This window comes from Strix aluco, chromosome 32 (genome assembly GCF_031877795.1).
Source record: "Strix aluco isolate bStrAlu1 chromosome 32, bStrAlu1.hap1, whole genome shotgun sequence".
Lineage (NCBI taxonomy): Eukaryota > Metazoa > Chordata > Aves > Strigiformes > Strigidae > Strix > Strix aluco.
In genome coordinates, this window is record NC_133962.1 from 2,642,908 (window position 1) to 2,712,742 (window position 69,835).

Below are 69,835 nucleotides of genomic sequence, written 5' to 3' on the forward strand. Positions count from 1 at the left end.
AGCTCTCCAGGACAACAGCAAATCTGGGGCTCTGTGCTTTCTTTCGTTCTGAACAAGTGTTACTGTTTTCTGCACAAAAGCGATTCTGCGAAGCAATGTGAACAGGCACAGAGAAGGTGCTATCAGGGAATTCTCTGCCTGCCTTTCCCCAGTGCTCTGCAAGCTCTCCAGGACAACATAAAATCTGGGGCTCTGTGCTTTCTTTCCTTCTGAACAAGTGTTAGTGTTTTATGCACAAAAGCGATTCTTGCGAAGCGATGTGAACACTTCTGCTTCCCAGGCACAGAGAAGGTGCTAGCAGGGAATTCTCTGCCTGCCTTTCCCCAGTGCTCTGCAAGCTCTCCAGGACAACATAAAATCTGGGGCTCTGTGCTTTCTTTCCTTCTGAACAAGTGTTAGTGTTTTCTGCACAAAAGCGATTCTGCGAAGCAATGTGAACACTTCTGCTTCCCAGGCACAGAGAAGATGCTAGGAAGGAATTCTCTGCCTGGCTTTCCCCAGTGCTCTGCAAGCTCTCCAGGGCAACATAAAAACTGGGGCTCTGTGCTTTCTTTCGTTCTGAACAAGTGTTACTGTTTTCTGCACAAAAGCGATTCTGCGAAACAATGTCAACAGGCACAGAGAAGGTGCTATCAGGGAATTCTCTGCCTGCCTTTCCCCAGTGCTCTGCAAGCTCTCCAGGACAACATAGAATCTGGGGCTCTGTGCTTTCTTTCGTTCTGAACAACTGTTACTGTTTTCTGCACAAAAGCGATTCTTGCGAAGCAATGTGAACACTTCTGCTTCCCAGGCACAGAGAAGGTGCTAGCAAGGAATTCTCTGCTGCCTTTCCCCAGTGCTCTGCAAGCTCTCCAGGACAACATAAAATCTGGGGCTCTGTGCTTTCTTTCCTTCTGAACAAGTGTTACTGTTTTCTGCACAAAAGTGATTCTGCGAATCAATGTGAACACTTCTGCTTCCCAGGCACAGAGAAGGTGCTAGGAAGGAATTCTCTGCCTGCCTTTCCCCAGTGCTCTGCAAGCTCTCCAGGACAACATAAAATCTGGGGCTCTGTGCTTTCTTTCCTTCTGAACAAGTGTTACTGTTTTCTGCACAAAAGCGATTCTGCGAAACAATGTGAACAGGCACAGAGAAGGTGCTATCAGGGAATTCTCTGCCTGCCTTTCCCCAGTGCTCTGCAAGCTCTCCAGGACAACATAGAATCTGGGGCTCTGTGCTTTCTTTCGTTCTGAACAACTGTTACTGTTTTCTGCACAAAAGCGATTCTTGCGAAGCAATGTGAACACTTCTGCTTCCCAGGCACAGAGAAGGTGCTAGCAGGGAATTCTCTGCCTGCCTTTCCCCAGTGCTCTGCAAGCTCTCCAGGACAACATAAAATCTGGGGCTCTGTGCTTTCTTTCGTTCTGAACAAGTGTTACTGTTTTCTGCACAAAAGCGATTCTGCGAAGCAATGTGAACACTTCTGCTTCCCAGGCTCAGAGAAGGTGCTCGGAAGGAATTCTCTGCCTGCCTTTCCCCAGTGCTCTGCAAGCTCTCCAGGACAACATAAAATCTGGGGCTCTGTGCTTTCTTTCGTTCTGAACAAGTGTTACTGTTTTCTGCACAAAAGCGATTCTTGCGAAGCAATGTGAACAGGCACAGAGAAGGTGCTATCAGGGAATTCTCTGCCTGCCTTTCCCCAGTGCTCTGCAAGCTCTCCAGGACAACATAGAATCTGGGGCTCTGTGCTTTCTTTCGTTCTGAACAACTGTTACTGTTTTCTGCACAAAAGCGATTCTTGCGAAGCAATGTGAACACTTCTGCTTCCCAGGCACAGAGAAGGTGCTAGCAGGGAATTCTCTGCCTGTCTTTCCCCAGTGCTCTGCAAGCTTTCCAGGGCAACATAAAATCTGGGGCTCTGTGCTTTCTTTCGTTCTGAACAAGTGTTAGTGTTTTCTGCACAAAAGCGATTCTGCGAAGCAATGTGAACACTTCTGCTTCCCAGGCACAGAGAAGGTCCTAGCAGTGAATTCTCTGCCTGCCTTTCCCCAGTGCTCTGCAAGCTCTCCAGGACTACATAGAATCTGGGGCTCTGTGCTTTCTTTCCTTCTGAACAAGTGTTACTGTTTTCTGCACAAAAGCGATTCTGCGAAGCAATCTGAACAGGCACAGAGAAGGTGCTAGCAGGGAATTCTCTGCCTGCCTTTCCCCAGTGCTCTGCAAGCTCTCCAGGACAACATAAAATCTGGGGCTCTGTGCTTTCTTTCCTTCTGAACAAGTGTTAGTGTTTTCTGCACAAAAGCGATTCTGCGAAGCAATGTGAACACTTCTGCTTCCCAGGCACAGAGAAGATGCTAGGAAGGAATTCTCTGCCTGCCTTTCCCCAGTGCTCTGCAAGCTCTCCAGGACAACATAAAATCTGGGGCTCTGTGCTTTCTTTCGTTCTGAACAAGTGTTACTGTTTTCTGCACAAAAGCGATTCTGCGAAACAATGTGAACAGGCACAGAGAAGGTGCTATCAGGGAATTCTCTGCCTGCCTTTCCCCAGTGCTCTGCAAGCTCTCCAGGACAACATAGAATCTGGGGCTCTGTGCTTTCTTTCGTTCTGAACAACTGTTACTGTTTTCTGCACAAAAGCGATTCTTGCGAAGCAATGTGAACACTTCTGCTTCCCAGGCACAGAGAAGGTGCTAGCAAGGAATTCTCTGCCTGCCTTTCCCCAGTGCTCTGCAAGCTCTCCAGGACAACAGCAAATCTGGGGCTCTGTGCTTTCTTTCGTTCTGAACAACTGTTACTGTTATCTGCACAAAAGCGATTCTTGCGAAGCAATGTGAACACTTCTGCTTCCCAGGCACAGAGAAGGTGCTAGCAAGGAATTCTCTGCCTGCCTTTCCCCAGTGCTCTGCAAGCTCTCCAGGACAACATAGAATCTGGGGCTCTGTGCTTTCTTTCTTTCTGAACAAGTGTTAGTGCTTTCTGCACAAAAGCGATTCTGCGAAGCAATGTGAACACTTCTGCTTCCCAGGCACAGAGAAGGTGCTAGCAGGGAATTCTCTGCCTGCCTTTCCCCAGTGCTCTGCAAGCTCTCCAGGACAACAGCAAATCTGGGGCTCTGTGCTTTCTTTCGTTCTGAACAAGTGTTACTGTTTTCTGCACAAAAGCGATTCTGCGAAGCAATGTGAAAAGGCACAGAGAAGGTGCTATCAGGGAATTCTCTGCCTGCCTTTCCCCAGTGCTCTGCAAGCTCTCCAGGACAACATAAAATCTGGGGCTCTGTGCTTTCTTTCCTTCTGAACAAGTGTTAGTGTTTTATGCACAAAAGCGATTCTTGCGAAGCGATGTGAACACTTCTGCTTCCCAGGCACAGAGAAGGTGCTATCAGGGAATTCTCTGCCTGCCTTTCCCCAGTGCTCTGCAAGCTCTCCAGGACAACATAAAATCTGGGGCTCTGTGCTTTCTTTCCTTCTGAACAAGTGTTAGTGTTTTCTGCACAAAAGCGATTCTGCGAAGCAATGTGAACACTTCTGCTTCCCAGGCACAGAGAAGGTGCTAGCAAGGAATTCTCTGCCTGCCTTTCCCCAGTGCTCTGCAAGCTCTCCAGGACAACATAAAATCTGGGGCTCTGTGCTTTCTTTCGTTCTGAACAAGTGTTACTGTTTTCTGCACAAAAGCGATTCTGCGAAGCAATGTGAAGAGGCACAGAGAAGGTGCTATCAGGGAATTCTCTGCCTGCCTTTCCCCAGTGCTCTGCAAGCTCTCCAGGACAACATAAAATCTGGGGCTCTGTGCTTTCTTTCCTTCTGAACAAGTGTTAGTGTTTTATGCACAAAAGCGATTCTTGCGAAGCGATGTGAACACTTCTGCTTCCCAGGCACAGAGAAGGTGCTATCAGGGAATTCTCTGCCTGCCTTTCCCCAGTGCTCTGCAAGCTCTCCAGGACAACATAAAATCTGGGGCTCTGTGCTTTCTTTCCTTCTGAACAAGTGTTACTGTTTTCTGCACAAAAGAGATTCTGCGAAGCAATCTGAACAGGCACAGAGAAGGTGCTATCAGGGAATTCTCTGCCTGCCTTTCCCCAGTGCTCTGCAAGCTCTCCAGGACAACATAAAATCTGGGGCTCTGTGCTTTCTTTCCTTCTGAACAAGTGTTACTGTTTTCTGCACAAAAGCGATTCTGCGAAACAATGTGAACAGGCACAGAGAAGGTGCTAGCAAGGAATTCTCTGCCTGCCTTTCCCCAGTGCTCTGCAAGCTCTCCAGGACAACATAGAATCTGGGGCTTTGTGCTTTCTTTCGTTCTGAACAACTGTTACTGTTTTCTGCACAAAAGCGATTCTTGCGAAGCAATGTGAACACTTCTGCTTCCCAGGCACAGAGAAGGTGCTAGCAGGGAATTCTCTGCCTGCCTTTCCCCAGTGCTCTGCAAGCTCTCCAGGACAACAGCAAATCTGGGGCTCTGTGCTTTCTTTCGTTCTGAACAAGTGTTACTGTTTTCTGCACAAAAGCGATTCTGCGAAGCAATGTGAACAGGCACAGAGAAGGTGCTATCAGGGAATTCTCTGCCTGCCTTTCCCCAGTGCTCTGCAAGCTCTCCAGGACAACATAAAATCTGGGGCTCTGTGCTTTCTTTCCTTCTGAACAAGTGTTAGTGTTTTATGCACAAAAGCGATTCTTGCGAAGCGATGTGAACACTTCTGCTTCCCAGGCACAGAGAAGGTGCTATCAGGGAATTCTCTGCCTGCCTTTCCCCAGTGCTCTGCAAGCTCTCCAGGACAACATAGAATCTGGGGCTCTGTGCTTTCTTTCCTTCTGAACAAGTGTTACTGTTTTCTGCACAAAAGCGATTCTGCGAAGCAATGTGAACACTTCTGCTTCCCAGGCACAGAGAAGGTGCTAGCAAGGAATTCTCTGCCTGCCTTTCCCCAGTGCTCTGCAAGCTCTCCAGGACAACAGCAAATCTGGGGCTCTGTGCTTTCTTTCGTTCTGAACAAGTGTTACTGTTTTCTGCACAAAAGCGATTCTGCGAAGCAATGTGAACAGGCACAGAGAAGGTGCTATCAGGGAATTCTCTGCCTGCCTTTCCCCAGTGCTCTGCAAGCTCTCCAGGACAACATAAAATCTGGGGCTCTGTGCTTTCTTTCGTTCTGAACAAGTGTTACTCTTTTCTGCACAAAAGCGATTCTGCGAAGCAATGTGAACACTTCTGCTTCCCAGGCACAGAGAAGGTGCTAGCAAGGAATTCTCTGCCTGCCTTTCCCCAGTGCTCTGCAAGCTCTCCAGGACAACAGCAAATCTGGGGCTCTGTGCTTTCTTTCGTTCTGAACAAGTGTTACTGTTTTCTGCACAAAAGCGATTCTGCGAAGCAATGTGAACAGGCACAGAGAAGGTGCTATCAGGGAATTCTCTGCCTGCCTTTCCCCAGTGCTCTGCAAGCTCTCCAGGACAACATAAAATCTGGGGCTCTGTGCTTTCTTTCCTTCTGAACAAGTGTTAGTGTTTTATGCACAAAAGCGATTCTTGCGAAGCGATGTGAACACTTCTGCTTCCCAGGCACAGAGAAGGTGCTATCAGGGAATTCTCTGCCTGCCTTTCCCCAGTGCTCTGCAAGCTCTCCAGGACAACATAAAATCTGGGGCTCTGTGCTTTCTTTCCTTCTGAACAAGTGTTAGTGTTTTCTGCACAAAAGCGATTCTGCGAAGCAATGTGAACACTTCTGCTTCCCAGGCACAGAGAAGGTGCTAGCAAGGAATTCTCTGCCTGCCTTTCCCCAGTGCTCTGCAAGCTCTCCAGGACAACATAAAATCTGGGGCTCTGTGCTTTCTTTCGTTCTGAACAAGTGTTACTGTTTTCTGCACAAAAGCGATTCTGCGAAGCAATGTGAAGAGGCACAGAGAAGGTGCTATCAGGGAATTCTCTGCCTGCCTTTCCCCAGTGCTCTGCAAGCTCTCCAGGACAACATAAAATCTGGGGCTCTGTGCTTTCTTTCCTTCTGAACAAGTGTTAGTGTTTTATGCACAAAAGCGATTCTTGCGAAGCGATGTGAACACTTCTGCTTCCCAGGCACAGAGAAGGTGCTATCAGGGAATTCTCTGCCTGCCTTTCCCCAGTGCTCTGCAAGCTCTCCAGGACAACATAAAATCTGGGGCTCTGTGCTTTCTTTCCTTCTGAACAAGTGTTACTGTTTTCTGCACAAAAGAGATTCTGCGAAGCAATCTGAACAGGCACAGAGAAGGTGCTATCAGGGAATTCTCTGCCTGCCTTTCCCCAGTGCTCTGCAAGCTCTCCAGGACAACATAAAATCTGGGGCTCTGTGCTTTCTTTCCTTCTGAACAAGTGTTACTGTTTTCTGCACAAAAGCGATTCTGCGAAACAATGTGAACAGGCACAGAGAAGGTGCTAGCAAGGAATTCTCTGCCTGCCTTTCCCCAGTGCTCTGCAAGCTCTCCAGGACAACATAGAATCTGGGGCTTTGTGCTTTCTTTCGTTCTGAACAACTGTTACTGTTTTCTGCACAAAAGCGATTCTTGCGAAGCAATGTGAACACTTCTGCTTCCCAGGCACAGAGAAGGTGCTAGCAGGGAATTCTCTGCCTGCCTTTCCCCAGTGCTCTGCAAGCTCTCCAGGACAACAGCAAATCTGGGGCTCTGTGCTTTCTTTCGTTCTGAACAAGTGTTACTGTTTTCTGCACAAAAGCGATTCTGCGAAGCAATGTGAACAGGCACAGAGAAGGTGCTATCAGGGAATTCTCTGCCTGCCTTTCCCCAGTGCTCTGCAAGCTCTCCAGGACAACATAAAATCTGGGGCTCTGTGCTTTCTTTCCTTCTGAACAAGTGTTAGTGTTTTATGCACAAAAGCGATTCTTGCGAAGCGATGTGAACACTTCTGCTTCCCAGGCACAGAGAAGGTGCTATCAGGGAATTCTCTGCCTGCCTTTCCCCAGTGCTCTGCAAGCTCTCCAGGACAACATAGAATCTGGGGCTCTGTGCTTTCTTTCCTTCTGAACAAGTGTTACTGTTTTCTGCACAAAAGCGATTCTGCGAAGCAATGTGAACACTTCTGCTTCCCAGGCACAGAGAAGGTGCTAGCAAGGAATTCTCTGCCTGCCTTTCCCCAGTGCTCTGCAAGCTCTCCAGGACAACAGCAAATCTGGGGCTCTGTGCTTTCTTTCGTTCTGAACAAGTGTTACTGTTTTCTGCACAAAAGCGATTCTGCGAAGCAATGTGAACAGGCACAGAGAAGGTGCTATCAGGGAATTCTCTGCCTGCCTTTCCCCAGTGCTCTGCAAGCTCTCCAGGACAACATAAAATCTGGGGCTCTGTGCTTTCTTTCGTTCTGAACAAGTGTTACTGTTTTCTGCACAAAAGCGATTCTGCGAAACAATGTCAACAGGCACAGAGAAGGTGCTATCAGGGAATTCTCTGCCTGCCTTTCCCCAGTGCTCTGCAAGCTCTCCAGGACAACATAGAATCTGGGGCTCTGTGCTTTCTTTCGTTCTGAACAAGTGTTAGTGTTTTCTGCACAAAAGCGATTCTGCGAAGCAATGTGAACACTTCTGCTTCCCAGGCACAGAGAAGGTCCTAGCAGTGAATTCTCTGCCTGCCTTTCCCCAGTGCTCTGCAAGCTCTCCAGGACTACATAGAATCTGGGGCTCTGTGCTTTCTTTCCTTCTGAACAAGTGTTACTGTTTTCTGCACAAAAGCGATTCTGCGAAGCAATCTGAACAGGCACAGAGAAGGTGCTAGCAGGGAATTCTCTGCCTGCCTTTCCCCAGTGCTCTGCAAGCTCTCCAGGACAACAGCAAATCTGGGGCTCTGTGCTTTCTTTCGTTCTGAACAAGTGTTACTGTTTTCTGCACAAAAGCGATTCTGCGAAGCAATGTGAACAGGCACAGAGAAGGTGCTATCAGGGAATTCTCTGCCTGCCTTTCCCCAGTGCTCTGCAAGCTCTCCAGGACAACATAAAATCTGGGGCTCTGTGCTTTCTTTCCTTCTGAACAAGTGTTAGTGTTTTATGCACAAAAGCGATTCTTGCGAAGCGATGTGAACACTTCTGCTTCCCAGGCACAGAGAAGGTGCTATCAGGGAATTCTCTGCCTGCCTTTCCCCAGTGCTCTGCAAGCTCTCCAGGACAACAGCAAATCTGGGGCTCTGTGCTTTCTTTCGTTCTGAACAAGTGTTACTGTTTTCTGCACAAAAGCGATTCTGCGAAGCAATGTGAACAGGCACAGAGAAGGTGCTATCAGGGAATTCTCTGCCTGCCTTTCCCCAGTGCTCTGCAAGCTCTCCAGGACAACATAAAATCTGGGGCTCTGTGCTTTCTTTCGTTCTGAACAAGTGTTACTGTTTTCTGCACAAAAGCGATTCTGCGAAACAATGTCAACAGGCACAGAGAAGGTGCTATCAGGGAATTCTCTGCCTGCCTTTCCCCAGTGCTCTGCAAGCTCTCCAGGACAACAGCAAATCTGGGGCTCTGTGCTTTCTTTCGTTCTGAACAAGTGTTACTGTTTTCTGCACAAAAGCGATTCTGCGAAGCAATGTGAACAGGCACAGAGAAGGTGCTATCAGGGAATTCTCTGCCTGCCTTTCCCCAGTGCTCTGCAAGCTCTCCAGGACAACATAAAATCTGGGGCTCTGTGCTTTCTTTCCTTCTGAACAAGTGTTAGTGTTTTATGCACAAAAGCGATTCTTGCGAAGCGATGTGAACACTTCTGCTTCCCAGGCACAGAGAAGGTGCTATCAGGGAATTCTCTGCCTGCCTTTCCCCAGTGCTCTGCAAGCTCTCCAGGACAACATAAAATCTGGGGCTCTGTGCTTTCTTTCCTTCTGAACAAGTGTTAGTGTTTTCTGCACAAAAGCGATTCTGCGAAGCAATGTGAACACTTCTGCTTCCCAGGCACAGAGAAGATGCTAGGAAGGAATTCTCTGCCTGGCTTTCCCCAGTGCTCTGCAAGCTCTCCAGGGCAACATAAAAACTGGGGCTCTGTGCTTTCTTTCGTTCTGAACAAGTGTTACTGTTTTCTGCACAAAAGCGATTCTGCGAAACAATGTCAACAGGCACAGAGAAGGTGCTATCAGGGAATTCTCTGCCTGCCTTTCCCCAGTGCTCTGCAAGCTCTCCAGGACAACATAGAATCTGGGGCTCTGTGCTTTCTTTCGTTCTGAACAACTGTTACTGTTTTCTGCACAAAAGCGATTCTTGCGAAGCAATGTGAACACTTCTGCTTCCCAGGCACAGAGAAGGTGCTAGCAAGGAATTCTCTGCTGCCTTTCCCCAGTGCTCTGCAAGCTCTCCAGGACAACATAAAATCTGGGGCTCTGTGCTTTCTTTCCTTCTGAACAAGTGTTACTGTTTTCTGCACAAAAGTGATTCTGCGAATCAATGTGAACACTTCTGCTTCCCAGGCACAGAGAAGGTGCTAGGAAGGAATTCTCTGCCTGCCTTTCCCCAGTGCTCTGCAAGCTCTCCAGGACAACATAAAATCTGGGGCTCTGTGCTTTCTTTCCTTCTGAACAAGTGTTACTGTTTTCTGCACAAAAGCGATTCTGCGAAACAATGTGAACAGGCACAGAGAAGGTGCTATCAGGGAATTCTCTGCCTGCCTTTCCCCAGTGCTCTGCAAGCTCTCCAGGACAACATAGAATCTGGGGCTCTGTGCTTTCTTTCGTTCTGAACAACTGTTACTGTTTTCTGCACAAAAGCGATTCTTGCGAAGCAATGTGAACACTTCTGCTTCCCAGGCACAGAGAAGGTGCTATCAGGGAATTCTCTGCCTGCCTTTCCCCAGTGCTCTGCAAGCTCTCCAGGACAACATAGAATCTGGGGCTCTGTGCTTTCTTTCCTTCTGAACAAGTGTTACTGTTTTCTGCACAAAAGCGATTCTGCGAAGCAATGTGAACACTTCTGCTTCCCAGGCACAGAGAAGGTGCTAGCAAGGAATTCTCTGCCTGCCTTTCCCCAGTGCTCTGCAAGCTCTCCAGGACAACAGCAAATCTGGGGCTCTGTGCTTTCTTTCGTTCTGAACAAGTGTTACTGTTTTCTGCACAAAAGCGATTCTGCGAAGCAATGTGAACAGGCACAGAGAAGGTGCTATCAGGGAATTCTCTGCCTGCCTTTCCCCAGTGCTCTGCAAGCTCTCCAGGACAACATAAAATCTGGGGCTCTGTGCTTTCTTTCGTTCTGAACAAGTGTTACTGTTTTCTGCACAAAAGCGATTCTGCGAAACAATGTCAACAGGCACAGAGAAGGTGCTATCAGGGAATTCTCTGCCTGCCTTTCCCCAGTGCTCTGCAAGCTCTCCAGGACAACATAGAATCTGGGGCTCTGTGCTTTCTTTCGTTCTGAACAAGTGTTAGTGTTTTCTGCACAAAAGCGATTCTGCGAAGCAATGTGAACACTTCTGCTTCCCAGGCACAGAGAAGGTCCTAGCAGTGAATTCTCTGCCTGCCTTTCCCCAGTGCTCTGCAAGCTCTCCAGGACTACATAGAATCTGGGGCTCTGTGCTTTCTTTCCTTCTGAACAAGTGTTACTGTTTTCTGCACAAAAGCGATTCTGCGAAGCAATCTGAACAGGCACAGAGAAGGTGCTAGCAGGGAATTCTCTGCCTGCCTTTCCCCAGTGCTCTGCAAGCTCTCCAGGACAACAGCAAATCTGGGGCTCTGTGCTTTCTTTCGTTCTGAACAAGTGTTACTGTTTTCTGCACAAAAGCGATTCTGCGAAGCAATGTGAACAGGCACAGAGAAGGTGCTATCAGGGAATTCTCTGCCTGCCTTTCCCCAGTGCTCTGCAAGCTCTCCAGGACAACATAAAATCTGGGGCTCTGTGCTTTCTTTCCTTCTGAACAAGTGTTAGTGTTTTATGCACAAAAGCGATTCTTGCGAAGCGATGTGAACACTTCTGCTTCCCAGGCACAGAGAAGGTGCTATCAGGGAATTCTCTGCCTGCCTTTCCCCAGTGCTCTGCAAGCTCTCCAGGACAACAGCAAATCTGGGGCTCTGTGCTTTCTTTCGTTCTGAACAAGTGTTACTGTTTTCTGCACAAAAGCGATTCTGCGAAGCAATGTGAACAGGCACAGAGAAGGTGCTATCAGGGAATTCTCTGCCTGCCTTTCCCCAGTGTTCTGCAAGCTCTCCAGGACAACATAAAATCTGGGGCTCTGTGCTTTCTTTCGTTCTGAACAAGTGTTACTGTTTTCTGCACAAAAGCGATTCTGCGAAACAATGTCAACAGGCACAGAGAAGGTGCTATCAGGGAATTCTCTGCCTGCCTTTCCCCAGTGCTCTGCAAGCTCTCCAGGACAACAGCAAATCTGGGGCTCTGTGCTTTCTTTCGTTCTGAACAAGTGTTACTGTTTCTGCACAAAAGCGATTCTGCGAAGCAATGTGAACAGGCACAGAGAAGGTGCTATCAGGGAATTCTCTGCCTGCCTTTCCCCAGTGCTCTGCAAGCTCTCCAGGACAACATAAAATCTGGGGCTCTGTGCTTTCTTTCCTTCTGAACAAGTGTTAGTGTTTTATGCACAAAAGCGATTCTTGCGAAGCGATGTGAACACTTCTGCTTCCCAGGCACAGAGAAGGTGCTATCAGGGAATTCTCTGCCTGCCTTTCCCCAGTGCTCTGCAAGCTCTCCAGGACAACATAAAATCTGGGGCTCTGTGCTTTCTTTCCTTCTGAACAAGTGTTAGTGTTTTCTGCACAAAAGCGATTCTGCGAAGCAATGTGAACACTTCTGCTTCCCAGGCACAGAGAAGATGCTAGGAAGGAATTCTCTGCCTGGCTTTCCCCAGTGCTCTGCAAGCTCTCCAGGGCAACATAAAAACTGGGGCTCTGTGCTTTCTTTCGTTCTGAACAAGTGTTACTGTTTTCTGCACAAAAGCGATTCTGCGAAACAATGTCAACAGGCACAGAGAAGGTGCTATCAGGGAATTCTCTGCCTGCCTTTCCCCAGTGCTCTGCAAGCTCTCCAGGACAACATAGAATCTGGGGCTCTGTGCTTTCTTTCGTTCTGAACAACTGTTACTGTTTTCTGCACAAAAGCGATTCTTGCGAAGCAATGTGAACACTTCTGCTTCCCAGGCACAGAGAAGGTGCTAGCAAGGAATTCTCTGCTGCCTTTCCCCAGTGCTCTGCAAGCTCTCCAGGACAACATAAAATCTGGGGCTCTGTGCTTTCTTTCCTTCTGAACAAGTGTTACTGTTTTCTGCACAAAAGTGATTCTGCGAATCAATGTGAACACTTCTGCTTCCCAGGCACAGAGAAGGTGCTAGGAAGGAATTCTCTGCCTGCCTTTCCCCAGTGCTCTGCAAGCTCTCCAGGACAACATAAAATCTGGGGCTCTGTGCTTTCTTTCCTTCTGAACAAGTGTTACTGTTTTCTGCACAAAAGCGATTCTGCGAAACAATGTGAACAGGCACAGAGAAGGTGCTATCAGGGAATTCTCTGCCTGCCTTTCCCCAGTGCTCTGCAAGCTCTCCAGGACAACATAGAATCTGGGGCTCTGTGCTTTCTTTCGTTCTGAACAACTGTTACTGTTTTCTGCACAAAAGCGATTCTTGCGAAGCAATGTGAACACTTCTGCTTCCCAGGCACAGAGAAGGTGCTAGCAGGGAATTCTCTGCCTGCCTTTCCCCAGTGCTCTGCAAGCTCTCCAGGACAACATAAAATCTGGGGCTCTGTGCTTTCTTTCGTTCTGAACAAGTGTTACTGTTTTCTGCACAAAAGCGATTCTGCGAAGCAATGTGAACACTTCTGCTTCCCAGGCACAGAGAAGGTGCTAGCAAGGAATTCTCTGCCTGCCTTTCCCCAGTGCTCTGCAAGCTCTCCAGGACAACATAAAATCTGGGGCTCTGTGCTTTCTTTCCTTCTGAACAAGTGTTACTGTTTTCTGCACAAAAGCGATTCTTGCGAAGCAATGTGAACAGGCACAGAGAAGGTGCTATCAGGGAATTCTCTGCCTGCCTTTCCCCAGTGCTCTGCAAGCTCTCCAGGACAACATAGAATCTGGGGCTCTGTGCTTTCTTTCGTTCTGAACAACTGTTACTGTTTTCTGCACAAAAGCGATTCTTGCGAAGCAATGTGAACACTTCTGCTTCCCAGGCACAGAGAAGGTGCTAGCAGGGAATTCTCTGCCTGCCTTTCCCCAGTGCTCTGCAAGCTTTCCAGGGCAACATAAAATCTGGGGCTCTGTGCTTTCTTTCGTTCTGAACAAGTGTTAGTGTTTTCTGCACAAAAGCGATTCTGCGAAGCAATGTGAACACTTCTGCTTCCCAGGCACAGAGAAGGTCCTAGCAGTGAATTCTCTGCCTGCCTTTCCCCAGTGCTCTGCAAGCTCTCCAGGACTACATAGAATCTGGGGCTCTGTGCTTTCTTTCCTTCTGAACAAGTGTTACTGTTTTCTGCACAAAAGCGATTCTGCGAAGCAATCTGAACAGGCACAGAGAAGGTGCTAGCAGGGAATTCTCTGCCTGCCTTTCCCCAGTGCTCTGCAAGCTCTCCAGGACAACATAAAATCTGGGGCTCTGTGCTTTCTTTCCTTCTGAACAAGTGTTAGTGTTTTCTGCACAAAAGCGATTCTGCGAAGCAATGTGAACACTTCTGCTTCCCAGGCACAGAGAAGATGCTAGGAAGGAATTCTCTGCCTGCCTTTCCCCAGTGCTCTGCAAGCTCTCCAGGACAACATAAAATCTGGGGCTCTGTGCTTTCTTTCGTTCTGAACAAGTGTTACTGTTTTCTGCACAAAAGCGATTCTGCGAAACAATGTGAACAGGCACAGAGAAGGTGCTATCAGGGAATTCTCTGCCTGCCTTTCCCCAGTGCTCTGCAAGCTCTCCAGGACAACATAGAATCTGGGGCTCTGTGCTTTCTTTCGTTCTGAACAACTGTTACTGTTTTCTGCACAAAAGCGATTCTTGCGAAGCAATGTGAACACTTCTGCTTCCCAGGCACAGAGAAGGTGCTAGCAAGGAATTCTCTGCCTGCCTTTCCCCAGTGCTCTGCAAGCTCTCCAGGACAACATAGAATCTGGGGCTCTGTGCTTTCTTTCGTTCTGAACAACTGTTACTGTTTTCTGCACAAAAGCGATTCTTGCGAAGCAATGTGAACACTTCTGCTTCCCAGGCACAGAGAAGGTGCTAGCAAGGAATTCTCTGCCTGCCTTTCCCCAGTGCTCTGCAAGCTCTCCAGGACAACATAGAATCTGGGGCTCTGTGCTTTCTTTCTTTCTGAACAAGTGTTAGTGCTTTCTGCACAAAAGCGATTCTGCGAAGCAATGTGAACACTTCTGCTTCCCAGGCACAGAGAAGGTGCTAGCAGGGAATTCTCTGCCTGCCTTTCCCCAGTGCTCTGCAAGCTCTCCAGGACAACAGCAAATCTGGGGCTCTGTGCTTTCTTTCGTTCTGAACAAGTGTTACTGTTTTCTGCACAAAAGCGATTCTGCGAAGCAATGTGAAAAGGCACAGAGAAGGTGCTATCAGGGAATTCTCTGCCTGCCTTTCCCCAGTGCTCTGCAAGCTCTCCAGGACAACATAAAATCTGGGGCTCTGTGCTTTCTTTCCTTCTGAACAAGTGTTAGTGTTTTATGCACAAAAGCGATTCTTGCGAAGCGATGTGAACACTTCTGCTTCCCAGGCACAGAGAAGGTGCTATCAGGGAATTCTCTGCCTGCCTTTCCCCAGTGCTCTGCAAGCTCTCCAGGACAACATAAAATCTGGGGCTCTGTGCTTTCTTTCGTTCTGAACAAGTGTTAGTGTTTTCTGCACAAAAGCGATTCTGCGAAGCAATGTGAACACTTCTGCTTCCCAGGCACAGAGAAGGTGCTAGCAAGGAATTCTCTGCCTGCCTTTCCCCAGTGCTCTGCAAGCTCTCCAGGACAACATAAAATCTGGGGCTCTGTGCTTTCTTTCGTTCTGAACAAGTGTTACTGTTTTCTGCACAAAAGCGATTCTGCGAAGCAATGTGAAGAGGCACAGAGAAGGTGCTATCAGGGAATTCTCTGCCTGCCTTTCCCCAGTGCTCTGCAAGCTCTCCAGGACAACATAAAATCTGGGGCTCTGTGCTTTCTTTCCTTCTGAACAAGTGTTAGTGTTTTATGCACAAAAGCGATTCTTGCGAAGCGATGTGAACACTTCTGCTTCCCAGGCACAGAGAAGGTGCTATCAGGGAATTCTCTGCCTGCCTTTCCCCAGTGCTCTGCAAGCTCTCCAGGACAACATAAAATCTGGGGCTCTGTGCTTTCTTTCCTTCTGAACAAGTGTTACTGTTTTCTGCACAAAAGAGATTCTGCGAAGCAATCTGAACAGGCACAGAGAAGGTGCTAGCAGGGAATTCTCTGCCTGCCTTTCCCCAGTGCTCTGCAAGCTCTCCAGGACAACATAAAATCTGGGGCTCTGTGCTTTCTTTCCTTCTGAACAAGTGTTACTGTTTTCTGCACAAAAGCGATTCTGCGAAACAATGTGAACAGGCACAGAGAAGGTGCTAGCAAGGAATTCTCTGCCTGCCTTTCCCCAGTGCTCTGCAAGCTCTCCAGGACAACATAGAATCTGGGGCTTTGTGCTTTCTTTCGTTCTGAACAACTGTTACTGTTTTCTGCACAAAAGCGATTCTTGCGAAGCAATGTGAACACTTCTGCTTCCCAGGCACAGAGAAGGTGCTAGCAGGGAATTCTCTGCCTGCCTTTCCCCAGTGCTCTGCAAGCTCTCCAGGACAACAGCAAATCTGGGGCTCTGTGCTTTCTTTCGTTCTGAACAAGTGTTACTGTTTTCTGCACAAAAGCGATTCTGCGAAGCAATGTGAACAGGCACAGAGAAGGTGCTATCAGGGAATTCTCTGCCTGCCTTTCCCCAGTGCTCTGCAAGCTCTCCAGGACAACATAAAATCTGGGGCTCTGTGCTTTCTTTCCTTCTGAACAAGTGTTAGTGTTTTATGCACAAAAGCGATTCTTGCGAAGCGATGTGAACACTTCTGCTTCCCAGGCACAGAGAAGGTGCTATCAGGGAATTCTCTGCCTGCCTTTCCCCAGTGCTCTGCAAGCTCTCCAGGACAACATAGAATCTGGGGCTCTGTGCTTTCTTTCCTTCTGAACAAGTGTTACTGTTTTCTGCACAAAAGCGATTCTGCGAAGCAATGTGAACACTTCTGCTTCCCAGGCACAGAGAAGGTGCTAGCAAGGAATTCTCTGCCTGCCTTTCCCCAGTGCTCTGCAAGCTCTCCAGGACAACAGCAAATCTGGGGCTCTGTGCTTTCTTTCGTTCTGAACAAGTGTTACTGTTTTCTGCACAAAAGCGATTCTGCGAAGCAATGTGAACAGGCACAGAGAAGGTGCTATCAGGGAATTCTCTGCCTGCCTTTCCCCAGTGCTCTGCAAGCTCTCCAGGACAACATAAAATCTGGGGCTCTGTGCTTTCTTTCGTTCTGAACAAGTGTTACTGTTTTCTGCACAAAAGCGATTCTGCGAAACAATGTCAACAGGCACAGAGAAGGTGCTATCAGGGAATTCTCTGCCTGCCTTTCCCCAGTGCTCTGCAAGCTCTCCAGGACAACATAGAATCTGGGGCTCTGTGCTTTCTTTCGTTCTGAACAAGTGTTAGTGTTTTCTGCACAAAAGCGATTCTGCGAAGCAATGTGAACACTTCTGCTTCCCAGGCACAGAGAAGGTCCTAGCAGTGAATTCTCTGCCTGCCTTTCCCCAGTGCTCTGCAAGCTCTCCAGGACTACATAGAATCTGGGGCTCTGTGCTTTCTTTCCTTCTGAACAAGTGTTACTGTTTTCTGCACAAAAGCGATTCTGCGAAGCAATCTGAACAGGCACAGAGAAGGTGCTAGCAGGGAATTCTCTGCCTGCCTTTCCCCAGTGCTCTGCAAGCTCTCCAGGACAACAGCAAATCTGGGGCTCTGTGCTTTCTTTCGTTCTGAACAAGTGTTACTGTTTTCTGCACAAAAGCGATTCTGCGAAGCAATGTGAACAGGCACAGAGAAGGTGCTATCAGGGAATTCTCTGCCTGCCTTTCCCCAGTGCTCTGCAAGCTCTCCAGGACAACATAAAATCTGGGGCTCTGTGCTTTCTTTCCTTCTGAACAAGTGTTAGTGTTTTATGCACAAAAGCGATTCTTGCGAAGCGATGTGAACACTTCTGCTTCCCAGGCACAGAGAAGGTGCTATCAGGGAATTCTCTGCCTGCCTTTCCCCAGTGCTCTGCAAGCTCTCCAGGACAACAGCAAATCTGGGGCTCTGTGCTTTCTTTCGTTCTGAACAAGTGTTACTGTTTTCTGCACAAAAGCGATTCTGCGAAGCAATGTGAACAGGCACAGAGAAGGTGCTATCAGGGAATTCTCTGCCTGCCTTTCCCCAGTGTTCTGCAAGCTCTCCAGGACAACATAAAATCTGGGGCTCTGTGCTTTCTTTCCTTCTGAACAAGTGTTAGTGTTTTCTGCACAAAAGCGATTCTGCGAAGCAATGTGAACACTTCTGCTTCCCAGGCACAGAGAAGATGCTAGGAAGGAATTCTCTGCCTGCCTTTCCCCAGTGCTCTGCAAGCTCTCCAGGACAACATAAAATCTGGGGCTCTGTGCTTTCTTTCGTTCTGAACAAGTGTTACTGTTTTCTGCACAAAAGCGATTCTGCGAAACAATGTGAACAGGCACAGAGAAGGTGCTATCAGGGAATTCTCTGCCTGCCTTTCCCCAGTGCTCTGCAAGCTCTCCAGGACAACATAGAATCTGGGGCTCTGTGCTTTCTTTCGTTCTGAACAACTGTTACTGTTTTCTGCACAAAAGCGATTCTTGCGAAGCAATGTGAACACTTCTGCTTCCCAGGCACAGAGAAGGTGCTAGCAAGGAATTCTCTGCCTGCCTTTCCCCAGTGCTCTGCAAGCTCTCCAGGACAACATAGAATCTGGGGCTCTGTGCTTTCTTTCGTTCTGAACAACTGTTACTGTTTTCTGCACAAAAGCGATTCTTGCGAAGCAATGTGAACACTTCTGCTTCCCAGGCACAGAGAAGGTGCTAGCAAGGAATTCTCTGCCTGCCTTTCCCCAGTGCTCTGCAAGCTCTCCAGGACAACATAGAATCTGGGGCTCTGTGCTTTCTTTCTTTCTGAACAAGTGTTAGTGCTTTCTGCACAAAAGCGATTCTGCGAAGCAATGTGAACACTTCTGCTTCCCAGGCACAGAGAAGGTGCTAGCAGGGAATTCTCTGCCTGCCTTTCCCCAGTGCTCTGCAAGCTCTCCAGGACAACAGCAAATCTGGGGCTCTGTGCTTTCTTTCGTTCTGAACAAGTGTTACTGTTTTCTGCACAAAAGCGATTCTGCGAAGCAATGTGAAAAGGCACAGAGAAGGTGCTATCAGGGAATTCTCTGCCTGCCTTTCCCCAGTGCTCTGCAAGCTCTCCAGGACAACATAAAATCTGGGGCTCTGTGCTTTCTTTCCTTCTGAACAAGTGTTAGTGTTTTATGCACAAAAGCGATTCTTGCGAAGCGATGTGAACACTTCTGCTTCCCAGGCACAGAGAAGGTGCTATCAGGGAATTCTCTGCCTGCCTTTCCCCAGTGCTCTGCAAGCTCTCCAGGACAACATAAAATCTGGGGCTCTGTGCTTTCTTTCGTTCTGAACAAGTGTTAGTGTTTTCTGCACAAAAGCGATTCTGCGAAGCAATGTGAACACTTCTGCTTCCCAGGCACAGAGAAGGTGCTAGCAAGGAATTCTCTGCCTGCCTTTCCCCAGTGCTCTGCAAGCTCTCCAGGACAACATAAAATCTGGGGCTCTGTGCTTTCTTTCGTTCTGAACAAGTGTTACTGTTTTCTGCACAAAAGCGATTCTGCGAAGCAATGTGAAGAGGCACAGAGAAGGTGCTATCAGGGAATTCTCTGCCTGCCTTTCCCCAGTGCTCTGCAAGCTCTCCAGGACAACATAAAATCTGGGGCTCTGTGCTTTCTTTCCTTCTGAACAAGTGTTAGTGTTTTATGCACAAAAGCGATTCTTGCGAAGCGATGTGAACACTTCTGCTTCCCAGGCACAGAGAAGGTGCTATCAGGGAATTCTCTGCCTGCCTTTCCCCAGTGCTCTGCAAGCTCTCCAGGACAACATAAAATCTGGGGCTCTGTGCTTTCTTTCCTTCTGAACAAGTGTTACTGTTTTCTGCACAAAAGAGATTCTGCGAAGCAATCTGAACAGGCACAGAGAAGGTGCTAGCAGGGAATTCTCTGCCTGCCTTTCCCCAGTGCTCTGCAAGCTCTCCAGGACAACATAAAATCTGGGGCTCTGTGCTTTCTTTCCTTCTGAACAAGTGTTACTGTTTTCTGCACAAAAGCGATTCTGCGAAACAATGTGAACAGGCACAGAGAAGGTGCTAGCAAGGAATTCTCTGCCTGCCTTTCCCCAGTGCTCTGCAAGCTCTCCAGGACAACATAGAATCTGGGGCTTTGTGCTTTCTTTCGTTCTGAACAACTGTTACTGTTTTCTGCACAAAAGCGATTCTTGCGAAGCAATGTGAACACTTCTGCTTCCCAGGCACAGAGAAGGTGCTAGCAGGGAATTCTCTGCCTGCCTTTCCCCAGTGCTCTGCAAGCTCTCCAGGACAACAGCAAATCTGGGGCTCTGTGCTTTCTTTCGTTCTGAACAAGTGTTACTGTTTTCTGCACAAAAGCGATTCTGCGAAGCAATGTGAACAGGCACAGAGAAGGTGCTATCAGGGAATTCTCTGCCTGCCTTTCCCCAGTGCTCTGCAAGCTCTCCAGGACAACATAAAATCTGGGGCTCTGTGCTTTCTTTCCTTCTGAACAAGTGTTAGTGTTTTATGCACAAAAGCGATTCTTGCGAAGCGATGTGAACACTTCTGCTTCCCAGGCACAGAGAAGGTGCTATCAGGGAATTCTCTGCCTGCCTTTCCCCAGTGCTCTGCAAGCTCTCCAGGACAACATAGAATCTGGGGCTCTGTGCTTTCTTTCCTTCTGAACAAGTGTTACTGTTTTCTGCACAAAAGCGATTCTGCGAAGCAATGTGAACACTTCTGCTTCCCAGGCACAGAGAAGGTGCTAGCAAGGAATTCTCTGCCTGCCTTTCCCCAGTGCTCTGCAAGCTCTCCAGGACAACAGCAAATCTGGGGCTCTGTGCTTTCTTTCGTTCTGAACAAGTGTTACTGTTTTCTGCACAAAAGCGATTCTGCGAAGCAATGTGAACAGGCACAGAGAAGGTGCTATCAGGGAATTCTCTGCCTGCCTTTCCCCAGTGCTCTGCAAGCTCTCCAGGACAACATAAAATCTGGGGCTCTGTGCTTTCTTTCGTTCTGAACAAGTGTTACTGTTTTCTGCACAAAAGCGATTCTGCGAAACAATGTCAACAGGCACAGAGAAGGTGCTATCAGGGAATTCTCTGCCTGCCTTTCCCCAGTGCTCTGCAAGCTCTCCAGGACAACATAGAATCTGGGGCTCTGTGCTTTCTTTCGTTCTGAACAAGTGTTAGTGTTTTCTGCACAAAAGCGATTCTGCGAAGCAATGTGAACACTTCTGCTTCCCAGGCACAGAGAAGGTCCTAGCAGTGAATTCTCTGCCTGCCTTTCCCCAGTGCTCTGCAAGCTCTCCAGGACTACATAGAATCTGGGGCTCTGTGCTTTCTTTCCTTCTGAACAAGTGTTACTGTTTTCTGCACAAAAGCGATTCTGCGAAGCAATCTGAACAGGCACAGAGAAGGTGCTAGCAGGGAATTCTCTGCCTGCCTTTCCCCAGTGCTCTGCAAGCTCTCCAGGACAACAGCAAATCTGGGGCTCTGTGCTTTCTTTCGTTCTGAACAAGTGTTACTGTTTTCTGCACAAAAGCGATTCTGCGAAGCAATGTGAACAGGCACAGAGAAGGTGCTATCAGGGAATTCTCTGCCTGCCTTTCCCCAGTGCTCTGCAAGCTCTCCAGGACAACATAAAATCTGGGGCTCTGTGCTTTCTTTCCTTCTGAACAAGTGTTAGTGTTTTATGCACAAAAGCGATTCTTGCGAAGCGATGTGAACACTTCTGCTTCCCAGGCACAGAGAAGGTGCTATCAGGGAATTCTCTGCCTGCCTTTCCCCAGTGCTCTGCAAGCTCTCCAGGACAACATAAAATCTGGGGCTCTGTGCTTTCTTTCGTTCTGAACAAGTGTTAGTGTTTTCTGCACAAAAGCGATTCTGCGAAGCAATGTGAACACTTCTGCTTCCCAGGCACAGAGAAGGTGCTAGCAAGGAATTCTCTGCCTGCCTTTCCCCAGTGCTCTGCAAGCTCTCCAGGACAACATAAAATCTGGGGCTCTGTGCTTTCTTTCGTTCTGAACAAGTGTTACTGTTTTCTGCACAAAAGCGATTCTGCGAAGCAATGTGAAGAGGCACAGAGAAGGTGCTATCAGGGAATTCTCTGCCTGCCTTTCCCCAGTGCTCTGCAAGCTCTCCAGGACAACATAAAATCTGGGGCTCTGTGCTTTCTTTCCTTCTGAACAAGTGTTAGTGTTTTATGCACAAAAGCGATTCTTGCGAAGCGATGTGAACACTTCTGCTTCCCAGGCACAGAGAAGGTGCTATCAGGGAATTCTCTGCCTGCCTTTCCCCAGTGCTCTGCAAGCTCTCCAGGACAACATAAAATCTGGGGCTCTGTGCTTTCTTTCCTTCTGAACAAGTGTTACTGTTTTCTGCACAAAAGAGATTCTGCGAAGCAATGTGAACACTTCTGCTTCCCAGGCACAGAGAAGGTCCTAGCAGTGAATTCTCTGCCTGCCTTTCCCCAGTGCTCTGCAAGCTCTCCAGGACTACATAGAATCTGGGGCTCTGTGCTTTCTTTCCTTCTGAACAAGTGTTACTGTTTTCTGCACAAAAGCGATTCTGCGAAGCAATCTGAACAGGCACAGAGAAGGTGCTAGCAGGGAATTCTCTGCCTGCCTTTCCCCAGTGCTCTGCAAGCTCTCCAGGACAACATAAAATCTGGGGCTCTGTGCTTTCTTTCGTTCTGAACAAGTGTTACTGTTTTCTGCACAAAAGCGATTCTGCGAAGCAATGTGAACACTTCTGCTTCCCAGGCACAGAGAAGGTGCTAGCAAGGAATTCTCTGCCTGCCTTTCCCCAGTGCTCTGCAAGCTCTCCAGGACAACATAAAATCTGGGGCTCTGTGCTTTCTTTCCTTCTGAACAAGTGTTACTGTTTTCTGCACAAAAGCGATTCTGCGAAACAATGTGAACAGGCACAGAGAAGGTGCTATCAGGGAATTCTCTGCCTGCCTTTCCCCAGTGCTCTGCAAGCTCTCCAGGACAACATAGAATCTGGGGCTCTGTGCTTTCTTTCGTTCTGAACAAGTGTTACTGTTTTCTGCACAAAAGCGATTCTTGCGAAGCAATGTGAACACTTCTGCTTCCCAGGCACAGAGAAGGTGCTAGCAGGGAATTCTCTGCCTGCCTTTCCCCAGTGCTCTGCAAGCTCTCCAGGACAACAGCAAATCTGGGGCTCTGTGCTTTCTTTCGTTCTGAACAAGTGTTAGTGTTTTCTGCACAAAAGCGATTCTGCGAAGCAATGTGAACACTTCTGCTTCCCAGGCACAGAGAAGGTCCTAGCACTGAATTCTCTGCCTGCCTTTCCCCAGTGCTCTGCAAGCTCTCCAGGACTACATAGAATCTGGGGCTCTGTGCTTTCTTTCCTTCTGAACAAGTGTTACTGTTTTCTGCACAAAAGCGATTCTGCGAAGCAATCTGAACAGGCACAGAGAAGGTGCTAGCAGGGAATTCTCTGCCTGCCTTTCCCCAGTGCTCTGCAAGCTCTCCAGGACAACATAAAATCTGGGGCTCTGTGCTTTCTTTCCTTCTGAACAAGTGTTAGTGTTTTCTGCACAAAAGCGATTCTGCGAAGCAATGTGAACACTTCTGCTTCCCAGGCACAGAGAAGATGCTAGGAAGGAATTCTCTGCCTGCCTTTCCCCAGTGCTCTGCAAGCTCTCCAGGACAACATAGAATCTGGGGCTCTGTGCTTTCTTTCGTTCTGAACAACTGTTACTGTTTTCTGCACAAAAGCGATTCTTGCGAAGCAGTGTGAACACTTCTGCTTCCCAGGCACAGAGAAGGTGCTAGCAAGGAATTCTCTGCTGCCTTTCCCCAGTGCTCTGCAAGCTCTCCAGGACAACATAAAATCTGGGGCTCTGTGCTTTCTTTCCTTCTGAACAAGTGTTACTGTTTTCTGCACAAAAGTGATTCTGCGAATCAATGTGAACACTTCTGCTTCCCAGGCACAGAGAAGGTGCTAGGAAGGAATTCTCTGCCTGCCTTTCCCCAGTGTTCTGCAAGCTCTCCAGGACTACATAGAATCTGGGGCTCTGTGCTTTCTTTCCTTCTGAACAAGTGTTACTGTTTTCTGCACAAAAGCGATTCTGCGAAACAATGTGAACAGGCACAGAGAAGGTGCTATCAGGGAATTCTCTGCCTGCCTTTCCCCAGTGCTCTGCAAGCTCTCCAGGACAACATAGAATCTGGGGCTCTGTGCTTTCTTTCGTTCTGAACAACTGTTACTGTTTTCTGCACAAAAGCGATTCTTGCGAAGCAATGTGAACACTTCTGCTTCCCAGGCACAGAGAAGGTGCTAGCAGGGAATTCTCTGCCTGCCTTTCCCCAGTGCTCTGCAAGCTCTCCAGGACAACATAAAATCTGGGGCTCTGTGCTTTCTTTCGTTCTGAACAAGTGTTACTGTTTTCTGCACAAAAGCGATTCTGCGAAGCAATGTGAACACTTCTGTTTCCCAGGCACAGAGAAGGTGCTAGCAAGGAATTCTCTGCTGCCTTTCCCCAGTGCTCTGCAAGCTCTCCAGGACAACATAGAATCTGGGGCTCTGTGCTTTCTTTCGTTCTGAACAAGTGTTACTGTTTTCTGCACAAAAGCGATTCTTGCGAAGCAATGTGAACAGGCACAGAGAAGGTGCTATCAGGGAATTCTCTGCCTGCCTTTCCCCAGTGCTCTGCAAGCTCTCCAGGACAACATAGAATCTGGGGCTCTGTGCTTTCTTTCGTTCTGAACAACTGTTACTGTTTTCTGCACAAAAGCGATTCTTGCGAAGCAATGTGAACACTTCTGCTTCCCAGGCACAGAGAAGGTGCTAGCAGGGAATTCTCTGCCTGCCTTTCCCCAGTGCTCTGCAAGCTTTCCAGGGCAACATAAAATCTGGGGCTCTGTGCTTTCTTTCGTTCTGAACAAGTGTTAGTGTTTTCTGCACAAAAGCGATTCTGCGAAGCAATGTGAACACTTCTGCTTCCCAGGCACAGAGAAGGTCCTAGCAGTGAATTCTCTGCCTGCCTTTCCCCAGTGCTCTGCAAGCTCTCCAGGACTACATAGAATCTGGGGCTCTGTGCTTTCTTTCCTTCTGAACAAGTGTTACTGTTTTCTGCACAAAAGCGATTCTGCGAAGCAATCTGAACAGGCACAGAGAAGGTGCTAGCAGGGAATTCTCTGCCTGCCTTTCCCCAGTGCTCTGCAAGCTCTCCAGGACAACATAAAATCTGGGGCTCTGTGCTTTCTTTCCTTCTGAACAAGTGTTAGTGTTTTCTGCACAAAAGCGATTCTGCGAAGCAATGTGAACACTTCTGCTTCCCAGGCACAGAGAAGATGCTAGGAAGGAATTCTCTGCCTGCCTTTCCCCAGTGCTCTGCAAGCTCTCCAGAACAACATAAAATCTGGGGCTCTGTGCTTTCTTTCGTTCTGAACAAGTGTTACTGTTTTCTGCACAAAAGCGATTCTGCGAAACAATGTGAACAGGCACAGAGAAGGTGCTATCAGGGAATTCTCTGCCTGCCTTTCCCCAGTGCTCTGCAAGCTCTCCAGGACAACATAGAATCTGGGGCTCTGTGCTTTCTTTCGTTCTGAACAACTGTTACTGTTTTCTGCACAAAAGCGATTCTTGCGAAGCAATGTGAACACTTCTGCTTCCCAGGCACAGAGAAGGTGCTAGCAAGGAATTCTCTGCCTGCCTTTCCCCAGTGCTCTGCAAGCTCTCCAGGACAACATAGAATCTGGGGCTCTGTGCTTTCTTTCGTTCTGAACAACTGTTACTGTTTTCTGCACAAAAGCGATTCTTGCGAAGCAATGTGAACACTTCTGCTTCCCAGGCACAGAGAAGGTGCTAGCAAGGAATTCTCTGCCTGCCTTTCCCCAGTGCTCTGCAAGCTCTCCAGGACAACATAGAATCTGGGGCTCTGTGCTTTCTTTCTTTCTGAACAAGTGTTAGTGCTTTCTGCACAAAAGCGATTCTGCGAAGCAATGTGAACACTTCTGCTTCCCAGGCACAGAGAAGGTGCTAGCAGGGAATTCTCTGCCTGCCTTTCCCCAGTGCTCTGCAAGCTCTCCAGAACAACAGCAAATCTGGGGCTCTGTGCTTTCTTTCGTTCTGAACAAGTGTTACTGTTTTCTGCACAAAAGCGATTCTGCGAAGCAATGTGAACACTTCTGCTTCCCAGGCACAGAGAAGGTGCTAGCAAGGAATTCTCTGCCTGCCTTTCCCCAGTGCTCTGCAAGCTCTCCAGGACAACATAAAATCTGGGGCTCTGTGCTTTCTTTCCTTCTGAACAAGTGTTAGTGTTTTCTGCACAAAAGCGATTCTTGCGAAGCGATGTGAACACTTCTGCTTCCCAGGCACAGAGAAGGTGCTAGGAAGGAATTCTCTGCCTGCCTTTCCCCAGTGCTCTGCAAGCTCTCCAGGACAACATAAAATCTGGGGCTCTGTGCTTTCTTTCGTTCTGAACAAGTGTTACTGTTTTCTGCACAAAAGCGATTCTGCGAAACAATGTCAACAGGCACAGAGAAGGTGCTATCAGGGAATTCTCTGCCTGCCTTTCCCCAGTGCTCTGCAAGCTCTCCAGGACAACATAGAATCTGGGGCTCTGTGCTTTCTTTCGTTCTGAACAACTGTTACTGTTTTCTGCACAAAAGCGATTCTTGCGAAGCAATGTGAACACTTCTGCTTCCCAGGCACAGAGAAGGTGCTAGCAGGGAATTCTCTGCCTGCCTTTCCCCAGTGCTCTGCAAGCTCTCCAGGACAACAGCAAATCTGGGGCTCTGTGCTTTCTTTCGTTCTGAACAAGTGTTAGTGTTTTCTGCACAAAAGCGATTCTTGCGAAGCAATGTGAACACTTCTGCTTCCCAGGCACAGAGAAGGTCCTAGCAGTGAATTCTCTGCCTGCCTTTCCCCAGTGCTCTGCAAGCTCTCCAGGACTACATAGAATCTGGGGCTCTGTGCTTTCTTTCCTTCTGAACAAGTGTTACTGTTTTCTGCACAAAAGCGATTCTGCGAAGCAATCTGAACAGGCACAGAGAAGGTGCTAGCAGGGAATTCTCTGCCTGCCTTTCCCCAGTGCTCTGCAAGCTCTCCAGGACAACATAAAATCTGGGGCTCTGTGCTTTCTTTCCTTCTGAACAAGTGTTACTCTTTTCTGCACAAAAGCGATTCTTGCGAAGCAATGTGAACACTTCTGCTTCCCAGGCACAGAGAAGATGCTAGGAAGGAATTATCTGCCTGCCTTTCCCCAGTGCTCTGCAAGCTCTCCAGGACAACATAAAATCTGGGGCTCTGTGCTTTCTTTCGTTCTGAACAAGTGTTACTGTTTTCTGCACAAAAGCGATTCTGCGAAACAATGTGAACAGGCACAGAGAAGGTGCTATCAGGGAATGCTCTGCCTGCCTTTCCCCAGTGCTCTGCAAGCTCTCCAGGACAACATAGAATCTGGGGCTCTGTGCTTTCTTTCGTTCTGAACAACTGTTACTGTTTTCTGCACAAAAGCGATTCTTGCGAAGCAATGTGAACACTTCTGCTTCCCAGGCACAGAGAAGGTGCTAGCAAGGAATTCTCTGCCTGCCTTTCCCCAGTGCTCTGCAAGCTCTCCAGGACAACATAGAATCTGGGGCTCTGTGCTTTCTTTCTTTCTGAACAAGTGTTAGTGCTTTCTGCACAAAAGCGATTCTGCGAAGCAATGTGAACACTTCTGCTTCCCAGGCACAGAGAAGGTGCTAGCAAGGAATTCTCTGCCTGCCTTTCCCCAGTGCTCTGCAAGCTCTCCAGGACAACAGCAAATCTGGGGCTCTGTGCTTTCTTTCGTTCTGAACAAGTGTTACTGTTTTCTGCACAAAAGCGATCCTGCGAAGCAATGTGAACAGGCACAGAGAAGGTGCTATCAGGGAATTCTCTGCCTGCCTTTCCCCAGTGCTCTGCAAGCTCTCCAGGACAACATAGAATCTGGGGCTCTGTGCTTTCTTTCCTTCTGAACAAGTGTTACTGTTTTCTGCACAAAAGCGATTCTGCGAAGCAATGTGAACACTTCTGCTTCCCAGGCACAGAGAAGGTGCTAGCAAGGAATTCTCTGCCTGCCTTTCCCCAGTGCTCTGCAAGCTCTCCAGGACAACAGCAAATCTGGGGCTCTGTGCTTTCTTTCGTTCTGAACAAGTGTTACTGTTTTCTGCACAAAAGCGATTCTGCGAAGCAATGTGAACAGGCACAGAGAAGGTGCTATCAGGGAATTCTCTGCCTGCCTTTCCCCAGTGCTCTGCAAGCTCTCCAGGACAACATAAAATCTGGGGCTCTGTGCTTTCTTTCGTTCTGAACAAGTGTTACTGTTTTCTGCACAAAAGCGATTCTGCGAAACAATGTCAACAGGCACAGAGAAGGTGCTATCAGGGAATTCTCTGCCTGCCTTTCCCCAGTGCTCTGCAAGCTCTCCAGGACAACATAGAATCTGGGGCTCTGTGCTTTCTTTCGTTCTGAACAAGTGTTAGTGTTTTCTGCACAAAAGCGATTCTGCGAAGCAATGTGAACACTTCTGCTTCCCAGGCACAGAGAAGGTCCTAGCAGTGAATTCTCTGCCTGCCTTTCCCCAGTGCTCTGCAAGCTCTCCAGGACTACATAGAATCTGGGGCTCTGTGCTTTCTTTCCTTCTGAACAAGTGTTACTGTTTTCTGCACAAAAGCGATTCTGCGAAGCAATCTGAACAGGCACAGAGAAGGTGCTAGCAGGGAATTCTCTGCCTGCCTTTCCCCAGTGCTCTGCAAGCTCTCCAGGACAACAGCAAATCTGGGGCTCTGTGCTTTCTTTCGTTCTGAACAAGTGTTACTGTTTTCTGCACAAAAGCGATTCTGCGAAGCAATGTGAACAGGCACAGAGAAGGTGCTATCAGGGAATTCTCTGCCTGCCTTTCCCCAGTGCTCTGCAAGCTCTCCAGGACAACATAAAATCTGGGGCTCTGTGCTTTCTTTCCTTCTGAACAAGTGTTAGTGTTTTATGCACAAAAGCGATTCTTGCGAAGCGATGTGAACACTTCTGCTTCCCAGGCACAGAGAAGGTGCTATCAGGGAATTCTCTGCCTGCCTTTCCCCAGTGCTCTGCAAGCTCTCCAGGACAACATAAAATCTGGGGCTCTGTGCTTTCTTTCGTTCTGAACAAGTGTTAGTGTTTTCTGCACAAAAGCGATTCTGCGAAGCAATGTGAACACTTCTGCTTCCCAGGCACAGAGAAGGTGCTAGCAAGGAATTCTCTGCCTGCCTTTCCCCAGTGCTCTGCAAGCTCTCCAGGACAACATAAAATCTGGGGCTCTGTGCTTTCTTTCGTTCTGAACAAGTGTTACTGTTTTCTGCACAAAAGCGATTCTGCGAAGCAATGTGAAGAGGCACAGAGAAGGTGCTATCAGGGAATTCTCTGCCTGCCTTTCCCCAGTGCTCTGCAAGCTCTCCAGGACAACATAAAATCTGGGGCTCTGTGCTTTCTTTCCTTCTGAACAAGTGTTAGTGTTTTATGCACAAAAGCGATTCTTGCGAAGCGATGTGAACACTTCTGCTTCCCAGGCACAGAGAAGGTGCTATCAGGGAATTCTCTGCCTGCCTTTCCCCAGTGCTCTGCAAGCTCTCCAGGACAACATAAAATCTGGGGCTCTGTGCTTTCTTTCGTTCTGAACAAGTGTTACTGTTTTCTGCACAAAAGAGATTCTGCGAAGCAATGTGAACACTTCTGCTTCCCAGGCACAGAGAAGGTCCTAGCAGTGAATTCTCTGCCTGCCTTTCCCCAGTGCTCTGCAAGCTCTCCAGGACTACATAGAATCTGGGGCTCTGTGCTTTCTTTCCTTCTGAACAAGTGTTACTGTTTTCTGCACAAAAGCGATTCTGCGAAGCAATCTGAACAGGCACAGAGAAGGTGCTAGCAGGGAATTCTCTGCCTGCCTTTCCCCAGTGCTCTGCAAGCTCTCCAGGACAACATAAAATCTGGGGCTCTGTGCTTTCTTTCGTTCTGAACAAGTGTTACTGTTTTCTGCACAAAAGCGATTCTGCGAAGCAATGTGAACACTTCTGCTTCCCAGGCACAGAGAAGGTGCTAGCAAGGAATTCTCTGCCTGCCTTTCCCCAGTGCTCTGCAAGCTCTCCAGGACAACATAAAATCTGGGGCTCTGTGCTTTCTTTCCTTCTGAACAAGTGTTACTGTTTTCTGCACAAAAGCGATTCTGCGAAACAATGTGAACAGGCACAGAGAAGGTGCTATCAGGGAATTCTCTGCCTGCCTTTCCCCAGTGCTCTGCAAGCTCTCCAGGACAACATAGAATCTGGGGCTCTGTGCTTTCTTTCGTTCTGAACAAGTGTTACTGTTTTCTGCACAAAAGCGATTCTTGCGAAGCAATGTGAACACTTCTGCTTCCCAGGCACAGAGAAGGTGCTAGCAGGGAATTCTCTGCCTGCCTTTCCCCAGTGCTCTGCAAGCTCTCCAGGACAACAGCAAATCTGGGGCTCTGTGCTTTCTTTCGTTCTGAACAAGTGTTAGTGTTTTCTGCACAAAAGCGATTCTGCGAAGCAATGTGAACACTTCTGCTTCCCAGGCACAGAGAAGGTCCTAGCAGTGAATTCTCTGCCTGCCTTTCCCCAGTGCTCTGCAAGCTCTCCAGGACTACATAGAATCTGGGGCTCTGTGCTTTATTTCCTTCTGAACAAGTGTTACTGTTTTCTGCACAAAAGCGGTTCTGCGAAGCAATCTGAACAGGCACAGAGAAGGTGCTAGCAGGGAATTCTCTGCCTGCCTTTCCCCAGTGCTCTGCAAGCTCTCCAGGACAACATAAAATCTGGGGCTCTGTGCTTTCTTTCCTTCTGAACAAGTGTTAGTGTTTTCTGCACAAAAGCGATTCTGCGAAGCAATGTGAACACTTCTGCTTCCCAGGCACAGAGAAGATGCTAGGAAGGAATTCTCTGCCTGGCTTTCCCCAGTGCTCTGCAAGCTCTCCAGGGCAACATAAAAACTGGGGCTCTGTGCTTTCTTTCGTTCTGAACAAGTGTTACTGTTTTCTGCACAAAAGCGATTCTGCGAAACAATGTCAACAGGCACAGAGAAGGTGCTATCAGGGAATTCTCTGCCTGCCTTTCCCCAGTGCTCTGCAAGCTCTCCAGGACAACATAGAATCTGGGGCTCTGTGCTTTCTTTCGTTCTGAACAACTGTTACTGTTTTCTGCACAAAAGCGATTCTTGCGAAGCAGTGTGAACACTTCTGCTTCCCAGGCACAGAGAAGGTGCTAGCAAGGAATTCTCTGCTGCCTTTCCCCAGTGCTCTGCAAGCTCTCCAGGACAACATAAAATCTGGGGCTCTGTGCTTTCTTTCCTTCTGAACAAGTGTTACTGTTTTCTGCACAAAAGTGATTCTGCGAATCAATGTGAACACTTCTGCTTCCCAGGCACAGAGAAGGTGCTAGGAAGGAATTCTCTGCCTGCCTTTCCCCAGTGTTCTGCAAGCTCTCCAGGACTACATAGAATCTGGGGCTCTGTGCTTTCTTTCCTTCTGAACAAGTGTTACTGTTTTCTGCACAAAAGCGATTCTGCGAAACAATGTGAACAGGCACAGAGAAGGTGCTATCAGGGAATTCTCTGCCTGCCTTTCCCCAGTGCTCTGCAAGCTCTCCAGGACAACATAGAATCTGGGGCTCTGTGCTTTCTTTCGTTCTGAACAACTGTTACTGTTTTCTGCACAAAAGCGATTCTTGCGAAGCAATGTGAACACTTCTGCTTCCCAGGCACAGAGAAGGTGCTAGCAGGGAATTCTCTGCCTGCCTTTCCCCAGTGCTCTGCAAGCTCTCCAGGACAACATAAAATCTGGGGCTCTGTGCTTTCTTTCCTTCTGAACAAGTGTTACTGTTTTCTGCACAAAAGCGATTCTGCGAAGCAATGTGAACACTTCTGCTTCCCAGGCACAGAGAAGGTGCTAGCAAGGAATTCTCTGCTGCCTTTCCCCAGTGCTCTGCAAGCTCTCCAGGACAACATAAAATCTGGGGCTCTGTGCTTTCTTTCGTTCTGAACAAGTGTTAGTGTTTTCTGCACAAAAGCGATTCTGCGAAGCAATGTGAACACTTCTGCTTCCCAGGCACAGAGAAGGTGCTAGGAAGGAATTCTCTGCCTGCCTTTCCCCAGTGCTCTGCAAGCTCTCCAGGACAACATAAAATCTGGGGCTCTGTGCTTTCTTTCGTTCTGAACAAGTGTTACTGTTTTCTGCACAAAAGCGATTCTTGCGAAGCAATGTGAACAGGCACAGAGAAGGTGCTATCAGGGAATTCTCTGCCTGCCTTTCCCCAGTGCTCTGCAAGCTCTCCAGGACAACATAGAATCTGGGGCTCTGTGCTTTCTTTCGTTCTGAACAACTGTTACTGTTTTCTGCACAAAAGCGATTCTTGCGAAGCAATGTGAACACTTCTGCTTCCCAGGCACAGAGAAGGTGCTAGCAGGGAATTCTCTGCCTGCCTTTCCCCAGTGCTCTGCAAGCTTTCCAGGGCAACATAAAATCTGGGGCTCTGTGCTTTCTTTCGTTCTGAACAAGTGTTAGTGTTTTCTGCACAAAAGCGATTCTGCGAAGCAATGTGAACACTTCTGCTTCCCAGGCACAGAGAAGGTCCTAGCAGTGAATTCTCTGCCTGCCTTTCCCCAGTGCTCTGCAAGCTCTCCAGGACTACATAGAATCTGGGGCTCTGTGCTTTCTTTCCTTCTGAACAAGTGTTACTGTTTTCTGCACAAAAGCGATTCTGCGAAGCAATCTGAACAGGCACAGAGAAGGTGCTAGCAGGGAATTCTCTGCCTGCCTTTCCCCAGTGCTCTGCAAGCTCTCCAGGACAACATAAAATCTGGGGCTCTGTGCTTTCTTTCGTTCTGAACAAGTGTTAGTGTTTTCTGCACAAAAGCGATTCTGCGAAGCAATGTGAACACTTCTGCTTCCCAGGCACAGAGAAGATGCTAGGAAGGAATTCTCTGCCTGCCTTTCCCCAGTGCTCTGCAAGCTCTCCAGAACAACATAAAATCTGGGGCTCTGTGCTTTCTTTCGTTCTGAACAAGTGTTACTGTTTTCTGCACAAAAGCGATTCTGCGAAACAATGTGAACAGGCACAGAGAAGGTGCTATCAGGGAATTCTCTGCCTGCCTTTCCCCAGTGCTCTGCAAGCTCTCCAGGACAACATAGAATCTGGGGCTCTGTGCTTTCTTTCGTTCTGAACAACTGTTACTGTTTTCTGCACAAAAGCGATTCTTGCGAAGCAATGTGAACACTTCTGCTTCCCAGGCACAGAGAAGGTGCTAGCAAGGAATTCTCTGCCTGCCTTTCCCCAGTGCTCTGCAAGCTCTCCAGGACAACATAGAATCTGGGGCTCTGTGCTTTCTTTCGTTCTGAACAACTGTTACTGTTTTCTGCACAAAAGCGATTCTTGCGAAGCAATGTGAACACTTCTGCTTCCCAGGCACAGAGAAGGTGCTAGCAAGGAATTCTCTGCCTGCCTTTCCCCAGTGCTCTGCAAGCTCTCCAGGACAACATAGAATCTGGGGCTCTGTGCTTTCTTTCTTTCTGAACAAGTGTTAGTGCTTTCTGCACAAAAGCGATTCTGCGAAGCAATGTGAACACTTCTGCTTCCCAGGCACAGAGAAGGTGCTAGCAGGGAATTCTCTGCCTGCCTTTCCCCAGTGCTCTGCAAGCTCTCCAGAACAACAGCAAATCTGGGGCTCTGTGCTTTCTTTCGTTCTGAACAAGTGTTACTGTTTTCTGCACAAAAGCGATTCTGCGAAGCAATGTGAACACTTCTGCTTCCCAGGCACAGAGAAGGTGCTAGCAAGGAATTCTCTGCCTGCCTTTCCCCAGTGCTCTGCAAGCTCTCCAGGACAACATAAAATCTGGGGCTCTGTGCTTTCTTTCCTTCTGAACAAGTGTTAGTGTTTTCTGCACAAAAGCGATTCTTGCGAAGCGATGTGAACACTTCTGCTTCCCAGGCACAGAGAAGGTGCTAGGAAGGAATTCTCTGCCTGCCTTTCCCCAGTGCTCTGCAAGCTCTCCAGGACAACATAAAATCTGGGGCTCTGTGCTTTCTTTCGTTCTGAACAAGTGTTACTGTTTTCTGCACAAAAGCGATTCTGCGAAACAATGTCAACAGGCACAGAGAAGGTGCTATCAGGGAATTCTCTGCCTGCCTTTCCCCAGTGCTCTGCAAGCTCTCCAGGACAACATAGAATCTGGGGCTCTGTGCTTTCTTTCGTTCTGAACAACTGTTACTGTTTTCTGCACAAAAGCGATTCTTGCGAAGCAATGTGAACACTTCTGCTTCCCAGGCACAGAGAAGGTGCTAGCAGGGAATTCTCTGCCTGCCTTTCCCCAGTGCTCTGCAAGCTCTCCAGGACAACAGCAAATCTGGGGCTCTGTGCTTTCTTTCGTTCTGAACAAGTGTTAGTGTTTTCTGCACAAAAGCGATTCTTGCGAAGCAATGTGAACACTTCTGCTTCCCAGGCACAGAGAAGGTCCTAGCAGTGAATTCTCTGCCTGCCTTTCCCCAGTGCTCTGCAAGCTCTCCAGGACTACATAGAATCTGGGGCTCTGTGCTTTCTTTCCTTCTGAACAAGTGTTACTGTTTTCTGCACAAAAGCGATTCTGCGAAGCAATCTGAACAGGCACAGAGAAGGTGCTAGCAGGGAATTCTCTGCCTGCCTTTCCCCAGTGCTCTGCAAGCTCTCCAGGACAACATAAAATCTGGGGCTCTGTGCTTTCTTTCCTTCTGAACAAGTGTTAGTGTTTTCTGCACAAAAGCGATTCTTGCGAAGCAATGTGAACACTTCTGCTTCCCAGGCACAGAGAAGATGCTAGGAAGGAATTATCTGCCTGCCTTTCCCCAGTGCTCTGCAAGCTCTCCAGGACAACAGCAAATCTGGGGCTCTGTGCTTTCTTTCGTTCTGAACAAGTGTTACTGTTTTCTGCACAAAAGCGATCCTGCGAAGCAATGTGAACAGGCACAGAGAAGGTGCTATCAGGGAATTCTCTGCCTGCCTTTCCCCAGTGCTCTGCAAGCTCTCCAGGACAACATAAAATCTGGGGCTCTGTGCTTTCTTTCGTTCTGAACAAGTGTTACTGTTTTCTGCACAAAAGCGATTCTGCGAAACAATGTGAACACTTCTGCTTCCCAGGCACAGAGAAGGTGCTAGGAAGGAATTCTCTGCCTGCCTTTCCCCAGTGCTCTGCAAGCTCTCCAGGACAAAATAAAATCTGGGGCTCTGTGCTTTCTTTCGTTCTGAACAAGTGTTACTGTTTTCTGCACAAAAGCGATTCTGCGAAACAATGTCAACAGGCACAGAGAAGGTGCTATCAGGGAATTCTCTGCCTGCCTTTCCCCAGTGCTCTGCAAGCTCTCCAGGACAACATAGAATCTGGGGCTCTGTGCTTTCTTTCGTTCTGAACAACTGTTACTGTTTTCTGCACAAAAGCGATTCTTGTGAAGCAATGTGAACACTTCTGCTTCCCAGGCACAGAGAAGGTCCTAGCAGGGAATTCTCTGCCTGCCTTTCCCCAGTGCTCTGCAAGCTCTCCAGGACAACAGCAAATCTGGGGCTCTGTGCTTTCTTTCGTTCTGAACAAGTGTTACTGTTTTCTGCACAAAAGCGATTCTGCGAAGCAATGTGAACACTTCTGCTTCCCAGGCACAGAGAAGGTCCTAGCAGTGAATTCTCTGCCTGCCTTTCCCCAGTGTTCTGCAAGCTCTCCAGGACTACATAGAATCTGGGGCTCTGTGCTTTCTTTCCTTCTGAACAAGTGTTACTGTTTTCTGCACAAAAGAGATTCTGCGAAGCAATCTGAACAGGCACAGAGAAGGTGCTAGCAGGGAATTCTCTGCCTGCCTTTCCCCAGTGCTCTGCAAGCTCTCCAGGACAACATAGAATCTGGGGCTCTGTGCTTTCTTTCTTTCTGAACAAGTGTTAGTGCTTTCTGCACAAAAGCGATTCTGCGAAGCAATGTGAACACTTCTGCTTCCCAGGCACAGAGAAGGTGCTAGCAGGGAATTCTCTGCCTGCCTTTCCCCAGTGCTCTGCAAGCTCTCCAGAACAACAGCAAATCTGGGGCTCTGTGCTTTCTTTCCTTCTGAACAAGTGTTACTGTTTTCTGCACAAAAGCGATTCTGCGAAGCAATGTGAACACTTCTGCTTCCCAGGCACAGAGAAGGTGCTAGCAAGGAATTCTCTGCCTGCCTTTCCCCAGTGCTCTGCAAGCTCTCCAGGACAACATAAAATCTGGGGCTCTGTGCTTTCTTTCCTTCTGAACAAGTGTTAGTGTTTTCTGCACAAAAGCGATTCTTGCGAAGCGATGTGAACACTTCTGCTTCCCAGGCACAGAGAAGGTGCTAGGAAGGAATTCTCTGCCTGCCTTTCCCCAGTGCTCTGCAAGCTCTCCAGGACAACATAAAATCTGGGGCTCTGTGCTTTCTTTCGTTCTGAACAAGTGTTACTGTTTTCTGCACAAAAGCGATTCTGCGAAACAATGTCAACAGGCACAGAGAAGGTGCTATCAGGGAATTCTCTGCCTGCCTTTCCCCAGTGCTCTGCAAGCTCTCCAGGACAACATAGAATCTGGGGCTCTGTGCTTTCTTTCGTTCTGAACAACTGTTACTGTTTTCTGCACAAAAGCGATTCTTGCGAAGCAATGTGAACACTTCTGCTTCCCAGGCACAGAGAAGGTGCTAGCAGGGAATTCTCTGCCTGCCTTTCCCCAGTGCTCTGCAAGCTCTCCAGGACAACAGCAAATCTGGGGCTCTGTGCTTTCTTTCGTTCTGAACAAGTGTTAGTGTTTTCTGCAGAAAAGCGATTCTTGCGAAGCAATGTGAACACTTCTGCTTCCCAGGCACAGAGAAGGTCCTAGCAGTGAATTCTCTGCCTGCCTTTCCCCAGTGCTCTGCAAGCTCTCCAGGACTACATAGAATCTGGGGCTCTGTGCTTTCTTTCCTTCTGAACAAGTGTTACTGTTTTCTGCACAAAAGCGATTCTGCGAAGCAATCTGAACAGGCACAGAGAAGGTGCTAGCAGGGAATTCTCTGCCTGCCTTTCCCCAGTGCTCTGCAAGCTCTCCAGGACAACATAAAATCTGGGGCTCTGTGCTTTCTTTCCTTCTGAACAAGTGTTAGTGTTTTCTGCACAAAAGCGATTCTTGCGAAGCAATGTGAACACTTCTGCTTCCCAGGCACAGAGAAGATGCTAGGAAGGAATTATCTGCCTGCCTTTCCCCAGTGCTCTGCAAGCTCTCCAGGACAACATAAAATCTGGGGCTCTGTGCTTTCTTTCGTTCTGAACAAGTGTTACTGTTTTCTGCACAAAAGCGATTCTGCGAAACAATGTGAACAGGCACAGAGAAGGTGCTATCAGGGAATGCTCTGCCTGCCTTTCCCCAGTGCTCTGCAAGCTCTCCAGGACAACATAGAATCTGGGGCTCTGTGCTTTCTTTCGTTCTGAACAACTGTTACTGTTTTCTGCACAAAAGCGATTCTTGCGAAGCAATGTGAACACTTCTGCTTCCCAGGCACAGAGAAGGTGCTAGCAAGGAATTCTCTGCCTGCCCTTCCCCAGTGCTCTGCAAGCTCTCCAGGACAACATAGAATCTGGGGCTCTGTGCTTTCTTTCTTTCTGAACAAGTGTTAGTGCTTTCTGCACAAAAGCGATTCTGCGAAGCAATGTGAACACTTCTGCTTCCCAGGCACAGAGAAGGTGCTAGCAAGGAATTCTCTGCCTGCCTTTCCCCAGTGCTCTGCAAGCTCTCCAGGACAACAGCAAATCTGGGGCTCTGTGCTTTCTTTCGTTCTGAACAAGTGTTACTGTTTTCTGCACAAAAGCGATCCTGCGAAGCAATGTGAACAGGCACAGAGAAGGTGCTATCAGGGAATTCTCTGCCTGCCTTTCCCCAGTGCTCTGCAAGCTCTCCAGGACAACATAAAATCTGGGGCTCTGTGCTTTCTTTCGTTCTGAACAAGTGTTACTGTTTTCTGCACAAAAGCGATTCTGCGAAACAATGTGAACACTTCTGCTTCCCAGGCACAGAGAAGGTGCTAGGAAGGAATTCTCTGCCTGCCTTTCCCCAGTGCTCTGCAAGCTCTCCAGGACAAAATAAAATCTGGGGCTCTGTGCTTTCTTTCGTTCTGAACAAGTGTTACTGTTTTCTGCACAAAAGCGATTCTGCGAAACAATGTCAACAGGCACAGAGAAGGTGCTATCAGGGAATTCTCTGCCTGCCTTTCCCCAGTGCTCTGCAAGCTCTCCAGGACAACATAGAATCTGGGGCTCTGTGCTTTCTTTCGTTCTGAACAACTGTTACTGTTTTCTGCACAAAAGCGATTCTTGTGAAGCAATGTGAACACTTCTGCTTCCCAGGCACAGAGAAGGTGCTAGCAGGGAATTCTCTGCCTGCCTTTCCCCAGTGCTCTGCAAGCTCTCCAGGACAACAGCAAATCTGGGGCTCTGTGCTTTCTTTCGTTCTGAACAAGTGTTACTGTTTTCTGCACAAAAGCGATTCTGCGAAGCAATGTGAACACTTCTGCTTCCCAGGCACAGAGAAGGTCCTAGCAGTGAATTCTCTGCCTGCCTTTCCCCAGTGTTCTGCAAGCTCTCCAGGACTACATAGAATCTGGGGCTCTGTGCTTTCTTTCCTTCTGAACAAGTGTTACTGTTTTCTGCACAAAAGAGATTCTGCGAAGCAATCTGAACAGGCACAGAGAAGGTGCTAGCAGGGAATTCTCTGCCTGCCTTTCCCCAGTGCTCTGCAAGCTCTCCAGGACAACATAAAATCTGGGGCTCTGTGCTTTCTTTCCTTCTGAACAAGTGTTACTGTTTTCTGCACAAAAGCGATTCTGCGAAACAATGTGAACAGGCACAGAGAAGGTGCTAGCAAGGAATTCTCTGCCTGCCTTTCCCCAGTGCTCTGCAAGCTCTCCAGGACAACATAGAATCTGGGGCTTTGTGCTTTCTTTCGTTCTGAACAACTGTTACTGTTTTCTGCACAAAAGCGATTCTTGCGAAGCAATGTGAACACTTCTGCTTCCCAGGCACAGAGAAGGTGCTAGCAGGGAATTCTCTGCCTGCCTTTCCCCAGTGCTCTGCAAGCTCTCCAGGACAACAGCAAATCTGGGGCTCTGTGCTTTCTTTCGTTCTGAACAAGTGTTACTGTTTTCTGCACAAAAGCGATTCTGCGAAGCAATGTGAACAGGCACAGAGAAGGTGCTATCAGGGAATTCTCTGCCTGCCTTTCCCCAGTGCTCTGCAAGCTCTCCAGGACAACATAAAATCTGGGGCTCTGTGCTTTCTTTCCTTCTGAACAAGTGTTAGTGTTTTATGCACAAAAGCGATTCTTGCGAAGCGATGTGAACACTTCTGCTTCCCAGGCACAGAGAAGGTGCTATCAGGGAATTCTCTGCCTGCCTTTCCCCAGTGCTCTGCAAGCTCTCCAGGACAACATAGAATCTGGGGCTCTGTGCTTTCTTTCCTTCTGAACAAGTGTTACTGTTTTCTGCACAAAAGCGATTCTGCGAAGCAATGTGAACACTTCTGCTTCCCAGGCACAGAGAAGGTGCTAGCAAGGAATTCTCTGCCTGCCTTTCCCCAGTGCTCTGCAAGCTCTCCAGGACTACATAGAATCTGGGGCTCTGTGCTTTCTTTCCTTCTGAACAAGTGTTACTGTTTTCTGCACAAAAGCGATTCTGCGAAGCAATGTGAACAGGCACAGAGAAGGTGCTATCAGGGAATTCTGTGCCTGCCTTTCCCCAGTGCTCTGCAAGCTCTCCAGGACAACATAAAATCTGGGGCTCTGTGCTTTCTTTCGTTCTGAACAAGTGTTACTGTTTTCTGCACAAAAGCGATTCTGCGAAACAATGTCAACAGGCACAGAGAAGGTGCTATCAGGGAATTCTCTGCCTGCCTTTCCCCAGTGCTCTGCAAGCTCTCCAGGACAACATAGAATCTGGGGCTCTGTGCTTTCTTTCGTTCTGAACAAGTGTTAGTGTTTTCTGCACAAAAGCGATTCTGCGAAGCAATGTGAACACTTCTGCTTCCCAGGCACAGAGAAGGTCCTAGCAGTGAATTCTCTGCCTGCCTTTCCCCAGTGCTCTGCAAGCTCTCCAGGACAACATAAAATCTGGGGCTCTGTGCTTTCTTTCCTTCTGAACAAGTGTTAGTGTTTTATGCACAAAAGCGATTCTGCGAAGCAATCTGAACAGGCACAGAGAAGGTGCTAGCAGGGAATTCTCTGCCTGCCTTTCCCCAGTGCTCTGCAAGCTCTCCAGGACAACATAAAATCTGGGGCTCTGTGCTTTCTTTCGTTCTGAACAAGTGTTACTGTTTTCTGCACAAAAGCGATTCTGCGAAACAATGTGAACAGGCACAGAGAAGGTGCTATCAGGGAATTCTCTGCCTGCCTTTCCCCAGTGCTCTGCAAGCTCTCCAGGACAACATAGAATCTGGGGCTTTGTGCTTTCTTTCGTTCTGAACAACTGTTACTGTTTTCTGCACAAAAGCGATTCTTGCGAAGCAATGTGAACACTTCTGCTTCCCAGGCACAGAGAAGGTGCTAGCAGGGAATTCTCTGCCTGCCTTTCCCCAGTGCTCTGCAAGCTCTCCAGGACAACAGCAAATCTGGGGCTCTGTGCTTTCTTTCGTTCTGAACAAGTGTTACTGTTTTCTGCACAAAAGCGATTCTGCGAAGCAATGTGAAAAGGCACAGAGAAGGTGCTATCAGGGAATTCTCTGCCTGCCTTTCCCCAGTGCTCTGCAAGCTCTCCAGGACAACATAAAATCTGGGGCTCTGTGCTTTCTTTCCTTCTGAACAAGTGTTAGTGTTTTATGCACAAAAGCGATTCTTGCGAAGCGATGTGAACACTTCTGCTTCCCAGGCACAGAGAAGGTGCTATCAGGGAATTCTCTGCCTGCCTTTCCCCAGTGCTCTGCAAGCTCTCCAGGACAACATAAAATCTGGGGCTCTGTGCTTTCTTTCCTTCTGAACAAGTGTTACTGTTTTCTGCACAAAAGCGATTCTGCGAAGCAATGTGAACACTTCTGCTTCCCAGGCACAGAGAAGGTGCTAGCAAGGAATTCTCTGCCTGCCTTTCCCCAGTGCTCTGCAAGCTCTCCAGGACAACATAAAATCTGGGGCTCTGTGCTTTCTTTCGTTCTGAACAAGTGTTACTGTTTTCTGCACAAAAGCGATTCTGCGAAGCAATGTGAAGAGGCACAGAGAAGGTGCTATCAGGGAATTCTCTGCCTGCCTTTCCCCAGTGCTCTGCAAGCTCTCCAGGACAACATAAAATCTGGGGCTCTGTGCTTTCTTTCCTTCTGAACAAGTGTTAGTGTTTTATGCACAAAAGCGATTCTTGCGAAGCGATGTGAACACTTCTGCTTCCCAGGCACAGAGAAGGTGCTATCAGGGAATTCTCTGCCTGCCTTTCCCCAGTGCTCTGCAAGCTCTCCAGGACAACATAAAATCTGGGGCTCTGTGCTTTCTTTCCTTCTGAACAAGTGTTACTGTTTTCTGCACAAAAGAGATTCTGCGAAGCAATGTGAACACTTCTGCTTCCCAGGCACAGAGAAGGTGCTAGCAGTGAATTCTCTGCCTGCCTTTCCCCAGTGCTCTGCAAGCTCTCCAGGACTACATAGAATCTGGGGCTCTGTGCTTTCTTTCCTTCTGAACAAGTGTTACTGTTTTCTGCACAAAAGCGATTCTGCGAAGCAATCTGAACAGGCACAGAGAAGGTGCTAGCAGGGAATTCTCTGCCTGCCTTTCCCCAGTGCTCTGCAAGCTCTCCAGGACAACATAAAATCTGGGGCTCTGTGCTTTCTTTCGTTCTGAACAAGTGTTACTGTTTTCTGCACAAAAGCGATTCTGCGAAGCAATGTGAACACTTCTGCTTCCCAGGCACAGAGAAGGTGCTAGCAAGGAATTCTCTGCCTGCCTTTCCCCAGTGCTCTGCAAGCTCTCCAGGACAACATAAAATCTGGGGCTCTGTGCTTTCTTTCCTTCTGAACAAGTGTTACTGTTTTCTGCACAAAAGCGATTCTGCGAAACAATGTGAACAGGCACAGAGAAGGTGCTATCAGGGAATTCTCTGCCTGCCTTTCCCCAGTGCTCTGCAAGCTCTCCAGGACAACATAGAATCTGGGGCTCTGTGCTTTCTTTCGTTCTGAACAAGTGTTACTGTTTTCTGCACAAAAGCGATTCTTGCGAAGCAATGTGAACACTTCTGCTTCCCAGGCACAGAGAAGGTGCTAGCAGGGAATTCTCTGCCTGCCTTTCCCCAGTGCTCTGCAAGCTCTCCAGGACAACAGCAAATCTGGGGCTCTGTGCTTTCTTTCGTTCTGAACAAGTGTTAGTGTTTTCTGCACAAAAGCGATTCTGCGAAGCAATGTGAACACTTCTGCTTCCCAGGCACAGAGAAGGTCCTAGCAGTGAATTCTCTGCCTGCCTTTCCCCAGTGCTCTGCAAGCTCTCCAGGACTACATAGAATCTGGGGCTCTGTGCTTTATTTCCTTCTGAACAAGTGTTACTGTTTTCTGCACAAAAGCGGTTCTGCGAAGCAATCTGAACAGGCACAGAGAAGGTGCTAGCAGGGAATTCTCTGCCTGCCTTTCCCCAGTGCTCTGCAAGCTCTCCAGGACAACATAAAATCTGGGGCTCTGTGCTTTCTTTCCTTCTGAACAAGTGTTAGTGTTTTCTGCACAAAAGCGATTCTGCGAAGCAATGTGAACACTTCTGCTTCCCAGGCACAGAGAAGATGCTAGGAAGGAATTCTCTGCCTGGCTTTCCCCAGTGCTCTGCAAGCTCTCCAGGGCAACATAAAAACTGGGGCTCTGTGCTTTCTTTCGTTCTGAACAAGTGTTACTGTTTTCTGCACAAAAGCGATTCTGCGAAACAATGTCAACAGGCACAGAGAAGGTGCTATCAGGGAATTCTCTGCCTGCCTTTCCCCAGTGCTCTGCAAGCTCTCCAGGACAACATAGAATCTGGGGCTCTGTGCTTTCTTTCGTTCTGAACAACTGTTACTGTTTTCTGCACAAAAGCGATTCTTGCGAAGCAGTGTGAACACTTCTGCTTCCCAGGCACAGAGAAGGTGCTAGCAAGGAATTCTCTGCTGCCTTTCCCCAGTGCTCTGCAAGCTCTCCAGGACAACATAAAATCTGGGGCTCTGTGCTTTCTTTCCTTCTGAACAAGTGTTACTGTTTTCTGCACAAAAGCGATTCTGCGAAGCAATGTGAACACTTCTGCTTCCCAGGCACAGAGAAGGTGCTAGCAAGGAATTCTCTGCCTGCCTTTCCCCAGTGCTCTGCAAGCTCTCCAGGACAACATAAAATCTGGGGCTCTGTGCTTTCTTTCCTTCTGAACAAGTGTTACTGTTTTCTGCACAAAAGCGATTCTGCGAAACAATGTGAACAGGCACAGAGAAGGTGCTATCAGGGAATTCTCTGCCTGCCTTTCCCCAGTGCTCTGCAAGCTCTCCAGGACAACATAGAATCTGGGGCTCTGTGCTTTCTTTCGTTCTGAACAACTGTTACTGTTTTCTGCACAAAAGCGATTCTTGCGAAGCAGTGTGAACACTTCTGCTTCCCAGGCACAGAGAAGGTGCTAGCAAGGAATTCTCTGCTGCCTTTCCCCAGTGCTCTGCAAGCTCTCCAGGACAACATAAAATCTGGGGCTCTGTGCTTTCTTTCCTTCTGAACAAGTGTTACTCTTTTCTGCACAAAAGTGATTCTGCGAATCAATGTGAACACTTCTGCTTCCCAGGCACAGAGAAGGTGCTAGCAGGGAATTCTATGCCTGCCTTTCCCCAGTGCTCTGCAAGCTCTCCAGGACAACAGCAAATCTGGGGCTCTGTGCTTTCTTTCCTTCTGAACAAGTGTTACTGTTTTCTGCACAAAAGCGATTCTGCGAAACAATGTGAACAGGCACAGAGAAGGTGCTATCAGGGAATTCTCTGCCTGCCTTTCCCCAGTGCTCTGCAAGCTCTCCAGGACAACATAGAATCTGGGGCTCTGTGCTTTCTTTCGTTCTGAACAACTGTTACTGTTTTCTGCACAAAAGCGATTCTTGCGAAGCAATGTGAACACTTCTGCTTCCCAGGCACAGAGAAGGTGCTAGCAGGGAATTCTCTGCCTGCCTTTCCCCAGTGCTCTGCAAGCTCTCCAGGACAACATAAAATCTGGGGCTCTGTGCTTTCTTTCCTTCTGAACAAGTGTTACTGTTTTCTGCACAAAAGCGATTCTGCGAAGCAATGTGAACACTTCTGCTTCCCAGGCACAGAGAAGGTGCTAGGAAGGAATTCTCTGCCTGCCTTTCCCCAGTGCTCTGCAAGCTCTCCAGGACAACATAAAATCTGGGGCTCTGTGCTTTCTTTCCTTCTGAACAAGTGTTACTGTTTTCTGCACAAAAGCGATTCTTGCGAAGCAATGTGAACAGGCACAGAGAAGGTGCTATCAGGGAATTCTCTGCCTGCCTTTCCCCAGTGCTCTGCAAGCTCTCCAGGACAACAGCAAATCTGGGGCTCTGTGCTTTCTTTCGTTCTGAACAACTGTTACTGTTTTCTGCACAAAAGCGATTCTTGCGAAGCAATGTGAACACTTCTGCTTCCCAGGCACAGAGAAGGTGCTAGCAGGGAATTCTCTGCCTGCCTTTCCCCAGTGCTCTGCAAGCTTTCCAGGGCAACATAAAATCTGGGGCTCTGTGCTTTCTTTCGTTCTGAACAAGTGTTAGTGTTTTCTGCACAAAAGCGATTCTGCGAAGCAATGTGAACACTTCTGCTTCCCAGGCACAGAGAAGGTCCTAGCAGTGAATTCTCTGCCTGCCTTTCCCCAGTGCTCTGCAAGCTCTCCAGGACTACATAGAATCTGGGGCTCTGTGCTTTCTTTCCTTCTGAACAAGTGTTACTGTTTTCTGCACAAAAGCGATTCTGCGAAGCAATCTGAACAGGCACAGAGAAGGTGCTAGCAGGGAATTCTCTGCCTGCCTTTCCCCAGTGCTCTGCAAGCTCTCCAGGACAACATAGAATCTGGGGCTCTGTGCTTTCTTTCCTTCTGAACAAGTGTTACTGTTTTCTGCACAAAAGCGATTCTGCGAAGCAATGTGAACACTTCTGCTTCCCAGGCACAGAGAAGATGCTAGGAAGGAATTATCTGCCTGCCTTTCCCCAGTGCTCTGCAAGCTCTCCAGGACAACATAAAATCTGGGGCTCTGTGCTTTCTTTCGTTCTGAACAAGTGTTACTGTTTTCTGCACAAAAGCGATTCTGCGAAACAATGTGAACAGGCACAGAGAAGGTGCTATCAGGGAATTCTCTGCCTGCCTTTCCCCAGTGCTCTGCAAGCTCTCCAGGACAACATAGAATCTGGGGCTCTGTGCTTTCTTTCGTTCTGAACAACTGTTACTGTTTTCTGCACAAAAGCGATTCTTGCGAAGCAATGTGAACACTTTTGCTTCCCAGGCACAGAGAAGGTGCTAGCAAGGAATTCTCTGCCTGCCTTTCCCCAGTGCTCTGCAAGCTCTCCAGGACAACATAGAATCTGGGGCTCTGTGCTTTCTTTCGTTCTGAACAACTGTTACTGTTTTCTGCACAAAAGCGATTCTTGCGAAGCAATGTGAACACTTCTGCTTCCCAGGCACAGAGAAGGTGCTAGCAAGGAATTCTCTGCCTGCCTTTCCCCAGTGCTCTGCAAGCTCTCCAGGACAACATAGAATCTGGGGCTCTGTGCTTTCTTTCTTTCTGAACAAGTGTTAGTGCTTTCTGCACAAAAGCGATTCTGCGAAGCAATGTGAACACTTCTGCTTCCCAGGCACAGAGAAGGTGCTAGCAAGGAATTCTCTGCCTGCCTTTCCCCAGTGCTCTGCAAGCTCTCCAGGACAACATAGAATCTGGGGCTCTGTGCTTTCTTTCGTTCTGAACAAGTGTTACTGTTTTCTGCACAAAAGCGATTCTGCGAAGCAATGTGAACAGGCACAGAGAAGGTGCTATCAGGGAATTCTCTGCCTGCCTTTCCCCAGTGCTCTGCAAGCTCTCCAGGACAACATAAAATCTGGGGCTCTGTGCTTTCTTTCGTTCTGAACAAGTGTTACTGTTTTCTACACAAAAGCGATTCTGCGAAGCAATGTGAACACTTCTGCTTCCCAGGCACAGAGAAGGTGCTAGCAAGGAATTCTCTGCCTGCCTTTCCCCAGTGCTCTGCAAGCTCTCCAGGACAACAGCAAATCTGGGGCTCTGTGCTTTCTTTCGTTCTGAACAAGTGTTACTGTTTTCTGCACAAAAGCGATTCTGCGAAGCAATGTGAAGAGGCACAGAGAAGGTGCTATCAGGGAATTCTCTGCCTGCCTTTCCCCAGTGCTCTGCAAGCTCTCCAGGACAACATAAAATCTGGGGCTCTGTGCTTTCTTTCCTTCTGAACAAGTGTTAGTGTTTTATGCACAAAAGCGATTCTTGCGAAGCGATGTGAACACTTCTGCTTCCCAGGCACAGAGAAGGTGCTATCAGGGAATTCTCTGCCTGCCTTTCCCCAGTGCTCTGCAAGCTCTCCAGGACAACATAAAATCTGGGGCTCTGTGCTTTCTTTCGTTCTGAACAAGTGTTACTGTTTTCTGCACAAAAGCGATTCTGCGAAGCAATGTGAACACTTCTGCTTCCCAGGCACAGAGAAGGTGCTAGCAAGGAATTCTCTGCCTGCCTTTCCCCAGTGCTCTGCAAGCTCTCCAGGACAACAGCAAATCTGGGGCTCTGTGCTTTCTTTCGTTCTGAACAAGTGTTAGTGTTTTCTGCACAAAAGCGATTCTGCGAAGCAATGTGAACAGGCACAGAGAAGGTGCTATCAGGGAATTCTCTGCCTGCCTTTCCCCAGTGCTCTGCAAGCTCTCCAGGACAACATAAAATCTCGGGCTCTGTGCTTTCTTTCTTTCTGAACAAGTGTTACTGTTTTCTGCACAAAAGCGATTCTGCGAAGCAATGTGAACACTTCTGCTTCCCAGGCACAGAGAAGGTGCTAGCAGTGAATTCTCTGCCTGCCTTTCCCCAGTGCTCTGCAAGCTCTCCAGGACTACATAGAATCTGGGGCTCTGTGCTTTCTTTCCTTCTGAACAAGTGTTACTGTTTTCTGCACAAAAGCGATTCTGCGAAGCAATCTGAACAGGCACAGAGAAGGTGCTAGCAGGGAATTCTCTGCCTGCCTTTCCCCAGTGCTCTGCAAGCTCTCCAGGACAACATAAAATCTGGGGCTCTGTGCTTTCTTTCCTTCTGAACAAGTGTTAGTGTTTTCTGCACAAAAGCGATTCTGCGAAGCAATGTGAACACTTCTGCTTCCCAGGCACAGAGAAGATGCTAGGAAGGAATTATCTGCCTGCCTTTCCCCAGTGCTCTGCAAGCTCTCCAGGACAACATAAAATCTGGGGCTCTGTGCTTTCTTTCGTTCTGAACAAGTGTTACTGTTTTCTGCACAAAAGCGATTCTGCGAAACAATGTGAACAGGCACAGAGAAGGTGCTATCAGGGAATGCTCTGCCTGCCTTTCCCCAGTGCTGTGCAAGCTCTCCAGGACAACATAGAATCTGGGGCTCTGTGCTTTCTTTCGTTCTGAACAACTGTTACTGTTTTCTGCACAAAAGCGATTCTTGCGAAGCAATGTGAACACTTCTGCTTCCCAGGCACAGAGAAGGTGCTAGCAAGGAATTCTCTGCCTGCCTTTCCCCAGTGCTCTGCAAGCTCTCCAGGACAACATAGAATCTGGGGCTCTGTGCTTTCTTTCGTTCTGAACAACTGTTACTGTTTTCTGCACAAAAGCGATTCTTGCGAAGCAATGTGAACACTTCTGCTTCCCAGGCACAGAGAAGGTGCTAGCAAGGAATTCTCTGCCTGCCTTTCCCCAGTGCTCTGCAAGCTCTCCAGGACAACATAGAATCTGGGGCTCTGTGCTTTCTTTCTTTCTGAACAAGTGTTAGTGCTTTCTGCACAAAAGCGATTCTGCGAAGCAATGTGAACACTTCTGCTTCCCAGGCACAGAGAAGGTCCTAGCAGTGAATTCTCTGCCTGCCTTTCCCCAGTGCTCTGCAAGCTCTCCAGGACTACATAGAATCTGGGGCTCTGTGCTTTCTTTCCTTCTGAACAAGTGTTACTGTTTTCTGCACAAAAGCGATTCTGCGAAGCAATCTGAACAGGCACAGAGAAGGTGCTAGCAGGGAATTCTCTGCCTGCCTTTCCCCAGTGCTCTGCAAGCTCTCCAGGACAACATAGAATCTGGGGCTCTGTGCTTTCTTTCCTTCTGAACAAGTGTTACTGTTTTCTGCACAAAAGCGATTCTTGCGAAGCAATGTGAACACTTCTGCTTCCCAGGCACAGAGAAGATGCTAGGAAGGAATTATCTGCCTGCCTTTCCCCAGTGCTCTGCAAGCTCTCCAGGACAACATAAAATCTGGGGCTCTGTGCTTTCTTTCGTTCTGAACAAGTGTTACTGTTTTCTGCACAAAAGCGATTCTGCGAAACAATGTGAACAGGCACAGAGAAGGTGCTATCAGGGAATTCTCTGCCTGCCTTTCCCCAGTGCTCTGCAAGCTCTCCAGGACAACATAGAATCTGGGGCTCTGTGCTTTCTTTCGTTCTGAACAACTGTTACTGTTTTCTGCACAAAAGCGATTCTTGCGAAGCAATGTGAACACTTTTGCTTCCCAGGCACAGAGAAGGTGCTAGCAAGGAATTCTCTGCCTGCCTTTCCCCAGTGCTCTGCAAGCTCTCCAGGACAACATAGAATCTGGGGCTCTGTGCTTTCTTTCGTTCTGAACAACTGTTACTGTTTTCTGCACAAAAGCGATTCTTGCGAAGCAATGTGAACACTTCTGCTTCCCAGGCACAGAGAAGGTGCTAGCAAGGAATTCTCTGCCTGCCTTTCCCCAGTGCTCTGCAAGCTCTCCAGGACAACATAGAATCTGGGGCTCTGTGCTTTCTTTCTTTCTGAACAAGTGTTAGTGCTTTCTGCACAAAAGCGATTCTGCGAAGCAATGTGAACACTTCTGCTTCCCAGGCACAGAGAAGGTGCTAGCAAGGAATTCTCTGCCTGCCTTTCCCCAGTGCTCTGCAAGCTCTCCAGGACAACATAGAATCTGGGGCTCTGTGCTTTCTTTCGTTCTGAACAAGTGTTACTGTTTTCTGCACAAAAGCGATTCTGCGAAGCAATGTGAACAGGCACAGAGAAGGTGCTATCAGGGAATTCTCTGCCTGCCTTTCCCCAGTGCTCTGCAAGCTCTCCAGGACAACATAAAATCTGGGGCTCTGTGCTTTCTTTCGTTCTGAACAAGTGTTACTGTTTTCTACACAAAAGCGATTCTGCGAAGCAATGTGAACACTTCTGCTTCCCAGGCACAGAGAAGGTGCTAGCAAGGAATTCTCTGCCTGCCTTTCCCCAGTGCTCTGCAAGCTCTCCAGGACAACAGCAAATCTGGGGCTCTGTGCTTTCTTTCGTTCTGAACAAGTGTTACTGTTTTCTGCACAAAAGCGATTCTGCGAAGCAATGTGAAGAGGCACAGAGAAGGTGCTATCAGGGAATTCTCTGCCTGCCTTTCCCCAGTGCTCTGCAAGCTCTCCAGGACAACATAAAATCTGGGGCTCTGTGCTTTCTTTCCTTCTGAACAAGTGTTAGTGTTTTATGCACAAAAGCGATTCTTGCGAAGCGATGTGAACACTTCTGCTTCCCAGGCACAGAGAAGGTGCTATCAGGGAATTCTCTGCCTGCCTTTCCCCAGTGCTCTGCAAGCTCTCCAGGACAACATAAAATCTGGGGCTCTGTGCTTTCTTTCGTTCTGAACAAGTGTTACTGTTTTCTGCACAAAAGCGATTCTGCGAAGCAATGTGAACACTTCTGCTTCCCAGGCACAGAGAAGGTGCTAGCAAGGAATTCTCTGCCTGCCTTTCCCCAGTGCTCTGCAAGCTCTCCAGGACAACAGCAAATCTGGGGCTCTGTGCTTTCTTTCGTTCTGAACAAGTGTTAGTGTTTTCTGCACAAAAGCGATTCTGCGAAGCAATGTGAACAGGCACAGAGAAGGTGCTATCAGGGAATTCTCTGCCTGCCTTTCCCCAGTGCTCTGCAAGCTCTCCAGGACAACATAAAATCTGGGGCTCTGTGCTTTCTTTCCTTCTGAACAAGTGTTAGTGTTTTCTGCACAAAAGCGATTCTGCGAAGCAATGTGAACACTTCTGCTTCCCAGGCACAGAGAAGATGCTAGGAAGGAATTATCTGCCTGCCTTTCCCCAGTGCTCTGCAAGCTCTCCAGGACAACATAAAATCTGGGGCTCTGTGCTTTCTTTCGTTCTGAACAAGTGTTACTGTTTTCTGCACAAAAGCGATTCTGCGAAACAATGTGAACAGGCACAGAGAAGGTGCTATCAGGGAATGCTCTGCCTGCCTTTCCCCAGTGCTGTGCAAGCTCTCCAGGACAACATAGAATCTGGGGCTCTGTGCTTTCTTTCGTTCTGAACAACTGTTACTGTTTTCTGCACAAAAGCGATTCTTGCGAAGCAATGTGAACACTTCTGCTTCCCAGGCACAGAGAAGGTGCTAGCAAGGAATTCTCTGCCTGCCTTTCCCCAGTGCTCTGCAAGCTCTCCAGGACAACATAGAATCTGGGGCTCTGTGCTTTCTTTCGTTCTGAACAACTGTTACTGTTTTCTGCACAAAAGCGATTCTTGCGAAGCAATGTGAACACTTCTGCTTCCCAGGCACAGAGAAGGTGCTAGCAAGGAATTCTCTGCCTGCCTTTCCCCAGTGCTCTGCAAGCTCTCCAGGACAACATAGAATCTGGGGCTCTGTGCTTTCTTTCTTTCTGAACAAGTGTTAGTGCTTTCTGCACAAAAGCGATTCTGCGAAGCAATGTGAACACTTCTGCTTCCCAGGCACAGAGAAGGTGCTAGCAAGGAATTCTCTGCCTGCCTTTCCCCAGTGCTCTGCAAGCTCTCCAGGACAACAGCAAATCTGGGGCTCTGTGCTTTCTTTCCTTCTGAACAAGTGTTACTGTTTTCTGCACAAAAGCGATTCTGCGAAGCAATGTGAACAGGCACAGAGAAGGTGCTAGCAGGGAATTCTCTGCCTGCCTTTCCCCAGTGCTCTGCAAGCTCTCCAGGACAACATAAAATCTGGGCTCTGTGCTTTCTTTCGTTCTGAACAAGTGTTACTGTTTTCTGCACAAAAGCGATTCTGCGAAACAATGTGAACACTTCTGCTTCCCAGGCACAGAGAAGGTGCTAGGAAGGAATTCTCTGCCTGCCTTTCCCCAGTGCTCTGCAAGCTCTCCAGGACAAAATAAAATCTGGGGCTCTGTGCTTTCTTTCGTTCTGAACAAGTGTTACTGTTTTCTGCACAAAAGCGATTCTGCGAAACAATGTCAACAGGCACAGAGAAGGTGCTATCAGGGAATTCTCTGCCTGCCTTTCCCCAGTGCTCTGCAAGCTCTCCAGGACAACATAGAATCTGGGGCTCTGTGCTTTCTTTCGTTCTGAACAACTGTTACTGTTTTCTGCACAAAAGCGATTCTTGTGAAGCAATGTGAACACTTCTGCTTCCCAGGCACAGAGAAGGTGCTATCAGGGAATTCTCTGCCTGCCTTTCCCCAGTGCTCTGCAAGCTCTCCAGGACAACAGCAAATCTGGGGCTCTGTGCTTTCTTTCGTTCTGAACAAGTGTTAGTGTTTTCTGCACAAAAGCGATTCTGCGAAGCAATGTGAACACTTCTGCTTCCCAGGCACAGAGAAGGTCCTAGCAGTGAATTCTCTGCCTGCCTTTCCCCAGTGTTCTGCAAGCTCTCCAGGACTACATAGAATCTGGGGCTCTGTGCTTTCTTTCCTTCTGAACAAGTGTTACTGTTTTCTGCACAAAAGAGATTCTGCGAAGCAATCTGAACAGGCACAGAGAAGGTGCTAGCAGGGAATTCTCTGCCTGCCTTTCCCCAGTGCTCTGCAAGCTCTCCAGGACAACATAAAATCTGGGGCTCTGTGCTTTCTTTCCTTCTGAACAAGTGTTACTGTTTTCTGCACAAAAGCGATTCTGCGAAACAATGTGAACAGGCACAGAGAAGGTGCTAGCAAGGAATTCTCTGCCTGCCTTTCCCCAGTGCTCTGCAAGCTCTCCAGGACAACATAGAATCTGGGGCTCTGTGCTTTCTTTCGTTCTGAACAACTGTTACTGTTTTCTGCACAAAAGCGATTCTTGCGAAGCAATGTGAACACTTCTGCTTCCCAGGCACAGAGAAGGTGCTAGCAGGGAATTCTCTGCCTGCCTTTCCCCAGTGCTCTGCAAGCTCTCCAGGACAACAGCAAATCTGGGGCTCTGTGCTTTCTTTCGTTCTGAACAAGTGTTACTGTTTTCTGCACAAAAGCGATTCTGCGAAGCAATGTGAACAGGCACAGAGAAGGTGCTATCAGGGAATTCTCTGCCTGCCTTTCCCCAGTGCTCTGCAAGCTCTCCAGGACAACATAAAATCTGGGGCTCTGTGCTTTCTTTCCTTCTGAACAAGTGTTAGTGTTTTATGCACAAAAGCGATTCTTGCGAAGCGATGTGAACACTTCTGCTTCCCAGGCACAGAGAAGGTGCTATCAGGGAATTCTCTGCCTGCCTTTCCCCAGTGCTCTGCAAGCTCTCCAGGACAACATAGAATCTGGGGCTCTGTGCTTTCTTTCCTTCTGAACAAGTGTTACTGTTTTCTGCACAAAAGCGATTCTGCGAAGCAATGTGAACACTTCTGCTTCCCAGGCACAGAGAAGGTGCTAGCAAGGAATTCTCTGCCTGCCTTTCCCCAGTGCTCTGCAAGCTCTCCAGGACAACAGCAAATCTGGGGCTCTGTGCTTTCTTTCGTTCTGAACAAGTGTTACTGTTTTCTGCACAAAAGCGATTCTGCGAAGCAATGTGAACAGGCACAGAGAAGGTGCTATCAGGGAATTCTCTGCCTGCCTTTCCCCAGTGCTCTGCAAGCTCTCCAGGACAACATAAAATCTGGGGCTCTGTGCTTTCTTTCCTTCTGAACAAGTGTTAGTGTTTTATGCACAAAAGCGATTCTTGCGAAGCGATGTGAACACTTCTGCTTCCCAGGCACAGAGAAGGTGCTATCAGGGAATTCTCTGCCTGCCTTTCCCCAGTGCTCTGCAAGCTCTCCAGGACAACATAAAATCTGGGGCTCTGTGCTTTCTTTCCTTCTGAACAAGTGTTACTGTTTTCTGCACAAAAGAGATTCTGCGAAGCAATGTGAACACTTCTGCTTCCCAGGCACAGAGAAGGTGCTAGCAGGGAATTCTCTGCCTGCCTTTCCCCAGTGCTCTGCAAGCTCTCCAGGACAACAGCAAATCTGGGGCTCTGTGCTTTCTTTCGTTCTGAACAAGTGTTACTGTTTTCTGCACAAAAGCGATTCTGCGAAGCAATGTGAAGAGGCACAGAGAAGGTGCTATCAGGGAATTCTCTGCCTGCCTTTCCCCAGTGCTCTGCAAGCTCTCCAGGACAACATAAAATCTGGGGCTCTGTGCTTTCTTTCGTTCTGAACAAGTGTTACTGTTTTCTGCACAAAAGCGATTCTGCGAAACAATGTGAACACTTCTGCTTCCCAGGCACAGAGAAGGTGCTAGGAAGGAATTCTCTGCCTGCCTTTCCCCAGTGCTCTGCAAGCTCTCCAGGACAAAATAAAATCTGGGGCTCTGTGCTTTCTTTCGTTCTGAACAAGTGTTACTGTTTTCTGCACAAAAGCGATTCTGCGAAACAATGTCAACAGGCACAGAGAAGGTGCTATCAGGGAATTCTCTGCCTGCCTTTCCCCAGTGCTCTGCAAGCTCTCCAGGACAACATAGAATCTGGGGCTCTGTGCTTTCTTTCGTTCTGAACAACTGTTACTGTTTTCTGCACAAAAGCGATTCTTGTGAAGCAATGTGAACACTTCTGCTTCCCAGGCACAGAGAAGGTGCTAGCAGGGAATTCTCTGCCTGCCTTTCCCCAGTGCTCTGCAAGCTCTCCAGGACAACAGCAAATCTGGGGCTCTGTGCTTTCTTTCGTTCTGAACAAGTGTTAGTGTTTTCTGCACAAAAGCGATTCTGCGAAGCAATGTGAACACTTCTGCTTCCCAGGCACAGAGAAGGTCCTAGCAGTGAATTCTCTGCCTGCCTTTCCCCAGTGTTCTGCAAGCTCTCCAGGACTACATAGAATCTGGGGCTCTGTGCTTTCTTTCCTTCTGAACAAGTGTTACTGTTTTCTGCACAAAAGAGATTCTGCGAAGCAATCTGAACAGGCACAGAGAAGGTGCTAGCAGGGAATTCTCTGCCTGCCTTTCCCCAGTGCTCTGCAAGCTCTCCAGGACAACATAAAATCTGGGGCTCTGTGCTTTCTTTCCTTCTGAACAAGTGTTACTGTTTTCTGCACAAAAGCGATTCTGCGAAACAATGTGAACAGGCACAGAGAAGGTGCTAGCAAGGAATTCTCTGCCTGCCTTTCCCCAGTGCTCTGCAAGCTCTCCAGGACAACATAGAATCTGGGGCTTTGTGCTTTCTTTCGTTCTGAACAACTGTTACTGTTTTCTGCACAAAAGCGATTCTTGCGAAGCAATGTGAACACTTCTGCTTCCCAGGCACAGAGAAGGTGCTAGCAGGGAATTCTCTGCCTGCCTTTCCCCAGTGCTCTGCAAGCTCTCCAGGACAACATAGAATCTGGGGCTCTGTGCTTTCTTTCGTTCTGAACAAGTGTTACTGTTTTCTGCACAAAAGCGATTCTGCGAAGCAATGTGAACAGGCACAGAGAAGGTGCTATCAGGGAATTCTCTGCCTGCCTTTCCCCAGTGCTCTGCAAGCTCTCCAGGACAACATAAAATCTGGGGCTCTGTGCTTTCTTTCCTTCTGAACAAGTGTTAGTGTTTTATGCACAAAAGCGATTCTTGCGAAGCGATGTGAACACTTCTGCTTCCCAGGCACAGAGAAGGTGCTATCAGGGAATTCTCTGCCTGCCTTTCCCCAGTGCTCTGCAAGCTCTCCAGGACAACATAGAATCTGGGGCTCTGTGCTTTCTTTCCTTCTGAACAAGTGTTACTGTTTTCTGCACAAAAGCGATTCTGCGAAGCAATGTGAACACTTCTGCTTCCCAGGCACAGAGAAGGTGCTAGCAAGGAATTCTCTGCCTGCCTTTCCCCAGTGCTCTGCAAGCTCTCCAGGACAACAGCAAATCTGGGGCTCTGTGCTTTCTTTCGTTCTGAACAAGTGTTACTGTTTTCTGCACAAAAGCGATTCTGCGAAGCAATGTGAACAGGCACAGAGAAGGTGCTATCAGGGAATTCTCTGCCTGCCTTTCCCCAGTGCTCTGCAAGCTCTCCAGGACAACATAAAATCTGGGGCTCTGTGCTTTCTTTCCTTCTGAACAAGTGTTAGTGTTTTATGCACAAAAGCGATTCTTGCGAAGCGATGTGAACACTTCTGCTTCCCAGGCACAGAGAAGGTGCTATCAGGGAATTCTCTGCCTGCCTTTCCCCAGTGCTCTGCAAGCTCTCCAGGACAACATAAAATCTGGGGCTCTGTGCTTTCTTTCCTTCTGAACAAGTGTTACTGTTTTCTGCACAAAAGAGATTCTGCGAAGCAATGTGAACACTTCTGCTTCCCAGGCACAGAGAAGGTGCTAGCAGGGAATTCTCTGCCTGCCTTTCCCCAGTGCTCTGCAAGCTCTCCAGGACAACAGCAAATCTGGGGCTCTGTGCTTTCTTTCGTTCTGAACAAGTGTTACTGTTTTCTGCACAAAAGCGATTCTGCGAAGCAATGTGAACAGGCACAGAGAAGGTGCTATCAGGGAATTCTCTGCCTGCCTTTCCCCAGTGCTCTGCAAGCTCTCCAGGACAACATAAAATCTGGGGCTCTGTGCTTTCTTTCGTTCTGAACAAGTGTTACTGTTTTCTGCACAAAAGCGATTCTGCGAAGCAATGTGAACACTTCTGCTTCCCAGGCACAGAGAAGGTGCTAGCAAGGAATTCTCTGCTGCCTTTCCCCAGTGCTCTGCAAGCTCTCCAGGACAACATAAAATCTGGGGCTCTGTGCTTTCTTTCCTTCTGAACAAGTGTTACTGTTTTCTGCACAAAAGCGATTCTGCGAAGCAATGTGAACACTTCTGCTTCCCAGGCACAGAGAAGGTGCTAGCAGGGAATTCTCTGCCTGCCTTTCCCCAGTGCTCTGCAAGCTCTCCAGGACAACAGCAAATCTGGGGCTCTGTGCTTTCTTTCGTTCTGAACAAGTGTTACTGTTTTCTGCACAAAAGCGATTCTGCGAAGCAATGTGAACACTTCTGCTTCCCAGGCACAGAGAAGGTCCTAGCAGTGAATTCTCTGCCTGCCTTTCCCCAGTGTTCTGCAAGCTCTCCAGGAATACATAGAATCTGGGGCTCTGTGCTTTCTTTCCTTCTGAACAAGTGTTACTGTTTTCTGCACAAAAGCGATTCTGCGAAGCAATCTGAACAGGCACAGAGAAGGTGCTAGCAGGGAATTCTCTGCCTGCCTTTCCCCAGTGCTCTGCAAGCTCTCCAGGACAACATAAAATCTGGGGCTCTGTGCTTTCTTTCCTTCTGAACAAGTGTTACTGTTTTCTGCACAAAAGCGATTCTGCGAAACAATGTGAACAGGCACAGAGAAGGTGCTAGCAAGGAATTCTCTGCCTGCCTTTCCCCAGTGCTCTGCAAGCTCTCCAGGACAACATAGAATCTGGGGCTTTGTGCTTTCTTTCGTTCTGAACAAGTGTTACTGTTTTCTGCACAAAAGCGATTCTTGCGAAGCAATGTGAACACTTCTGCTTCCCAGGCACAGAGAAGGTGCTAGCAGGGAATTCTCTGCCTGCCTTTCCCCAGTGCTCTGCAAGCTCTCCAGGACAACAGCAAATCTGGGGCTCTGTGCTTTCTTTCGTTCTGAACAAGTGTTAGTGTTTTCTGCACAAAAGCGATTCTGCGAAGCAATGTGAACAGGCACAGAGAAGGTGCTAGCAGGGAATTCTCTGCCTGCCTTTCCCCAGTGCTCTGCAAGCTCTCCAGGACAACATAAAATCTGGGGCTCTGTGCTTTCTTTCCTTCTGAACAAGTGTTAGTGTTTTCTGCACAAAAGCGATTCTGCGAAGCAATGTGAACACTTCTGCTTCCCAGGCACAGAGAAGGTCCTAGCAGTGAATTCTCTGCCTGCCTTTCCCCAGTGTTCTGCAAGCTCTCCAGGACTACATAGAATCTGGGGCTCTGTGCTTTCTTTCCTTCTGAACAAGTGTTACTGTTTTCTGCACAAAAGAGATTCTGCGAAGCAATCTGAACAGGCACAGAGAAGGTGCTAGCAGGGAATTCTCTGCCTGCCTTTCCCCAGTGCTCTGCAAGCTCTCCAGGACAACATAAAATCTGGGGCTCTGTGCTTTCTTTCCTTCTGAACAAGTGTTACTGTTTTCTGCACAAAAGCGATTCTGCGAAACAATGTGAACAGGCACAGAGAAGGTGCTAGCAAGGAATTCTCTGCCTGCCTTTCCCCAGTGCTCTGCAAGCTCTCCAGGACAACATAGAATCTGGGGCTTTGTGCTTTCTTTCGTTCTGAACAACTGTTACTGTTTTCTGCACAAAAGCGATTCTTGCGAAGCAATGTGAACACTTCTGCTTCCCAGGCACAGAGAAGGTGCTAGCAGGGAATTCTCTGCCTGCCTTTCCCCAGTGCTCTGCAAGCTCTCCAGGACAACATAGAATCTGGGGCTCTGTGCTTTCTTTCGTTCTGAACAAGTGTTACTGTTTTCTGCACAAAAGCGATTCTGCGAAGCAATGTGAACAGGCACAGAGAAGGTGCTATCAGGGAATTCTCTGCCTGCCTTTCCCCAGTGCTCTGCAAGCTCTCCAGGACAACATAAAATCTGGGGCTCTGTGCTTTCTTTCCTTCTGAACAAGTGTTAGTGTTTTATGCACAAAAGCGATTCTTGCGAAGCGATGTGAACACTTCTGCTTCCCAGGCACAGAGAAGGTGCTATCAGGGAATTCTCTGCCTGCCTTTCCCCAGTGCTCTGCAAGCTCTCCAGGACAACATAGAATCTGGGGCTCTGTGCTTTCTTTCCTTCTGAACAAGTGTTACTGTTTTCTGCACAAAAGAGATTCTGCGAAGCAATGTGAACACTTCTGCTTCCCAGGCACAGAGAAGGTGCTAGCAGGGAATTCTCTGCCTGCCTTTCCCCAGTGCTCTGCAAGCTCTCCAGGACAACAGCAAATCTGGGGCTCTGTGCTTTCTTTCGTTCTGAACAAGTGTTACTGTTTTCTGCACAAAAGCGATTCTGCGAAGCAATGTGAACAGGCACAGAGAAGGTGCTATCAGGGAATTCTCTGCCTGCCTTTCCCCAGTGCTCTGCAAGCTCTCCAGGACAACATAAAATCTGGGGCTCTGTGCTTTCTTTCGTTCTGAACATGTGTTACTGTTTTCTGCACAAAAGCGATTCTGCGAAGCAATGTTAACACTTCTGCTTCCCAGGCACAGAGAAGGTGCTAGCAAGGAATTCTCTGCTGCCTTTCCCCAGTGCTCTGCAAGCTCTCCAGGACAACATAAAATCTGGGGCTCTGTGCTTTCTTTCCTTCTGAACAAGTGTTACTGTTTTCTGCACAAAAGCGATTCTGCGAAGCAATGTGAACACTTCTGCTTCCCAGGCACAGAGAAGGTGCTAGCAGGGAATTCTCTGCCTGCCTTTCCCCAGTGCTCTGCAAGCTCTCCAGGACAACAGCAAATCTGGGGCTCTGTGCTTTCTTTCGTTCTGAACAAGTGTTACTGTTTTCTGCACAAAAGCGATTCTGCGAAGCAATGTGAACACTTCTGCTTCCCAGGCACAGAGAAGGTCCTAGCAGTGAATTCTCTGCCTGCCTTTCCCCAGTGTTCTGCAAGCTCTCCAGGAATACATAGAATCTGGGGCTCTGTGCTTTCTTTCCTTCTGAACAAGTGTTACTGTTTTCTGCACAAAAGCGATTCTGCGAAGCAATCTGAACAGGCACAGAGAAGGTGCTAGCAGGGAATTCTCTGCCTGCCTTTCCCCAGTGCTCTGCAAGCTCTCCAGGACAACATAAAATCTGGGGCTCTGTGCTTTCTTTCCTTCTGAACAAGTGTTACTGTTTTCTGCACAAAAGCGATTCTGCGAAACAATGTGAACAGGCACAGAGAAGGTGCTAGCAAGGAATTCTCTGCCTGCCTTTCCCCAGTGCTCTGCAAGCTCTCCAGGACAACATAGAATCTGGGGCTTTGTGCTTTCTTTCGTTCTGAACAAGTGTTACTGTTTTCTGCACAAAAGCGATTCTGCGAAGCAATGTGAACACTTCTGCTTCCCAGGCACAGAGAAGGTGCTAGCAGGGAATTCTCTGCCTGCCTTTCCCCAGTGCTCTGCAAGCTCTCCAGGACAACAGCAAATCTGGGGCTCTGTGCTTTCTTTCGTTCTGAACAAGTGTTAGTGTTTTCTGCACAAAAGCGATTCTGCGAAGCAATGTGAACAGGCACAGAGAAGGTGCTAGCAGGGAATTCTCTGCCTGCCTTTCCCCAGTGCTCTGCAAGCTCTCCAGGACAACATAAAATCTGGGGCTCTGTGCTTTCTTTCCTTCTGAACAAGTGTTAGTGTTTTATGCACAAAAGCGATTCTTGCGAAGCGATGTGAACACTTCTGCTTCCCAGGCACAGAGAAGGTGCTATCAGGGAATTCTCTGCCTGCCTTTCCCCAGTGCTCTGCAAGCTCTCCAGGACAACATAGAATCTGGGGCTCTGTGCTTTCTTTCCTTCTGAACAAGTGTTACTGTTTTCTGCACAAAAGCGATTCTGCGAAGGAATGTGAACACTTCTGCTTCCCAGGCACAGAGAAGGTGCTAGCAAGGAATTCTCTGCCTGCCTTTCCCCAGTGCTCTGCAAGCTCTCCAGGACAACAGCAAATCTGGGGCTCTGTGCTTTCTTTCGTTCTGAACAAGTGTTACTGTTTTCTGCACAAAAGCGATTCTGCGAAGCAATGTGAACAGGCACAGAGAAGGTGCTATCAGGGAATTCTCTGCCTGCCTTTCCCCAGTGCTCTGCAAGCTCTCCAGGACAACATAAAATCTGGGGCTCTGTGCTTTCTTTCGTTCTGAACAAGTGTTACTGTTTTCTGCACAAAAGCGATTCTGCGAAGCAATGTGAACACTTCTGCTTCCCAGGCACAGAGAAGGTGCTAGCAAGGAATTCTCTGCTGCCTTTCCCCAGTGCTCTGCAAGCTCTCCAGGACAACATAAAATCTGGGGCTCTGTGCTTTCTTTCCTTCTGAACAAGTGTTACTGTTTTCTGCACAAAAGCGATTCTGCGAAGCAATGTGAACACTTCTGCTTCCCAGGCACAGAGAAGGTGCTAGGAAGGAATTCTCTGCCTGCCTTTCCCCAGTGCTCTGCAAGCTCTCCAGGACAACATAAAATCTGGGGCTCTGTGCTTTCTTTCGTTCTGAACAAGTGTTAGTGTTTTCTGCACAAAAGCGATTCTGCGAAACAATGTCAACAGGCACAGAGAAGGTGCTATCAGGGAATTCTCTGCCTGCCTTTCCCCAGTGCTCTGCAAGCTCTCCAGGACAACATAGAATCTGGGGCTCTGTGCTTTCTTTCGTTCTGAACAACTGTTACTGTTTTCTGCACAAAAGCGATTCTTGCGAAGCAATGTGAACACTTCTGCTTCCCAGGCACAGAGAAGGTGCTAGCAGGGAATTCTCTGCCTGCCTTTCCCCAGTGCTCTGCAAGCTCTCCAGGACAACATAAAATCTGGGGCTCTGTGCTTTCTTTCGTTCTGAACAAGTGTTAGTGTTTTCTGCACAAAAGCGATTCTGCGAAGCAATGTGAACACTTCTGCTTCCCAGGCACAGAGAAGGTCCTAGCAGTGAATTCTCTGCCTGCCTTTCCCCAGTGCTCTGCAAGCTCTCCAGGACTACATAGAATGTGGGGCTCTGTGCTTTCTTTCCTTCTGAACAAGTTTTACTGTTTTCTGCACAAAAGCGATTCTGCGAAGCAATCTGAACAGGCACAGAGAAGGTGCTAGCAGGGAATTCTCTGCCTGCCTTTCCCCAGTGCTCTGCAAGCTCTCCAGGACAACATAGAATCTGGGGCTCTGTGCTTTCTTTCGTTCTGAACAACTGTTACTGTTTTCTGCACAAAAGCGATTCTTGTGAAGCAATGTGAACACTTCTGCTTCCCAGGCACAGAGAAGGTGCTAGCAGGGAATTCTCTGCCTGCCTTTCCCCAGTGCTCTGCAAGCTCTCCAGGACAACAGCAAATCTGGGGCTCTGTGCTTTCTTTCGTTCTGAACAAGTGTTAGTGTTTTCTGCACAAAAGCGATTCTGCGAAGCAATGTGAACACTTCTGCTTCCCAGGCACAGAGAAGGTCCTAGCAGTGAATTCTCTGCCTGCCTTTCCCCAGTGTTCTGCAAGCTCTCCAGGACTACATAGAATCTGGGGCTCTGTGCTTTCTTTCCTTCTGAACAAGTGTTACTGTTTTCTGCACAAAAGCGATTCTGCGAAGCAATCTGAACAGGCACAGAGAAGGTGCTAGCAGGGAATTCTCTGCCTGCCTTTCCCCAGTGCTCTGCAAGCTCTCCAGGACAACATAAAATCTGGGGCTCTGTGCTTTCTTTCCTTCTGAACAAGTGTTACTGTTTTCTGCACAAAAGCGATTCTGCGAAACAATGTGAACAGGCACAGAGAAGGTGCTAGCAAGGAATTCTCTGCCTGCCTTTCCCCAGTGCTCTGCAAGCTCTCCAGGACAACATAGAATCTGGGGCTTTGTGCTTTCTTTCGTTCTGAACAACTGTTACTGTTTTCTGCACAAAAGCGATTCTTGCGAAGCAATGTGAACACTTCTGCTTCCCAGGCACAGAGAAGGTGCTAGCAGGGAATTCTCTGCCTGCCTTTCCCCAGTGCTCTGCAAGCTCTCCAGGACAACAGCAAATCTGGGGCTCTGTGCTTTCTTTCGTTCTGAACAAGTGTTACTGTTTTCTGCACAAAAGCGATTCTGCGAAGCAATGTGAACAGGCACAGAGAAGGTGCTATCAGGGAATTCTCTGCCTGCCTTTCCCCAGTGCTCTGCAAGCTCTCCAGGACAACATAAAATCTGGGGCTCTGTGCTTTCTTTCCTTCTGAACAAGTGTTAGTGTTTTATGCACAAAAGCGATTCTTGCGAAGCGATGTGAACACTTCTGCTTCCCAGGCACAGAGAAGGTGCTATCAGGGAATTCTCTGCCTGCCTTTCCCCAGTGCTCTGCAAGCTCTCCAGGACAACATAGAATCTGGGGCTCTGTGCTTTCTTTCCTTCTGAACAAGTGTTACTGTTTTCTGCACAAAAGAGATTCTGCGAAGCAATGTGAACACTTCTGCTTCCCAGGCACAGAGAAGGTGCTAGCAGGGAATTCTCTGCCTGCCTTTCCCCAGTGCTCTGCAAGCTCTCCAGGACAACAGCAAATCTGGGGCTCTGTGCTTTCTTTCGTTCTGAACAAGTGTTACTGTTTTCTGCACAAAAGCGATTCTGCGAAGCAATGTGAACAGGCACAGAGAAGGTGCTATCAGGGAATTCTCTGCCTGCCTTTCCCCAGTGCTCTGCAAGCTCTCCAGGACAACATAAAATCTGGGGCTCTGTGCTTTCTTTCGTTCTGAACACGTGTTACTGTTTTCTGCACAAAAGCGATTCTGCGAAGCAATGTTAACACTTCTGCTTCCCAGGCACAGAGAAGGTGCTAGCAAGGAATTCTCTGCTGCCTTTCCCCAGTGCTCTGCAAGCTCTCCAGGACAACATAAAATCTGGGGCTCTGTGCTTTCTTTCCTTCTGAACAAGTGTTACTGTTTTCTGCACAAAAGCGATTCTGCGAAGCAATGTGAACACTTCTGCTTCCCAGGCACAGAGAAGGTGCTAGCAGGGAATTCTCTGCCTGCCTTTCCCCAGTGCTCTGCAAGCTCTCCAGGACAACAGCAAATCTGGGGCTCTGTGCTTTCTTTCGTTCTGAACAAGTGTTACTGTTTTCTGCACAAAAGCGATTCTGCGAAGCAATGTGAACACTTCTGCTTCCCAGGCACAGAGAAGGTCCTAGCAGTGAATTCTCTGCCTGCCTTTCCCCAGTGTTCTGCAAGCTCTCCAGGAATACATAGAATCTGGGGCTCTGTGCTTTCTTTCCTTCTGAACAAGTGTTACTGTTTTCTGCACAAAAGCGATTCTGCGAAGCAATCTGAACAGGCACAGAGAAGGTGCTAGCAGGGAATTCTCTGCCTGCCTTTCCCCAGTGCTCTGCAAGCTCTCCAGGACAACATAAAATCTGGGGCTCTGTGCTTTATTTCCTTCTGAACAAGTGTTACTGTTTTCTGCACAAAAGCGATTCTGCGAAACAATGTGAACAGGCACAGAGAAGGTGCTAGCAAGGAATTCTCTGCCTGCCTTTCCCCAGTGCTCTGCAAGCTCTCCAGGACAACATAGAATCTGGGGCTTTGTGCTTTCTTTCGTTCTGAACAAGTGTTACTGTTTTCTGCACAAAAGCGATTCTTGCGAAGCAATGTGAACACTTCTGCTTCCCAGGCACAGAGAAGGTGCTAGCAGGGAATTCTCTGCCTGCCTTTCCCCAGTGCTCTGCAAGCTCTCCAGGACAACAGCAAATCTGGGGCTCTGTGCTTTCTTTCGTTCTGAACAAGTGTTAGTGTTTTCTGCACAAAAGCGATTCTGCGAAGCAATGTGAACAGGCACAGAGAAGGTGCTAGCAGGGAATTCTCTGCCTGCCTTTCCCCAGTGCTCTGCAAGCTCTCCAGGACAACATAAAATCTGGGGCTCTGTGCTTTCTTTCCTTCTGAACAAGTGTTAGTGTTTTATGCACAAAAGCGATTCTTGCGAAGCGATGTGAACACTTCTGCTTCCCAGGCACAGAGAAGGTGCTATCAGGGAATTCTCTGCCTGCCTTTCCCCAGTGCTCTGCAAGCTCTCCAGGACAACATAGAATCTGGGGCTCTGTGCTTTCTTTCCTTCTGAACAAGTGTTACTGTTTTCTGCACAAAAGCGATTCTGCGAAGGAATGTGAACACTTCTGCTTCCCAGGCACAGAGAAGGTGCTAGCAAGGAATTCTCTGCCTGCCTTTCCCCAGTGCTCTGCAAGCTCTCCAGGACAACATAAAATCTGGGGCTCTGTGCTTTCTTTCGTTCTGAACAAGTGTTACTGTTTTCTGCACAAAAGCGATTCTGCGAAGCAATGTGAACAGGCACAGAGAAGGTGCTATCAGGGAATTCTCTGCCTGCCTTTCCCCAGTGCTCTGCAAGCTCTCCAGGACAACATAAAATCTGGGGCTCTGTGCTTTCTTTCGTTCTGAACAAGTGTTACTGTTTTCTGCACAAAAGCGATTCTGCGAAGCAATGTGAACACTTCTGCTTCCCAGGCACAGAGAAGGTGCTAGCAAGGAATTCTCTGCTGCCTTTCCCCAGTGCTCTGCAAGCTCTCCAGGACAACATAAAATCTGGGGCTCTGTGCTTTCTTTCCTTCTGAACAAGTGTTACTGTTTTCTGCACAAAAGCGATTCTGCGAAGCAATGTGAACACTTCTGCTTCCCAGGCACAGAGAAGGTGCTAGGAAGGAATTCTCTGCCTGCCTTTCCCCAGTGCTCTGCAAGCTCTCCAGGACAACATAAAATCTGGGGCTCTGTGCTTTCTTTCGTTCTGAACAAGTGTTAGTGTTTTCTGCACAAAAGCGATTCTGCGAAACAATGTCAACAGGCACAGAGAAGGTGCTATCAGGGAATTCTCTGCCTGCCTTTCCCCAGTGCTCTGCAAGCTCTCCAGGACAACATAGAATCTGGGGCTCTGTGCTTTCTTTCGTTCTGAACAACTGTTACTGTTTTCTGCACAAAAGCGATTCTTGCGAAGCAATGTGAACACTTCTGCTTCCCAGGCACAGAGAAGGTGCTAGCAGGGAATTCTCTGCCTGCCTTTCCCCAGTGCTCTGCAAGCTCTCCAGGACAACATAAAATCTGGGGCTCTGTGCTTTCTTTCCTTCTGAACAAGTGTTACTGTTTTCTGCACAAAAGCGATTCTGCGAAACAATGTGAACAGGCACAGAGAAGGTGCTAGCAAGGAATTCTCTGCCTGCCTTTCCCCAGTGCTCTGCAAGCTCTCCAGGACAACATAGAATCTGGGGCTTTGTGCTTTCTTTCGTTCTGAACAAGTGTTACTGTTTTCTGCACAAAAGCGATTCTTGCGAAGCAATGTGAACACTTCTGCTTCCCAGGCACAGAGAAGGTGCTAGCAGGGAATTCTCTGCCTGCCTTTCCCCAGTGCTCTGCAAGCTCTCCAGGACAACAGCAAATCTGGGGCTCTGTGCTTTCTTTCGTTCTGAACAAGTGTTAGTGTTTTCTGCACAAAAGCGATTCTGCGAAGCAATGTGAACAGGCACAGAGAAGGTGCTAGCAGGGAATTCTCTGCCTGCCTTTCCCCAGTGCTCTGCAAGCTCTCCAGGACAACATAAAATCTGGGGCTCTGTGCTTTCTTTCCTTCTGAACAAGTGTTAGTGTTTTATGCACAAAAGCGATTCTTGCGAAGCGATGTGAACACTTCTGCTTCCCAGGCACAGAGAAGGTGCTATCAGGGAATTCTCTGCCTGCCTTTCCCCAGTGCTCTGCAAGCTCTCCAGGACAACATAGAATCTGGGGCTCTGTGCTTTCTTTCCTTCTGAACAAGTGTTACTGTTTTCTGCACAAAAGCGATTCTGCGAAGGAATGTGAACACTTCTGCTTCCCAGGCACAGAGAAGGTGCTAGCAAGGAATTCTCTGCCTGCCTTTCCCCAGTGCTCTGCAAGCTCTCCAGGACAACAGCAAATCTGGGGCTCTGTGCTTTCTTTCGTTCTGAACAAGTGTTACTGTTTTCTGCACAAAAGCGATTCTGCGAAGCAATGTGAACAGGCACAGAGAAGGTGCTATCAGGGAATTCTCTGCCTGCCTTTCCCCAGTGCTCTGCAAGCTCTCCAGGACAACATAAAATCTGGGGCTCTGTGCTTTCTTTCGTTCTGAACAAGTGTTACTGTTTTCTGCACAAAAGCGATTCTGCGAAGCAATGTGAACACTTCTGCTTCCCAGGCACAGAGAAGGTGCTAGCAAGGAATTCTCTGCTGCCTTTCCCCAGTGCTCTGCAAGCTCTCCAGGACAACATAAAATCTGGGGCTCTGTGCTTTCTTTCCTTCTGAACAAGTGTTACTGTTTTCTGCACAAAAGCGATTCTGCGAAGCAATGTGAACACTTCTGCTTCCCAGGCACAGAGAAGGTGCTAGGAAGGAATTCTCTGCCTGCCTTTCCCCAGTGCTCTGCAAGCTCTCCAGGACAACATAAAATCTGGGGCTCTGTGCTTTCTTTCGTTCTGAACAAGTGTTAGTGTTTTCTGCACAAAAGCGATTCTGCGAAACAATGTCAACAGGCACAGAGAAGGTGCTATCAGGGAATTCTCTGCCTGCCTTTCCCCAGTGCTCTGCAAGCTCTCCAGGACAACATAGAATCTGGGGCTCTGTGCTTTCTTTCGTTCTGAACAACTGTTACTGTTTTCTGCACAAAAGCGATTCTTGCGAAGCAATGTGAACACTTCTGCTTCCCAGGCACAGAGAAGGTGCTAGCAGGGAATTCTCTGCCTGCCTTTCCCCAGTGCTCTGCAAGCTCTCCAGGACAACATAAAATCTGGGGCTCTGTGCTTTCTTTCGTTCTGAACAAGTGTTAGTGTTTTCTGCACAAAAGCGATTCTGCGAAGCAATGTGAACACTTCTGCTTCCCAGGCACAGAGAAGGTCCTAGCAGTGAATTCTCTGCCTGCCTTTCCCCAGTGCTCTGCAAGCTCTCCAGGACTACATAGAATGTGGGGCTCTGTGCTTTCTTTCCTTCTGAACAAGTTTTACTGTTTTCTGCACAAAAGCGATTCTGCGAAGCAATCTGAACAGGCACAGAGAAGGTGCTAGCAGGGAATTCTCTGCCTGCCTTTCCCCAGTGCTCTGCAAGCTCTCCAGGACAACATAGAATCTGGGGCTCTGTGCTTTCTTTCGTTCTGAACAACTGTTACTGTTTTCTGCACAAAAGCGATTCTTGTGAAGCAATGTGAACACTTCTGCTTCCCAGGCACAGAGAAGGTGCTAGCAGGGAATTCTCTGCCTGCCTTTCCCCAGTGCTCTGCAAGCTCTCCAGGACAACAGCAAATCTGGGGCTCTGTGCTTTCTTTCGTTCTGAACAAGTGTTAGTGTTTTCTGCACAAAAGCGATTCTGCGAAGCAATGTGAACACTTCTGCTTCCCAGGCACAGAGAAGGTCCTAGCAGTGAATTCTCTGCCTGCCTTTCCCCAGTGTTCTGCAAGCTCTCCAGGACTACATAGAATCTGGGGCTCTGTGCTTTCTTTCCTTCTGAACAAGTGTTACTGTTTTCTGCACAAAAGCGATTCTGCGAAGCAATCTGAACAGGCACAGAGAAGGTGCTAGCAGGGAATTCTCTGCCTGCCTTTCCCCAGTGCTCTGCAAGCTCTCCAGGACAACATAAAATCTGGGGCTCTGTGCTTTCTTTCCTTCTGAACAAGTGTTACTGTTTTCTGCACAAAAGCGATTCTGCGAAACAATGTGAACAGGCACAGAGAAGGTGCTAGCAAGGAATTCTCTGCCTGCCTTTCCCCAGTGCTCTGCAAGCTCTCCAGGACAACATAGAATCTGGGGCTTTGTGCTTTCTTTCGTTCTGAACAACTGTTACTGTTTTCTGCACAAAAGCGATTCTTGCGAAGCAATGTGAACACTTCTGCTTCCCAGGCACAGAGAAGGTGCTAGCAGGGAATTCTCTGCCTGCCTTTCCCCAGTGCTCTGCAAGCTCTCCAGGACAACAGCAAATCTGGGGCTCTGTGCTTTCTTTCGTTCTGAACAAGTGTTACTGTTTTCTGCACAAAAGCGATTCTGCGAAGCAATGTGAACAGGCACAGAGAAGGTGCTATCAGGGAATTCTCTGCCTGCCTTTCCCCAGTGCTCTGCAAGCTCTCCAGGACAACATAAAATCTGGGGCTCTGTGCTTTCTTTCCTTCTGAACAAGTGTTAGTGTTTTATGCACAAAAGCGATTCTTGCGAAGCGATGTGAACACTTCTGCTTCCCAGGCACAGAGAAGGTGCTATCAGGGAATTCTCTGCCTGCCTTTCCCCAGTGCTCTGCAAGCTCTCCAGGACAACATAAAATCTGGGGCTCTGTGCTTTCTTTCCTTCTGAACAAGTGTTACTGTTTTCTGCACAAAAGAGATTCTGCGAAGCAATGTGAACACTTCTGCTTCCCAGGCACAGAGAAGGTGCTAGCAAGGAATTCTCTGCCTGCCTTTCCCCAGTGCTCTGCAAGCTCTCCAGGACAACAGCAAATCTGGGGCTCTGTGCTTTCTTTCGTTCTGAACAAGTGTTAGTGTTTTCTGCACAAAAGCGATTCTGCGAAGCAATGTGAACAGGCACAGAGAAGGTGCTATCAGGGAATTCTCTGCCTGCCTTTCCCCAGTGCTCTGCAAGCTCTCCAGGACAACAGCAAATCTGGGGCTCTGTGCTTTCTTTCGTTCTGAACAAGTGTTAGTGTTTTCTGCACAAAAGCGATTCTGCGAAGCAATGTGAACACTTCTGCTTCCCAGGCACAGAGAAGGTCCTAGCAGTGAATTCTCTGCCTGCCTTTCCCCAGTGTTCTGCAAGCTCTCCAGGACTACATAGAATCTGGGGCTCTGTGCTTTCTTTCCTTCTGAACAAGTGTTACTGTTTTCTGCACAAAAGAGATTCTGCGAAGCAATCTGAACAGGCACAGAGAAGGTGCTAGCAGGGAATTCTCTGCCTGCCTTTCCCCAGTGCTCTGCAAGCTCTCCAGGACAACATAAAATCTGGGGCTCTGTGCTTTCTTTCCTTCTGAACAAGTGTTACTGTTTTCTGCACAAAAGCGATTCTGCGAAACAATGTGAACAGGCACAGAGAAGGTGCTAGCAAGGAATTCTCTGCCTGCCTTTCCCCAGTGCTCTGCAAGCTCTCCAGGACAACATAGAATCTGGGGCTTTGTGCTTTCTTTCGTTCTGAACAACTGTTACTGTTTTCTGCACAAAAGCGATTCTTGCGAAGCAATGTGAACACTTCTGCTTCCCAGGCACAGAGAAGGTGCTAGCAGGGAATTCTCTGCCTGCCTTTCCCCAGTGCTCTGCAAGCTCTCCAGGACAACAGCAAATCTGGGGCTCTGTGCTTTCTTTCGTTCTGAACAAGTGTTACTGTTTTCTGCACAAAAGCGATTCTGCGAAGCAATGTGAACAGGCACAGAGAAGGTGCTATCAGGGAATTCTCTGCCTGCCTTTCCCCAGTGCTCTGCAAGCTCTCCAGGACAACATAAAATCTGGGGCTCTGTGCTTTCTTTCCTTCTGAACAAGTGTTAGTGTTTTATGCACAAAAGCGATTCTTGCGAAGCGATGTGAACACTTCTGCTTCCCAGGCACAGAGAAGGTGCTATCAGGGAATTCTCTGCCTGCCTTTCCCCAGTGCTCTGCAAGCTCTCCAGGACAACATAGAATCTGGGGCTCTGTGCTTTCTTTCCTTCTGAACAAGTGTTACTGTTTTCTGCACAAAAGCGATTCTGCGAAGCAATGTGAACACTTCTGCTTCCCAGGCACAGAGAAGGTGCTAGCAAGGAATTCTCTGCCTGCCTTTCCCCAGTGCTCTGCAAGCTCTCCAGGACAACAGCAAATCTGGGGCTCTGTGCTTTCTTTCGTTCTGAACAAGTGTTACTGTTTTCTGCACAAAAGCGATTCTGCGAAGCAATGTGAACAGGCACAGAGAAGGTGCTATCAGGGAATTCTCTGCCTGCCTTTCCCCAGTGCTCTGCAAGCTCTCCAGGACAACATAAAATCTGGGGCTCTGTGCTTTCTTTCCTTCTGAACAAGTGTTAGTGTTTTATGCACAAAAGCGATTCTTGCGAAGCGATGTGAACACTTCTGCTTCCCAGGCACAGAGAAGGTGCTATCAGGGAATTCTCTGCCTGCCTTTCCCCAGTGCTCTGCAAGCTCTCCAGGACAACATAAAATCTGGGGCTCTGTGCTTTCTTTCCTTCTGAACAAGTGTTACTGTTTTCTGCACAAAAGAGATTCTGCGAAGCAATGTGAACACTTCTGCTTCCCAGGCACAGAGAAGGTGCTAGCAGGGAATTCTCTGCCTGCCTTTCCCCAGTGCTCTGCAAGCTCTCCAGGACAACAGCAAATCTGGGGCTCTGTGCTTTCTTTCGTTCTGAACAAGTGTTACTGTTTTCTGCACAAAAGCGATTCTGCGAAGCAATGTGAACAGGCACAGAGAAGGTGCTATCAGGGAATTCTCTGCCTGTCTTTCCCCAGTGCTCTGCAAGCTCTCCAGGACAACATAAAATCTGGGGCTCTGTGCTTTCTTTCGTTCTGAACAAGTGTTACTGTTTTCTGCACAAAAGCGATTCTGCTAAGCAATGTGAACACTTCTGCTTCCCAGGCACAGAGAAGGTGCTAGCAAGGAATTCTCTGCTGCCTTTCCCCAGTGCTCTGCAAGCTCTCCAGGACAACATAAAATCTGGGGCTCTGTGCTTTCTTTCCTTCTGAACAAGTGTTACTGTTTTCTGCACAAAAGCGATTCTGCGAA